At 39.1% G+C, this 72,089-nt stretch overlaps 1 long non-coding RNA gene across 1 annotated transcript; it reads left to right on the top strand.

The window, feature by feature from the left end:
• Positions 1 to 21,980: 21,980 nt before the first annotated feature.
• LOC138170060 (uncharacterized) lies at positions 21,981 to 39,212 on the top strand. The gene is made up of 2 exons (XR_011170529.1): positions 21,981 to 22,249; positions 38,704 to 39,212. It is a non-coding gene; the product is annotated as an uncharacterized lncRNA (long non-coding RNA).
• The last annotated feature ends 32,877 nt before the right edge of the window (positions 39,213 to 72,089 follow it).

Genomic DNA, 72,089 nt, shown 5'->3' on the forward strand with positions numbered 1-72,089 from the left:
AGGAAAATAGGGTGCAAATCACTTAGCTGAGAGGGTGGAAGGGGAGGAGCTATGGGAGGTTTGAGGAGGGATGGAAAAGTTTGGAAGAGCTGCCTACGGAAAGTGAGAGAGTGAATTGATTGGGAAAGATTGCCTAGTAGCACTGAAGACACAGCTGAAGTTATGTAACAATCTTTCTTTCCTCCCCAATTCCTTCACTCATACTAGAGGACTTCAACATATTCCCTCAAATACCCCAGACTCACTTCCCAAGACTTACATCTCTACCCCACTTTAGCCCCACAAAACGATGGTCATACTCTTGATCTTGCCAGCACCTTCAAATGTACCACCTCCATGTTCATGAACTCTGAAATTCCCTTATCACAATGTATTGACTTTCCATTTCTCGCTCTACCTTCCAATACTGAATCTGGATCTTCATCCATGCCTTGATCCCTCATTTCTTTCCTTGGCCATCACCCCATGCATTAACCATGCTCTCCTCTTTTTCCTATTTTGACCCATCGGTAAAACAGCTTAACTCTCTACTGTCTTCTCTCGAGTCCCTTGACCCTTATCCTATTGCCACTTGTACCCTTCCAAACCTTAACCTTGATCCCTCCCACTGTATACTTTCTTCACTCCTACATACATTCTGCTGAATAAAAGTGGAAAAAAAAATCATGCGGCCCTTCTGACTAGGTCTACTTTACATTTACATTACATAATTTCAGCCCGGTCTTCAGTGCTACTAGGCAATCTTTCCCAATCAATTCACTCTCTCACTTTCCATAAGCAGCTCTTCCAAACTTTTTCATCCCTCCTCAAACCTCCCATGGCTCCTCCCCCTCTTACCCTCTCAGCTTTTATGATTTGCACCATATTTTCCTGAAAAAGGGAAATGAATTCATTTCCGTTTTCAATTCCATTTCCTTTTCATTTCCTGAAAAAGGAAAAAAAAATCCTGAAAAAGAAAAATGAAGTAATTTTCTGAGTGGTTCTTCTTTTCCCCTTCTCATCTTCTCATCACTTGGAGGCCTTCTGCCACTATCTTCTCCTTCATACAAAAAGATTCTCACCTCTCTACTATTTGACTTCCCACCTCATCAACTGAAACTGCTCTCTCCAAGGTTACCAGTAGTCTCTTAATTGCCAAATAAAATGACTTTTTCTCAGTCTTCACCCTTTTTAAAAATTATCCTTCTATACTACTTCTCTTGGCTCATCAGCTCCATGGATTTAATTATTATTCCTATTCTTTAGATTTGATTCTCAAAATTTCTCCAACCCTAACCTCTCTGCTGACCTCTAGTTTCATATCACCAACTGCTTATTTTTTTATTGTTGAAGCTGTTTTTACTTTTGTCTTAATATATATTTTATTTCCCACTAATTTTTAAACAATTTTTAACATTTAAAAAAAAGTTTTTAGTTTCAAATTCTATCCCTCCCTCCCTCTGACTGATGACCCACCAACTTCCTTGGCACTGTCAAATGGTTCCATGTCAGAAATGGAAGTGGTTTTATCAATGGAAATAGCATTAAAGAACATACATTATCATCTGTTTCAACACTGTAAACTAAGGGCCACTGGGGCCTTTCCATGTGACTCTTTATATTCTGTCTCCCTGTTTCAGTCTCTGGAGAGAAGAGTAGCATAGTGGACAGAGTGTGGGGCCCTCCCCTCTCCCTGAGATGGTAAACAATTAGATATAGGTTATACATGTGCAATCACGTAAAACATTTCTGTATTAGTCATTTTATGCAAGAAAACTTGAATAAAAGAAAAAGAATGAAGTAAAGAAAGTGAAAAATAGCTTGCTTCAGTACATATTCAAACAATATCAGTTCTTTCTCTGGAGGTAGATAGATTTACATGAACTGATGCAAAGTGAAGTGAGCAGAACCAGAAAAACATTGTACGTAGTAATAGCACTATTGTATAAGGAAGAACTGTGAATGATTTAGCTATTCTCAGCAATACAATGATCTAAAACAATCCCAAAGGACTAATGATGAAGCATACTACTCAGCAAATGCTTATTAGACATTTCAAACTGAATGTCTTGTAGACATCTTAAACTCAACACATCCAAAACTGAACTCATTATCTTTCCCCCAAAATCTTCTCCACTTCAAACTTCTCTATTACTGTTGAAGATTCTGCTATCTTCTCAGTCCACCCCCTCCTTATCTAGGTGTGATTTTTCACTCCTATCTCTTAAAACCTTCCCCCCATCCAATTTGTTGCCAACTCCTGTCAATTTCACCTTTGCAACATATCCAATAAGCCCCTTCCTCTAACATCACCATGACCTTGGTGTATTCTCTCATCTCCCTAAGCTTGGACCATCAAAAATCACCTACTGAGTGGTTTACCTGCCTCAAATCTTCCCTCACTCTAATCCATCCTCCATTTATCAGTTGAAATGATTTTCCAATCATTTCATTCAGCAGTTGAAGAGATTATTCTGAAAGTACAAGTCCAGCCCTGTCATTCCCCTTTCTCAAAAAACTCCCAGTCAACTATGGAAATGTTTTGCATAGCTACACATGTACAACCAATATTGACTTGCTTGTCTTCCCTGTGGGGGTGGGTGAGGAGGGAAGAAGGGAGAGAATCTGGAACTTAAAGTTAAAAAAAAATGTTAAAAAAAATTGTTGTTACATGCAACCAGGAAACAAGATATACAGGCAATGAGATATAGAAATCCATCTTGAGGCGGCCAGGTAGCACAGCGAGTAAGAGCACCGGCTCCAGTATTGGGATGACCTGGGGATCGAATCTGGGCTCAGACACTTAGCACCCACCCAGAAACACCTGGCCGTGTAACCTTGAACAAGTTACTTAACCCCAATTGCTTAAAAAAAAAAAGAAATCCATCTTGCCCTACAAGAAAGTAAGGGAGGCTCATGGGGGGAATATAAGAGAGAACAAATTGGGGGAAGGAGTATTTAGTATGCTTGCCATCTTGGGGTAGGGGGTAGAGGAGATATGGGGAGAAAATTTGAAGCTCAAAATCTTGTGGAAATGAGTGCTGAAAACTAAAAATAAATAAATTAAAAAAAACAGATAAGTAGATAAATAAATGAATGAATAAATTTTTTTAAAAAAACCTCCTAGTCAATAAAGTCCCAGTTAAAATCCCATCTTCTATTCTGGGAAGCCTCTCCTAATCCGTCTTAATTCTGGTGCCTTCCCTTGGTCAATTATTTCCTTTTTATACTGTAAATAGCTTGTTTATAATAGTGGTTTGCATATTGTTACCTCTCCCCCCATGAAAGGATCAGAATTCTTGAGTCTTCTAAAATTGTTTTTCTTTACAATGGTATCATTTATTCTTCAGACTAAGAGATTCTATTCATTTCAGTCTGTCTTCCCACAGTAGCCTCAGCTTCATCTTCCTATCCCTTATTCCTCTAATTAATCTACATTTCCTTTTCCATTGCTTTCCTCCTAGCCTAGCCTTGTTTCTCCCATCCTCTCTGCAGACCCAAGTCCAAACCTCCCATAGTTTAAAGAGTCAACAATAGCAACACACCTAATTAAGAGGAAGATGTTGTATTCCTATGTTATCTGTTACCCAAAACTGTAAGCTCTGAGTGGATTAGAGCTGGAAGAGGCTTTAACTATGAACTAATCCAATCTCCCCATTTTACAGATGAAGAAATTGAGATCAAAGCCCATAAAGATTACAAAGCAACAAAGTTAGAATTTGAAACTACATCCTGATACTGATACATCCTGATACACACCTGAAGTTTTGTATTGTGCCATCTAAAGGTTCAAGATTCTGGGTAATTTAATTATTTTGTTAATAATGCCTACATTTTAATAAAGGATGGTCATCTGGTTGTCTCTTTTAGGCCAAAAACAATCATGGCAACACTCTCAGGGCTTATATGTCCTTTTGCAAGAGGCATGTTCCTCAGGGTGGCAAACAACTCTGATTGGTTAACAATTAATGAGAGAATGACTATTACAGTGAGGCACTGAGACCTGAACTTTGATTACATTATTTACTTCTTAAGTTATCCCCACCTTGGGTAATCTATTCAAAGAATTTATGCCCACCCAAACCCAAGTACCACACAATATCTGCCCACCTGGTTATCTGAAGAAGAAAGTCCAATCTCATTGTCAGCAATGTTCTTCAAGAGACTGGACTTTTAAAATCAGGATTTAGGAAAAACAGGAGGAACTCTGGATCTCCCCGCATCGTTGGTTATTAATAATAATTTTTCTCAGTATAGAATCATACTGCAAGATAGGGAACACAGACACGGAGAGATCCAGATCCTTCCAACTGTCCCTGGAAGTATAAAGTACTCAAGTAATATCTAGAGTAGTAGAGTTAAATCAAAGAGAAATCCGTGGATTTCACACAGGCCTATCTATTGACTTAGTTTTAAAAAGTAATGTTATCTATGTTTTATCGTATTTTTATTTATTTTAACATTTCCCAATTACATTTTTAATCTGGCTCTGGACTCACTGGGAGTATTCCTGGCCACATGCATCCTGCCAATTGGCTTTTTGACACTTCTAGTCTAGAGTAGGACTTAAACTTTTTTTCACCTGCCACCTCTTTTTGCCTGAGAAATTTTTATGCGACCCCAAGTACATAGGTATATAAAATAAGTATACAAATCAAACATTTACTGATAATAAATCATATAGAAATTTATTTTAAAACAATTCTTTGGTATACATAATTTTTTTTTAAAGCAATCAGGGTTAAATAACTTGCTCAAGGCTACATGGCCAGTTATTTCTGGGTGTGGTGCTGAGTGTCCGAGCCCCGGGATTCGATCTCCAGGTCGTCCCAACACCGGAGCCGGTACTCTTACTCGCTGAGCCACCTGGCCGCCCCTAAGCAATTGGGGTTAAGTAACTTGCTCAAGGTTACATGGCCAGGTGTTTCTGGGTGGATGCTAAGTGTCTGAGCCCGGGATTCGATCTCCAGGTCTTCTCAGCACTGGAGCCAGTGCTCTTACTTGCTGTGCTACCTGGCCATCCCTAGTATACATAAAATTTTACCATTTATTAAAGATGAAGGCAAATTTGCATACTAATGAGATGGATATGCTTGTTTATTTTACATAAAAATTAAATCTTGGTGGAATATTTGATACTACAGGACACAGAGCATCTTCAACTTCTTTTTGGAGTTGATCAATATTTTGGTTTTATAATTGTCAATGCTGAGAGTGTGTAGCAGCAAGCACCCTAGCATACCCAGGATGGCTGCTAGCACAGGTTCTTTGATCTGCTTTTCTAAAGGAAAGCAACTCAAAATGAGTTAACAATCTTACTTTAATCAATCAAACATATATCATTTACCTAGTTCAGGAGAAAAAGTCAGCACCCTGAACTTTAGAGAATACAAACAGAAGTTACAACAGAAAATAACACAATTCAGCCCACAGGGCTTCCAGCTGTCTGACCATTACATCCATACCTAGTTAGTCACCAAAGAGGGAAGCACCAGCATCTGGGTTTTCAAAGCCGGGGGCTCAATGGCTGCCCAGAGTCTCATGTGGCCAAATTACTCAACTCTTCCTAAAGTGAGCCTCAAATTAAAACCTCACATCAAGGTATACATAGCCTTTTCCTTGGTCAGAGAATGTCACAACCCTCTTGACCTACTGCCCAATCACAAAGTAACAGGGTGTGGGCATTCCTGAAAAACAAGCCTCCCACCACAGGATCCATGTGACCACATTCAGGCTATTAGGGGGCAGAGTATATTTTCACATCAGGGAATGTTCTCAGATTCACTTAAGCCTATCAAGGGGCCAAGGGGCAGGGAAGATCTTCAAATTCCCATAGCCATTACAGAGCACTGCTTCACATAACTATGTAATATAAAATGGCAGAAGCATGTTTAAGGCAATTTCAGAAATTGTTGGAAATTCTTTCCTAATCCCAAGCCAAAATTCATTTAATGATTTTGTATGTACAGTAAAAACACTGCAATTCATAACATACACTAGTCTCCAGTCTGAGCCGAGGTGTTTCTGGCAGTGTTTGTTGGCATTGCATGGCGTGACGGCATGCACAGTGCAAAGTGCACATATGTGTTCAGCACCAAGGCTGCAGGGAAGTTGTGTGATGCAACACAGGCAAGCCATTCCAGAAACACCTTTGGTTCATTATGCATTTTATTTTGAATTAATTTTTGGTTGTTGTGCATTCAGAAACCTTTTACTATTGCCAAATTTTTCACAACCCCAACATTCAGTTACATGACTCTGGGTCACAACCCACAGTTAGAAGTGCTGGTTTAGACTACAATCTGAGAGTTTGTGGCCCAAAAGAGTGACTCTATTTCAAGTACATAAATCACTAACAGGCAGGGATTTAGGATACTGGTTCAATAAATGTTTGTTGACCATCTGAATATTTCCTTCTATTTACTGGTGGATTGGAATTTGTCAAATTCCTCCAATTCTGAATGACTTGACTCATGTAAAGTGCAACAAGCTTCATTGTAGAGTCAATACTCCATGGAATTAATCAGACTGGGTTTGTCTACTATAATCAGTTCGATAGCGGCTTTTTTTTTGGTTCATAGACAGCTCCCTAGCTTCATTAAATCTAAAAGTTTCACCTTTTGTTAGTATACACTCCCTTAATCAATAGTGGCAACTGCAACCGTCTTCTGGATGAGACTGTCAAACCAGTGCCCAGTAACCTATAGTTATGAAATACCGAATGGTCCCTTTTGCTACAATGCCCTCATGACATTCCAGTCTCCATTACTGGATTCTCCCTTTCTTAAATGCACCCTGACATTTCCTGTCCCTTAATTCTTTTTCTTCTTCTTTAACTTTTTTTTTTTGTGGCATGTTAACAATAGTTTGATACTTTGCACCACCTGTGATTTCATGAATATGGAGCTCCCTTTTAGAGATTACAATGTTTCCAATCGATTTTTAAGTTAACAAACATTTATTAAGAATCTACCATGTGCAGGAACTAAGCTAGGCATTGAGGATCCAAAGACAGGTCTTTGTGCTCCAGGAACTTAGGTTTTACGGCAGATACATGTTGGTTGTTGCCTTTCTTTCTTGAAGAGGATCAAAATGGCATCACTATGTTGGAATCAAGGTACCCACCTGTGAATGATCCGACCATCAGACACAACGTGTACAAGGTAAGTAAAAAACAAGATACAACGAAAATAAATAGCATAATTTTTGAGGCAGAAGGCAATGGTAAGAATCAGAAAAGGCCTCTTGAAAGAGGTGGAACTTTAAATCATGAAGGTAACTAGAGTTTCTAAGAAGGGAAGGGAAGAAATAACATTTCAGGTATGAGGGACAAGCAACCTATGAGAGAAGATGAAATGTCATTTATGGTGAACAACAAATAGGCCAGTTCAGTTAGAATAGGGAGAGGTCCTTAATCTTTTTTCATATCTTGAGGCCCTTTGGTGACATCTATTGACACTTTCTCAGAATAATGATTTTTTTTTGGGGGGGGGAAGAAATCTATATTCATAACTAAAGGAAATTCTAAATTTCAGTTAGAGGCCAGTGAAAATAATGATGTGTTTTTAACCATTCAAGTTGATCGATTCCCTGAAATCTATCCAAGACCCCCTAGGGAATCTCTGGACCTCAGGGTAAGAACCCTTGGATTAGAGTTTTAAGTACATGAGTTGGAATAATGTCTAATTGGCATGGGAAGATAAACTGTAACCAGCTTTTGAAAGGCTTTAAATGATATGTAGAGAAATTTGCATAATTCTAGAAACAATAGGGAGTTCCTAAATCTTCTTGAAGAGGGGGGGTGACATGGTCAGACTCGTGCTTTAAGGACAGCAATTTAGGAGGATGATGTTTTAGGGAAGGGAGAGAGTGGATGCAGAGGGACGAATTAAGAGGCTATAGCAATATTTTAGGTGAGAGGTGATGAGAAACTGGACTAGTCTGGTTATGGTATAAATGGAGAAGAGAGGATGGACACAAGACTTCAGATATGTTGCCATGAACAAGAAATTTATAATCCAGTGGTGACCTTTTTGGGATAAGCCTCTTCTTACTCAACCAATCTGATTCTTGGATAACAGACACACAGCCTCATATCAGGTCTGGATCCAAAGCTTGTCCAGCTTGATAGCCCCTATCAGAGTCTGAGTGCCATCAGTGGAACCTTAACAACTAAGGTACGCCTGTTGGACTTCTTAGTGGAGGGTATCAACAGCCCACTGTAGAGAAGGTAGAATCAGACGGGACTCTCCAGCAGAGCCAAATACTCTCAAGTCTATGACATCCTCTGCTGCACTTTCTTAGGGAGGCAGCTCCTGGTGGGGCTCTGTGTTTCTCCTTAGCAACCTACGCTACCACCTGACAGGCAAGAAATGAGCAACATCTGGATCCACTTGGAATTCCAGTATCAGTAGGGCTCTAGGGCTTTCTTTGAACCCTACCCTTGATCATTGGAAGAGCTAAGTAGATTTGCCACCCCAGCAAACCAGTCAATTTATTCATTTTACACCCTGTAAAATGTTTTCGAACTGCACCGCCCAGATAAGTACGAGAAAAATTGCCAGGTTATTTTCCTCACATAAAATTAGCCAATTTGCCCGAGTCTGTGATTGTAAAGGATGCAAAGCACCCCATTCAAGTGATTAACCTCTTAGTTATTAAAAGCAACAATTCCATGTGTATAAATAATATAATAAAAGGAACATTCATATCAAAGTAATGTAGCCCGCCCAGTCATCCTCCATGCTTACCCTTAATTGGTAAATAATTCATCAGACTCTAAAATGAATGGTGCTCCCGCCCACATTCCTTCACCCAATTATCATGAAATAGGAAAGCAGACTGTTTTCTCCTTTTAAAAAGGACAAGCTAATGCAATTGTTCAGTACCTTCCAATGGCCTTACACTAGGAGCTAGAACTTGGCTGATGTTTACTGCTTGCCAAATGAACAGTGGGATCCTTCTTACCATTTGATGGAGTGGAGTGTCTCCTTCCTGTTTTATCCATCTCCCTTGAAAGCTCCTGCATTTTTCTGTCTGGTATAATGCCTATTCCTATTGTCTGTTGAGAGTGTGACTTCAGCAAGAAAGAAGGTATGAAAAGCTGCCCACTGGCTGCAGGTGCTGATGTGATTTTTAGCATCTGATGAGTTGAGTGACTTCATTTTTACAATGCTGATGAACCACAATTTCTGGACGTGGAAATGTCCTTTTATGCTGTAAATTATGTAAGATTATTGCCTAAAATTTCTTGGGGGAGCTATATTTTCCCCCCTTGGACTTCTTCATGTGTGGAGAAAACCCTACTCTAGATATAAATTAATATACTCGTGGGCTGATGACCTTTGGTTTTTTGCTTTTTACCTTTAAATTGAGGTAGAATAATGCCCAACATAGTATAATTTGCCTTTGAAAAACTTTAATATGTATGTCACTGCAATTCCCAGGGATGTTCTTGCTAATAAATCCCATTAAAAAATCCATTTTTTTAAACAAAAGATCATCTTGGTTCCCCTCATGAGTTCTGTTTGGAATTTTATCTTTGTCCCTGTTCATTGGGTTGACTTTGTTGTATCTATATCACAGGGATTGTGTGAGGAACTTACAATAGCCATGTTTATACCTGTGGTTTCTTTATTTTTCCTCCAATGCATTAGAGTTTTATGGAAAGAGATAAAACAGTTATGGCCTCTTTTACCACAGATTTTTGAATCGCCTGTTCAGCTTGAAGTTTACGACTGCTGAAAAATCATTTTAATTTGCAGATTGTACAAGTACTGTTTTCTAGTCCCTGATACTGTAGACTAACAACATAGGGAGAGATGGAAATGTTGGCACTCATACTTAGAAATGACTGATTTGGTGGGTGGCATTCTCCCCTGTCAGCCAAGATAGAAGTTCTTACCTGAATGGGGGATACAAGGTTTTGAATGACATCTACACCTATTCTTTTACTCCTGCCCTTTGATTCTATGGTATGGTGTGATGTGGTGTTGTATGATATGATGTACGTGTGTATATGTACATGAAATGACTGTCCAATTATTGAAGAAGAGGGGAGACCACATATTGCAATTACAGTAGGTTCATACATTCGTGTGTGTGTGTGTGTGTGTGTGTGTGTATGTGTGTGTGGTTTACTTCTAGAGGTGATGGTGATGGGGTAACTATATATGGGCCAATGACTCATCATTCTTGTGTGAAGAAACCTCTGATTATAGATATGAATTAATATGCTTATGGGATGACAACTTTTTTTAACCTTTAAATTGAGGTAGAATGATGCCCCAAATAGTGTCATTTGCCTTTGAGTTACCAGATGAAGGACTGAAAGAGATTATAGTACCAAAGAAAGGCATAATTATTCCAGATGCCCCAAAATGAGAAAAAAAGGAAAGGTAGCCAATAACAGTGGATCCTAGGGTATTTTCCTGTGGGCTCAGCTTAGCTAATGAGTGGGGATTTAGAGTGGAGCTATAAAGACTTACAATTTCAGAATGAGAAAAAAAAAGTTTGTTCTGAGTTGGGAGGCCATGTGAGGATCCAGGACTAAACAGGAAGATAGGATTGGGCCACAAGTCCCAGTGTTTGTGAAGGATATGAGGGTAAGAGATATTTTATCAAGAGTACCAAGCTAACCAATCAAACCTAGCTAGTAGAATTTGTTAGCTCTCATCATTTCCCAGTCCCAGGAACTCCTGGAGATAACAGAACATAGGATAATTCATGATGTAAACATTTGAGATAGCCACTTTGGTGAGGTCTACTGAGGAAGTGAGCCAAAGCATTCCCCAAACCCAACTTATATAACATGGAATACCAACCCTCCAAGTTATGCATTGTCCCTCCATTCCCTGCAGTACAAAGGTGAAAGTGTGGTTCCAATGAAGAGTGACAGGACCACAAAGAGACAGAAGTTAAGGAAATTCTTGCTACTCACAAATGGAAGAGGAGGAAAGATATCAGTGGGTAACAGTCTCATTGAGTGATCGCCGTTGCTCTTAATTCTCAGGAAGCACATAATAGGGTGGCTTTGGAAGTGTGAATGGTATTCATACTCTAGTTGAAGGCCCAAAACTCCTCTGGTCTCAAACTTAAGTAGAGTTTTAGGCAAAGAACCAATGTAGTACTAATAGGAGACTACCCTGACATCCATGGAAGAAGATAGTGAAATGAAGGTATTTTCTGGATTGCTTAATATGGAGTAAGGAATGTGGGCTGGAGTCTAGGAACTTTAATTCTAACTGGGCCACACAACCAAGACACTGGAGAGGTAGGGGAGGTTATCTCATCTCCAGCTTTATTAACCTTAGCATATGTATGTCCTGAGGAGTGGGGGCCATGCCAGTCAAAGCATCTTTCAGTGGCTCAAACCTTTCAATTCATTTAGCTGAAGCAGATCCAACTGCCTCATGGGGTCAAATTCCTTTATAAAAAAAGTTTCTGATTACAAACCACTGCTTACTATATAATTATTAAGACTCTGCTTTTCAATAAAGAAGGTTGATCCGAGATACCTGAACAAATTGAGGAGGTTACAAGGAGGTGAGGGTTTGTTTACATTTCTCTATGAAGTATGTGAGTATTCCCATTAAGAAATCCTTGAGAAGACTGAGCAAGTTTCCTGGCTTTTGGTATTAATTGGCACATTCATACCTCCAGCCTCTCAGAGAGAGGATGATCATTCATTATAGTCCCTGAGATGAAGGAAGAGTAAAGGAAAAAGAGGAGCAATGACCTGGGCTTTGTCTTCTTCTATTGTTTTGAGCTGTTCATTTGGTGCAGGTTAGTTGCCTCTCTGGAGGCCACAAGCCCATTTCCTTGAGGTGGAGAGATGACTCCAGACTTTTAGCATGACATCATAATGCTGGCAGCCTATAGAAGATCTTGACATATAAATGATTCTTTTTAGAATTTGCCTCATTGGAGTTTGCCTTTTCTAGAAATCTCAAATTTGTTTAGCTTCTGAGAGGATCCCAAATCATGGGGTAGGAGGAGCAGTGAACAGATTTCTGGGAGCAAGGTGGAATTAACTCAAGGAGAATAATTATGAGGATTTTTAATGGGCTGCTGTGAATCCTTTATGCTATTTAAAATTTTCATTGTGGTAAAATAAAGACTGTTCTATAACTAATATGCAATTACCTTCAGTGCCTATGTATACTAGGGCTTTTTTACCCACATTTGTGGAGATCTAGATATAAGCTACATTCTGAAGTTCTATGGGCTAGGGAAAATAAGGTAAGGAGGGAAGATGAGTTTTAAAGATGAAAAATTGGCACTGAAATTACTTGAAATCTCATCTCCCAAATGAGTTCCCTCTCTAGTTTCTAGTGCTCACAACTGAATGGTCCAACCCCAATATGATGATGGATGAATCTAGAAAATTGGTGCCATTCCTTTGTTACCTCCCAGGTCTAGGGGTGACCAAAGGATATCAAATATATTCTGTAAATAAATTCCATTGCATTCTGAATTTGTGATATCCTTTTTTTTTTTTTTGAGGTGGGAAGGTAAGGCAATTGGGGTTAAGTGACTTGCCCAAGGTCACACAGCTAGTAAGTGTGTCAAGTGTCTGAGGCTGAATTTGAACTCAGGTCCTCCTGACTTGGTGCTCTATTCACTGCCACACCTAAATGCCCCTGGAATCTGTGATATGCTAACATGTTTTCCAGTATTCCAGTCTATAGTGAATGCATTTTAAAAAATCTACCACAAAAATATTATTAAATTACTCACCACTTCTGCAAAGAACTATCTTCCTCATTCCACTGTGATAATTTTATCACTGCAATGATAGAATTGCTCTAATTAGAATCACATCAAAACCAATTGCCATTTTGTTAGAATTTACAATCTATAAAGTTCTTCTTTTACTTAATTGCATCTATAAATAATTCTAATTAGTAAAACTAAAAATGCATATGTAAAACATATAAATATATGTATATATACATACACACAGAAAGAGTTAGTAATGCATTAAGTCAGGTTTAAATTTTTTTCTTTTACTCCCTTTGTGGGGGAAAAACCCCCCAAAACCTAACATAGACAAACATATAGTGATGGATTAACTCACCAGATTTCTGTAGGCTTTTCACTCTCTTGACTAGGTGTAAGAAGAGTCAGATGAGGGGCAGCCAGGTAGCACAGCGTGTAAGAGCACTGGCTCCAGTGTCGGGATGACCTGGGGATCGAATCCGGGCTCAGACACTTAGCACCCACCCAGAAACACCTGGCCGTGTAACCTTGAGCAAGTTACTTAACCCCAATTGCTTAGAGGTGGCCAGGTGGCTCAGCGAGTAAGAGCATCGGCCCCAGTGTCAGGATGACCTGGGGATCGAATTTTCACTCTCTTGACTAGGTGCAAGAAGAGTTAGATGAAAGTTCCTAATTCACAAAGTAATTCCTGAGCAATCATAGTCAGAGGATTGATTTTTCTCAATTCCTCCAGTTTCACTCCAGCCTTAAAAACATATATATTTTTTTCTGATTCAAATTAATGACTGCAATATGCACCTTAATAAAGGGAGTACACACACATTTAAAGAGTAAGTTCATATGTACATGTACTCAGATACTTGCCCTTGGGCTATGCTTTCATATTAAGCCATAAAATCAACTTTTTGAAATCTGAATTTGTCAATCTCTCAGCATGTATAAAATAAATTTATAAAAAATTTATAATACACATATTATGCATTTATAAAAAATTATTTAAAAAAACCCACCTGCTATAGCAAAGCTTTCAACAGACTAGGCAGAATAGAAAATGTAGGGAATAATATGAGAAAGCAAGAATGTCCAGGAGACCAGAGACCAGAGATTTTTAGGTAAGGGGCAGAGTGTGGCAAGATCTGAAACTCAAGGGAGAGATAGCTTTGAGACAGCATTTAAGAAAGATTCTTTCTCATTTGGAATTAGATGGTCAAAGGTTAGGAAGGCAACTTTCCAGATGCCTTGGATATAGAATGGTCCAATCATGGATCTAGAATCCATCTAGCACAGTGTAATGAGAATGGGAATTTGAAGATCTTCTCTGTCCCTTAATAGACCTAGGGGGGAGTTTGAAGACTTCCCCTGCTTTGAAAGTAAACTCTGCCCCCTGATAGGCTGATTGTGGTCACATGGAGCCTGTGATGGAGGGAATTGCTGAAGGGAAGCAGAGCCCACAGGAAGCTTCCCTTCTGTGAAGATAAACTCTGCCCCCTGATAGGCTGAATACAGTCACATGGAGCCTGTGGTGGGAGGAGTTTGCTGAAGGGAAGCAGAGCCCACAGGAAGCTGGTAGTCAGAGCTACCCAGATGGTGGGGGAGAGAGGAGGACCTCAGGCCAGGAGTCAGATAGGATCCTGAGTAAATATTGATCTTGTATTGGTTTGTGGGAAGTCTGAACGATGCTGTGGCTCTCAGCGTTATTATGGCTTCTGAATATCTTTGGTACTATGATGGAATCGGCTTGCTGGTTTTGGGATTGGGTTTTCTGGTGTTTAAATAAATGCTTCAGTTTTGTCCTCTATCTGGAGAGTTTGGTATATTTTCCAATCAAACACCATGTGATACTTATAGTCACAGTCTTTATTGTAATCGTGGGCCCTGTAAATATTGTATTGGTGCTACACACAGCCTCTGATTAGGTGCCACATGGTGGAGGCCATGGCGTCTGGACTTTGAACAGTCTTGGTGATGGTCCTTTACACCACCTCACAGTTTGTCCTGGGTTCATTGCTCTGAGTTTGTTTGTCTCTCCAATGGTGGAACTAGGTTTCTGGTGTTTCATTCCACTCCTTCCTGAGGAACAGTTCTTAATTTGACTTTTATGTAGGGAATCCTCCTCAGCAAGGTGGTGGAGAGAATGAGTATAAGCTTTTATGGAATGCCTACAATGTATCAGACACCACGCTAAGTGCTTTTTACAAATATTATCTTATTTGATCTTCACAGTAACCTTGGGAGGTAGGTCTTACTATTATCCGCCATTTTACAGTTGAGGAAACTGAAGCAAATAGAAGTTAAGTGACTTGTCCAGGGTCACACAGCTAATAAATATCTTAGGTGTAATTTGAACTCAGTTCTTCCTGACTCCAAACTGGGTTTTCTATTCTTGGAGTCACCAGATGCATCTAAGAGGGAGAGAAAGATAAAAGGAGCCTGAGTACAAAGATGAATCAGGTAAGAAACAGGCAGTTTTAGAATATATAGAATAGAAAGGGAAATGTTAACCAACAAAATGATTCAATAGAATGACTACAATCAGTACAGAGGCTAGTATTTAAGTTTCATTAGGATATTTGCAATAGGTTACTCATTAGTTATTTTATATTTCTCCTCCTCTGAGGACAGCCTATCAGTGCCAACTGGGTTCTTTCTGTCCCTGTGTTCTTGGTCTCTGCCTCTCCCTCCTCCCTCTGCCCCTGCTCCTATTCCTCTTCCTCCTTCTCCTTCTCCTTCTCCTTCTCTTTCTCCTCCTCTTTCTCTCTCTCTGTCTTTCTGTCTCTGTCTCTGTTTCTGTCTCATCCCAATCCATCTTCCTCTGCTAACGTTTCTGCCACATAAACTCTGCTAGTCAATATCCCACTGCTCTAGTGACCAGGAAAGGAAAGATAGCAGCTGCTTTTCCAGACCCCATAAGTCTCTGTACCAAAGGAAATGAAATGCAAACAAGAGTCAGCTCCATTTCAGACACAGACTTGCTGTGAATTCACAACTTGTGGCCAAGTAGGGGGATGGGCATTTCCTCTCCTCTTTCCCTTTCCTGGCTCAGTGAGTCATCTTTACATTTCAGGGCTGGAAGGAAAAAGAGGATCAAGGGATAGGCATTGCCCCTTTAGCATCCTAGTGAAGGTCTAGCTCAGCAGCTAATTGGAATGGTAATCATGGCTGAGAGGATATTTGTGTCTTCTCTGGAGTGGGAAAAGGGAGGAGGGATATCCTCTTCTTTGCGCATCCCCAAGGGGGCAATATATAAGGCACATTAAGAATGACCAAATTTGAGGTGAAGGAAGGAGGAACGAGGAGGATTGGGTACCTACAGAGTCTAGATTCTCATATAAGGGTAAGATTCTTATTCTCCTAATTGAGATTCTAGGTACTCTTACTTTCTGAATTTCAGTCACTGCTGATACACGCTTTTGGAGCTATTCACGATTATGGGTGTAACTCAAGTCCCAAAGCACATTGTTTTGGGATGCCCTCCTTATTGGTGGAGAACAATGCCCTGGAACTGCATGAAGGGTAGGATGGAGTTGCTGAGAGTGGGAAAAGCAAAGGGCTACATTCTCTTCAGTCTCTTTGAGTCTCTCGGGTCTTTTAAGGTTCTCCAGTTGCTTTAGGTACTTCTGGCGTCCAACTTTGAGAGAGAAGGACGAGGCCACCCCGCTTCTGGTTGCTGAGGGGAAAATAAGACTCTGGGAAGCAACTGACATGAGAGGGGCTAGCAGTCTTCATCACGGCCTTATTCCCAGCTTGCTATCCTTTGGGATTGTTGGGGAGTTTCCCCTTGGTAAGAGCTGGTACTGTCTCTCAGCTGATCTGTGTTACCTTCCTTCCAAAGGGATAGCTCCTTCACCCTCTATTGTCTGGTATGTATTTTCCTTCTGTATGCTTTCTCTGACTTTTGTTTTGCTGTCTTGGACTTGAACAAATGGATTTCTTTGCTATCTACTATGTGTGTTCATTGTGGAACAGTTATTTGGTGGGAAGGAGATCAAGTCTTGGACATAAAGTTTGGCTTCTTCTTTCCCCATTAATGAACAGTGATAAAAAAAAATTTAACTTGAACCTGAAAACCACATCCCCTAGACTAACAATATTTAAGGGAGTAGATAGGTATGATTCTAGCTCAGTATCCCATCTCTCTGAGGAGAGGAGAGCAGCCAAGTCTCTGCACTCCTACTTGGCCTCCTGGCAGGTTAAAGTCTCCTTTGTAGAAGGGTCGGGGGAGAAGAGGCTAAAGTTATCTATTCTTCCTCCCTGAGCGGCACACAACGACACCTCCATGGCTACATGCAGCGGCAGCCTCACTACACAGGTAGTTGTAGGAATGAAAATCTGCTTTACTTTAGGAAAAGCCCAAATTAATTTTTTAGCCTCACTATTAGATTTTTTACAGGTACTTTCCAAAGTTTCTATTGGGTCATCAATTTACATGTGATCAGGATCACCCATTTCCTTTTTAAGAATTTTCTTCGATCCTGACAAACCTGACTTTTCAGAAATATTTAAAATAAAAATCTGGTTACATGGCCAGTAGATTATATTCACTGCTTTGATTATTTAGAGTTTGAAATGGTTGATAATGTGGAAGAATATATTGACAAGTAGAACTCAAGGCTAGAATACTTTTGGGATCTCCATTTAAAGAAGATTCTTACCTGAATTCAGATTAGGAAGGTCATATCAATGTGGGAACTCAGTCTGCCGTTTCAATGCAAGGGTGGGGTCTCCAGATTCTTCACTGTCCCCTAAACAAATGCTTCCATCTTAGGTACTTGTCTGGAACTTCTGGCACATGGTTTCCCAATGACAATTCAATTGGCATGACCAAATCTTCTTAACCAGTCTATTTACATTCTATATTGAAGGTCACTCCATTCCATCCAATGACTTTCAAGGCATTCTAAATTGGTAAAGGATTTTTCAAATCCAGTCTAAAACTTTTGACTGATCCAATAGAGATAATGTTACCTGGTTAAGCTATCAGGTTGTAACATCTTTGTCAATTATTTGAAGTAGGATGGAGTGATTGGGTGACTGATTGATTGACTCAATGGATTCTTAACCTTACTTACATTGAGACTAAATCTGCAAAAATAAATTGTCCTTTGAGATTCAGCACAATACATAATTTGAAACTAAAACACTAAAAGACTGATATAGTAAGCATTATTGAGACAAACACACTTTAACTGAGATGGCATTTTGAATTTTTCCTATTCATTAACCCAAGCTAATTTTGGATAATGATAAATTTTGTGCATATTCAAGGTTGTTTTTCTAAAACCTATTGACCTAGACCTATTTTTCAAATCTAAAGTGGTGATGAGCTGCTATTGGGAAAAACAGGTGAAAGGGAAGAAGGTAGGAAGATACATTGTTTTGGGACCTAGCCCTTTCCGGGTCCTAGGTTGTAGGGAAGGTGCTGACTGTGAAAATGGTGGGAAAGTTACCAGCCATCTGGGTTCCAGGTGAGATGACACAAAGTCAACTAACCCTACAAGACATGGGCTTGTTGCAGGAGACGGGCTGGTCCTTGCCCACTTACTGTGGCCAACTTTTTCAGCTCTGGGTCACAAAGCACCACATTTGATCAGTGAAAATATTTTGTTTCTTGTTTTATTGTATCCCAGGATGTTGTAGTCTTTCATTTTTTATTTTATTAGCTTTGGGGGAAAAAAGACATTTGAACTCTTTCTTTTAAAAGGTCTCTATTATTTTAAAATAATGCATTCTTCATTCTTATAGAAACATTATTGAGAAATTCTTACTATTTATGGATACAGGATACAGTCCTATGATAAAGGATTTAAGATACTAGGGGACTGAACTCTGAAAAAAGAATCATAATAGAATTGATCTATCAGATTTTGGAGAGCACATATGTGGAGGTAGACAGGAACTGTCATTAATTTTTTTTATTCCTTACCTAGCATAGCATCTTGCAAATAGTAGGTGATTAATATATGCTTATTGAATGAATTAATTGAATATTTGTCAGCGTTTGATATCTTGAGATAAGCATTGTTGGACTCACTATATGGTTTCTTTGTAGTTCACATTTTCACAGTGACTACCCTGAGAATTCAACCTCATAGGGTACAATCCTCTCATCTGATATTGTATCACCACAGACAATTATACTGTGGGAGAAATTGGACTGGTATCATATTGCATCAAACATCACCTCTTAATGTGATATTCTGACCTGATACTCTTTCAGAGAGTAGGCATGCCTTTTACTTGGCATCCACCCTCCAAAGTCCTTCATGACTTTGCGATTCTTCCTGACTGTTCAGGACTCTGCCACTGTAGTTCTACATGCTCTGGAGACATTTCCCAATCCTGATTTTTCCATCAAAATTTAGTTTTTTTCTAACTAGTCAGTTTCTTCAAGGCCTTGATCTTTGTTACATTAATAGTGGGTGGTAATGGGTTAAATTGGGTTCTCATGTGTTATGTAGCCAATATATTACCCTTGCCAATTACCTCAATTCCATCAGCCAGTTAAAATACACATATGTCCAGATAAGAGTCAGAAATTCAGGGGGTGGAGCCAAGATGGCAGAATAAGAGTCAGAAATTCATACTGATAATTGTTGTTATTTTGGTCAGGCAGAACTCATGGGATCCCATTACATCCTTCCATAGAAATGGTTAATTACTCAATCTACTCATGGGTCTATCTTTATCTGGGACATAGATTTGCCCTAAGAAAATTAGGTAGAGGGAGTGTAGCTTCTAAAAAAGAGAACTAAGCTTGGATTTAAGCTTCAGGTGAAGGTTGGCCTTGATGACCTCAAAGGTCCTTTTGAATGTAAGGTTCTATGGGTTCTAGTCTTGGCTCTGCTACTAACAAGTTATGGGATTTGAGGAAGCCACTCAGCTTTTTTGTGGCTCTTGTTTGCTATCTTTAAAATGAGGAGTTGGAATGAATGATCAAGGCCCTTGACCCAATAAAATATGGATTAAGATATAGCATGAAGAATTTAGATTGAGTATAACTTGTTGAAAACTGTGATTAAATGGGTTACCCCCAGAAAGCCACGAAGACTTTGCAAGTTTTCGAAAAATGGAATGTATTCCCATCTGGTTGGTATGGGCTAGCTATAATTTTGCCTGAAGGTAGAGAAATAGGTAAGATGCCTATTTCCAGGTAATTTTTAGCCCTAAGAGTCTGTGACCTTGCAGGATTTTTAGCTGTCTAATTTAAGTCTCAATTGATATAGATTTTTACCAATCCTCCTAGGAAATTCGATACACAAACTAACAGAAACGTCTCATCAGGAAGTATTTTCCAATAGCTAGCCCAAGTGTTCCTATCTTTTCAAAGACTCTATTACTCCCAATTATTTGTTCTCTTGAATCATGCTAAGCAATTCCTTACCTTCTTGATTTTCGCACCCTTAAATTTAAGTAGATATTTATTATGTCCCCTGCTAGTCATCATTTAACCAAGCTATAAATATTTAATTTTTTTAATGCTCCCTCATCAATCAACTGCTTAAGCCAGACAGTCTTTCTTGTTCTTAGAGATGTATCAGAAAGAGCACTGGATTAGAGTCCTGGGTTTGAATTTGACTACTTGTATGACTACAGGCAAACCACTTGAGATCTCCGTTTCCTTATCTGTGGAATGAGAGAGCAGGACTCGATTATATCTGGGAGAGCAGGAAAAGGTCATCTCAAGATTACAACCAACTCTAAATCCTGTGATGTTTTGGCCCCTTAGCCTACCTGAATGTAGACTAGTGAAAAGTCTGATAGCCTGCCTAGTGTGGAGAAAAGGGCATTGAATTTGGAGTTCCAGCATTTGGGTTCAAATCCTGACTGCTACTTTTTTACTGAGTGACTTTAGGCAAGTCACTCCTCCTATTAGGGCTTCAGATTTCTATTTTGTTTTAAAATGAAGAGGTGGGAAGACATGACCTCTGAAGTCTTTCCCAGATTGAAACCTCTGATCCTGTGATCTGATTCTGTCTGGCAAAAATGGAGATGTCTAGAATTGAACATATTTGATCTAGTCTTCACCGATTGCCTTTTTTATAAAATAATTTTTATTGATGTCCTTTGCTTTTACATAGCCCAAATTTCTACTAGTATTCCTCTATCTCCTTCCTCCCAGAAAATTGTGCCAAATAATAAAGACTTTTTTAAAGAAAAAAAGAGGAAAAGGGGGAAAATCAGCAAAACTGAGCCATATATTGAAAAAAATCTGAAAATGCAAACAATGTTCCCCACCTGTGGATTTTCCATTTCTGCAAAACAATGAAAGGAGTAGTCCTCTCATATTTCTTTTTTTGGGGTCATGCTTATTCTTTGTCAGTCAATCAATAAACATTTATTAAGTGCCTGCTATGTGCCAGTACTGAGATTATAAAGAAAGGCCAAAAACAGTTCTTGCTTTAGAGGAACTCAGAGGGGAATGGGGGAAATAACATGCAAAATACTGTTTACAAACAAGTTATACAAGAAAATTGGGAATAATCCACAAAATGGAAGGCTGTGGAATTAAGAGGGTCTGGGGAAGTCTTTCTAGACTAGAAGGTGGGATTTTAGTTGGAACCTGAAGAGAGCCAGGGAAACCAGGAGGTGGAGATGAGGAGAGAGAGCCTTTCAGGGATGGGGACAGTCTGTGAACCTTCGGAGATGGAGTGTCATGGGGAGACCTAGGAGACCACTGTTCCTGGATCTCAGAGTACATGAGTAAGGGTAAGGTATAAGAAAACTGGAAAGGGAAAGGGAGCAGGTTATAAAGGGCTTCAAATGCTCAACAGAGAATTTCATATTTGATCCTGGAGGTCCATTGGGGAGCCAATGGAGTTTGTTGGGTGGGGTAGGGGTATGTGTGACACAGTCTGCATTGCAGTGTTCACTCTCTATTGTTTTGTGGTGACTGGGTTTTTTTTTTCCTTCCATTTTTATTGTTGCAGTCATTGTGTAGATTGTTTTCTTGGTTTTGCTAACTGCACTTTGCATCAGTTCATATGTCTTCTCATACTTCTCTGGAGTCATCATGTTCATCATTTCATATAGCGCTGTATTATTATTCATGTGCCACAATTTATTTAGCCATTCCCCAGCTGAATCTCATTTACCCTTGAAGGTGAAGATTGATACCTTTTTTCAGTTATAATGATACTGAAATTTAGTTCTGAATTGTTAATATTTCCCCTTCTCCTTGTTGTTACTGTGGTTCCACTCTTAATCAATATTTTGATTCTCATTCTTATTGTAGAACATTTTCAATAGAAACTTTAAATTTTTTAGATATTTAAAACTCTTTCTATGATAGTTCCTTTTTTTTGCTCAAATGGAACCACATTACAAAACAATTCTGCCGGTGTAATTAATTCTTCTTTGTGTTTCCCTGGATTCCCTTTGTTACTGGGATACCTCTCCTTCCATCTTTTATAGGTATTCATTCTTCACTAATATTTTCAGAATGTCTTTGGATTTTTAACTCCCGGCATCACACCCAGAGTCAAACAGCAGTTTATTTGGCCAGGAAAGCATATATGGAATCGTGCTGGATTTCAAAGGGGCTGACTAAAAGGTAAAATGATGCAGTGAGTAATGGTACTGTTTAAGGCCATCACTGTGGACTGAAATCATTGTGGCAGGCTCCTTCCTGTCTAGGCTATCTCCCTGAACAGTCAGTAGTGTGTCTTTCAGTTGACAGGTAGGCTGATCCCCCTCCATGTTATCAAGGAGGCTAAATGTTGGCTGGGGATTTAAAGTAACATGAACAAGGTCTTAAGCACTTGAATCATTCTGATTTTCACCTCTGCTTTGGAGAACATAGATTTCTGGGCATATGCAAAAGAAGCTTCTTTGTGCTTTGTAATTAAGCATGGGTTAAGTGGACAGGGCTGGATCTGGGTGCAGTGGACTGGTCTTCTTATCCTGCCTTGGCTACCTACTATCCATTTAACTTTGGACAAGTTGCTTCACCTGTGCCTCCGTTTCCTTATTTATAAAATGAGGGGTTGAACTAGGAGACTTTTAAGGTCTCTTACAGCTCTGAATTTGTGATCTTACAACTCCTCAATCAGATTCAGAAACTGAGAACAAACACTCAACTAAACTCTTACTATATGTAAGGATACCAGATTGTCAAGAAATAGAGCCTCTAATTTCAAGGAATTTACAACCTAATTGGCTGAGAGTAGGTGTGAGTGAGGCAAGGGGACTAAGATATACAGATAAATAACTCTAATACAAAGCGGAATGTGGAAATTTGGGGGAAGAAAAGGTCCTTGCCAAATGCTGTTTTATATGAGGGCACATGGGCAGCTGGTAGAGATGCCATGGAGGTTATGGGAGAAGTGTGCTCTTTGGCCTCTTCCGTGTTCTTAACCCAGTGTGGCCTCTTCCCTGCTTTGTCTCTAGGGTTTCCCCGCTTTGTTTCCATATCATTATTTGCTAACTCTGCTTCTAAGCATTTCGGATTTTCCAAGATGAGAAACATCTAGCTATTCTAAAAGAGGGTAATAAAAACAGAGAATGTAGGTAGAATTTGTGAGGCCCTTACAACCAGGTCTGCTCAGCTAGAAAAATGGATCTTAAGCATTCTTCCACATTTCAATTTTTGCTGTACAGAGACACCTAATTGTTCCATTGTATCACTGAGTTGGAGAAGGAAATGGCAACCCACTTCAGTGTCTTGGCCAAAAAAAACAAAAACAAAACCCAAAACAAAACAACCAGACACAACCCCTCCCCCATAAAAAAACCAAACCAAAACAAATGTAAATGAGGTCAGAAGAGTCGGCGGACAGGACTGACAAGACCGAACAACAAAAAATCACTGAACCAAGGTGTTTGTTCTTCAAAGAGACCCTCTCTTTTCTTGCTTTTCTCTTCCTCCACGTTGAAGTCAGTTATTGATTGAACATCAATTCTATGCAATACACTATGCTGTGTGGAAGGTGATACAAAAAAAAGACACAGACATTATTGCAGAATGGATTGGGAAGTAAACTCCAAGAGGATCTAGATTCAAATTCTGCTTCTGATGCTAGCTGTGTGACTGGGCAGATCATATTTCTGTGCCTGAGTTTTCCCATCTGCAAGACAAGGGAGTTGCCTTTAATGGCTTTGAAGTGGGGCTTCAATTTTTAAATCTAAAATCTTATGATAGTGTCATAGGAAGATGGAACAAGTTCAGATCTGTCCTTCCAGATGGGTTAATACAGATTATGTGCACATATTCTCTACTTGTTTCTAGTCTACCATGTGGAAGCTTGGAGGGATCCTGCTTCCAGCTATACTCAGTGACTTGCACTGAATAGTAAAGAGTCTTTTAAATGGCCGCTGAGCCAGAACTCAGTGGGCAACGTGCTATCTGTTACTCTCTTCCTATCTGGTAGCAAGCAAGGCAGGACTAGTTCGAACTGTCTCCTGAGAACCAGGTCCCTACCTAGTCTTTGAAGCTATGAGAACAATGGCCACCTTGGACATTTTTTATGTTTGTTCTATCCTGATATTAAGTGAATGAATATCCCAAAGTGGTTGTGTCCCAAAGACTTAGTCAGTTTGGAAGAGATAGAGGTCCCACTGGATGTCCCATTGGTGGGAGGAGCTGAATGGCAGCAGTAGAGATGATGTCTTCAGAGTGACAATGGTTGACAGCAGGGGAAGCCTCTATGAGGAGTGGAGAACAACAATGAGGACTGATGGGTGAGGAGGAAAGGTGACTTCAGGGAGTGTGACCCTTCTTGGTGGAGAGAAGTAACAGCTATGAACTCAAGAAAGGCACAGACACTTAATTCCCAAGCAGAGAGCCACACCTAATAGGAGCAGTGTGAAGACCATAAAGAGAGATTTCCAGTGCCAGGAGCTGTGTGTTACCCTTATATGCTAATATATATGTTATATATATATGTATATATATACATATATATATAACATATATATATAAAATCATATATCTAATATGTATATATTTAATATGTATCTCTACATCTCATTTACTTAAGATCAGAAAAAGAACAAATAACAGAAGTGTGTGTATGTGTGTGTGTGGGGGGGGGCGGGTCTTGTGATCATGACTCCACCCTCTGTAGGCCACTCAAACCAGTCAGGCTTCCCTTGTGACCTGAAAGGAAGAGGTAGGAGAGGTGGGTGACCCCTTTTGTACATCTGCTAAGTTTTAGCACAGCAGCCAGTGAGGAAACTGTGCATCAACACACAATGCCAGGCCTTGCACTTGACCAGAAAAAGGCTCCTCCCAAACTTTTGTGTGGTTGATTGGACATAGAATTAAATATCTGCACGTGCTCTGTATAACCCACTAAGGAGGGCAAATCTGAGTGTGCTCCATGCAACAACTGTAATATCAATTACTTGACTTCATGTTACTTGTATCCTGTTAAGATGATAAGCAAAGTATAAAAAGAAGCAAAATATGAAATTGGATATGCATTAAAAGAGATACAAACTGCTGGGAGGAATTCAGAGAGGGGACTCATTCTTTAACTCATTCACTGGTTTAGTTTTTAACAATGGCCATTCTCTCCTACTTTTCCCATAGCCTCAGATGTGGTCTAGACGCTCCAGACATAGTCTGAATGTGGTTCTTTGTCCATTTTCATTTTTCTGGAAGAGCCCAAGGTGTTTTCCAAGGCCCAAGGACACACCCTTCTCCCTTCCTTCTACCTCCTTATCTCCTTTGACACTGCTCCTGCCTGATGATGCATGACAACCTTGACCCAGAACATCAGGATAGTAAGAGATATAGGAGGCCCAGTGTTGTCCAAGGAATGGGGTTAATTCAAGCAGGCAGATTTGCAGGCAAATCCTAATTTCCATTGAATAAGGAAAACAAAACAGAATAAATAGGCTATACACTCCTGTCTGGTACAGTTCACTGTGGAAGAAAGTCAAGTCACTTTTCTCCACTGACCAGATATAGAAATAGTAATTAGCAGCCTGGTGCCATTTGATAGAAAATCAGGTTCAAAGCAGTTTGGGGCAAAAATATTAAAGCTTCACGAGATGAGAGAGGGGGTTGTTCAGAGGATGTCCTTGATCCATGCCTGTACCTCAGCTAATTGGACATATCAGCCAATGCCATATTGTAGTCATGGCCACCAGAAGCTGTAGGTGGCCATGTATAAGACCTTTAATGCCCCTGGCTCACCTTCCCCATGGTTCACTTCTTAAAGATATTGTAAAGTAGATTCTTGGATTGAGCTAGATGGCTTCCGAGGTCCCCTACAACTCTGAGATTCTGAGATTGTAAGAAACATGGACACTTTCCAGGAACCTTGTTTGAGTTCATTGAAATGTGCTTGCCACAAGGAAGATGAGAGCCTCTTCCCTTCCCTCAGCACCTATCTTCCTTACCCCCTTTCAGGAATCGGATTTCTTTCCACCCTGCTCTGATTTTAAGGAATATCTCATTAGTTATGTCTAAACTGGACAAGCACATTTATAGCATAGGTTCTTTCTCCTGGTAGATAGGAACAGTCTTCTAGATCAGAGGAATCACAGTGTGAAGCCAGGGCAGCCTTTGGGAAAATGGTGTGTACTTGTCAGAATGGAATATGCTTTCAATAAAAGACAGTACAACTCAAGTCAAGGACTGACCGAGGTTAGGGCCAGGGCGGCTTCTGATTTCATCTGCCCATTAGAGAGGGGATACAGATGCACTAAGATCACATATTTATCATTTTCAATGGAAACTGTGTGGGCAGCTTCCATTATGCCAGGCCAAATTTAGACGAATGAAAAGGTCGACTAAGTAATTATTGATTTTATATGTGCACATAAATTAGAGCATGGAGCCCTTTAGTCACTGCTAAAAATAAGCCTTCTATGGATCTGGGTGAGGAGACAGAGGGCCTGTGGAAGGAGGAGAAAGCTATGGCCCACTGGCAAACATATATCGGAATAACTGTTTCATTGTGGCTGCTGTGCTGGTTCAAGGCTCATATTAAAATTCAACAAATGGAGTGTTTTGGATCTCTGTGGGAGAATGGAGAAAGCCAAATTGGAGCCATTCCTCCTTTCAACAACAAGCTTCTTTCGAGCTGTGGTGACTTCTGATTATCATTCTGAGAAGGACTCCTCTATAGATTTGGGGATTGGGGATAGAGACTGGACCTGTGATTTTATTGGTATAGGGAACTCCCAGACGAGGAAACTCCCTCTACTAATGCAGATTGGCACCTTCTCTCCAACTCTCTAAGTTTATTAATCACAGGTCCAGTCCCTCAAAAGATTAGTTTTCTTTTAATTATGCAGCTGCCTTAGCAAGTCATGCATGCATCTTAGGGAGAGCTGTGAATTTTCCATCAGTTCTCGGAAGCAGAGAATTTATTCACACATGGTGGGAGCGATTTGCAGAGGCTAAAACCGGGAAAACATATCCTTCCTTTCTGAAATATGTAGCACTTGGATTTGAGAGTGAAATTCCAAGAATCTCATAATCAAATCAGCAAAGGCTGTTAATTGGAGTAGATGATTATTAAGCACTTAAAACCACTCTAGAATGTCTAAGTACAAGAAAGTTATGAACTGCCATCAATTTCTAGTGTCACATGAAATTACATGAGGGAAAGACGTATGATGATAAGGAAAGGAAATGGTTTTGAATTTGAGCATGTTATACTACATGGGGTACTGGCCCCAGAAAGGCATTGACTGCTAACTAGTGTGTAGCATAAAGGCACTCTCTCACCTTCAAGGAGAGAGCAAGGCAAAACTAAGCTGTAGCTTTAGTTAAAAGTCAAACCTGTTTTGGGGTTAATATCTGCAATAATTCAGAGTCTATGTATTGAGTCTTGCTTTCTTCAGACCTCAAATTATGATCATTTAGGCATTCCTCATGAGAAAGGTTAATGTTCTTTGCATCTTGTTTGAAATGAATTAGCCAATAGTGGGTGGAATTGTAGGGATGGGAAGATGAAGAACTATAAGGGACCTTTGAGATCATCTGCTTCAGTCTCCTAACTTTCTAGCAGTAAGGCAGTAAAACTTTTTTTATTTTTTGGCTGGGGGCAAGTAGGGCAAAGGTCACCAACTTCCCTCAATCCTGCTCTTGGGTTAATCTGAAAAAGCAGCCAAAGGTTTTATGGGAGTTGAAAAGAATCCTTGTCTCCACTCCACCCAGCTCACTTGCCTTTTTCTAAGTGTTGTCCCCAGAATGAACCAGATTAGCGCCCCAAGGATCTGATAGGGGTTTAAAAGAATTTTGAACATTACTCAGAGTTTGGACCAAGAGGGACTTCAGCAAGCAACAAGGGAAATAGCAGTTCCAAATCCAGACTTTAAAATGCCTAACATTTCTCTGGCTAGCTATCTGGGGATGTCTGGCTGCAGTTCTCATCACCAAACTGCTAAAGACAGCTCTTGGAGCTATAAGCTAAAGAACTGGCAGGACCTTCCCCCTCTGGAGAAGAAGCCACATGGAAGCTAAGGACAAGCTGGTGTGAGCAGAAAATTGAGGCAGCTCAACCAAGAATCCAAATTTCAGTTGAAGACTTGTAGATGGCAGCATTGTAACTGAGGGCAAGAAGAGGGCAGCATTGGGTCAGTGGAGATGCCAGGCAGATAGTCCCACCAGATGATGTCAGTGGCTCTGCAGTGTTAAAGAATTTAGTTGCTCTGGCCACTAGACACTCTTGTTTCCTACCCATGCTCCTCCATGCCCATTTCTTAGCAGCTTATGCTTCCTGAATGTTTGCCCTCTCCATACTAGTTCTCTGGTCACATATATTCCCTGTGTCATTGGAATGGTAAACCTGTGGAAGGGAATCCCTATGTTTATATGAGGGGGGATATTTCTTATAATTTATTTAGCTATACTGTTTGAACAAATGTTTTTTCGTATTACACTAATGTGTCCCTCTGGTTGGTATAGTGAAAGGAAACACATTGGTGGGGTCTCATGAGCTAAGGTCTTCAGTGCATGCTGACTTACAAAGTAGCTCAAACCTGGAAAAATTTTCTGGGATCCTATATATGATGGGGGTAACTTGGGCACTGTAGATAAACATTTTGAGGCCCAGGGAGGACAATAGGCTTTTCTGATAGCCTTCTACTTTGTCAAATAGACTTTATCAGTTCTTTAAGCAAAGAAATGAAAATTAACATTTTAAGAAAGAAGCTGGACTCAGAGAGTCACGAACTAGTGGCTAGTGTATAGTGTGAAAACATTTTCTCACCTTCAAGGATAGATCCAGGCAAAACTAAGATAAGTACTACCCATGTCTAATCTTCTTTTCTATGCTCTTTCATCTCTTTTACATTTTATTTCTTTACTGCTTCTATCCCTTCTCCTCTTTCCCAGTGCCCTCAGGAGGAAAACTATGTGGTAGAACCAATTAACACCAAGGTTTAATGACAACCATATTTTTCACTTGGTAACCCCAACATTAGGCTATAGTTTGTGGGAATGAGGAGCTTCTATTTTTTTCCCTTCCATCCTCACCCCTCTTACTTTACTAATGTTCTATAAATTTTATTAAATAAAACAGTTTAGTATAACAATAAATAGTAAAGTGCTTGGGTGTGTTTGTGTGTGTGTGTGCATGCACATGTGTGATGGGTAGTGGTTTTTGTAGCATCTTTTTTGTTTCTGGTGAGGCATTTGGGGTTAAATGACTTGCCCAGGGTCACACAGCTAGTGTCAAGTGTCTGGTCAAAGGCCGAATTTGAACCCAGGTCCTCCTGACTTCAGGGCCTATGCTCTATCTACTGTGTCACCCAGCTGCCCCAGTAGTGGTTTTTGATCCCATATTGTTGTCAGGAGAAAGAAACTTTGCAGTAAGGAGATGAGCATTCTTCTAGCTATTTGCCAGTCACCAAATCTCCCCAGGCCTCAGTTTCTTCATCTTTAAAATAGGTAGCTGGGCAAGATGGTCTCTGTAATTCTACATCCATGAACCTAGGATCTTTGAAGCAGATTGGAGGAATAGAATGGCCAGTGGCTGGCCTAAATGAGAACACTTACCAGGGTTTGATGAGGACTCAAGGGATTGTTACTATGAATTCCTGAATATTCATAATGCTAGCTACCTACCATTAAACAAGAAATAATCACCAAACATTTGGTGATTATAAGACACTAGATTTTTGCATTTGGGAGAGCTAGACCTGGAAGGGACTTCTGAGAAAGGGATATACAGGAGCCACATTAAACTTTTTGGAGAGAAGTGACTGTTAAATTTTCAGTGCTAGCATTTACACTTCAGACAGAAATCAGCCAATGCTACAAATCAGGGCTCGATTTTTGTTTTGCCAGTTGTCTAGATTAAAAAAAAATGGAGAAATATTAATAATTCAGATTAAGTTTAAAAGTGTCATGGGTACGTTTTTTTCCCCCCTAGAGAGTCAGTTGTTAAACATTTATCAGCTCAGAAGACACCTGTATGCTCATTATGTTCATCAATGCAGGATCTGAATGAGAGAAAATAACAGAGAACTTAATTATCAGAGCAAAACTGAACCACAAAAACTTGACAGCTAAGACAATAATTTTCTATTCTTCTAATAGACTTCTCATTAATTTTTTTTCCAAATCCATTCTTAGGATTGGAAAACTAATAATTATATTTATTATAATTCTCTTAAACTGAAGTAATTTATCTCAGACCCCCATAGCTTGCTCTGTATTATTTGTGTGCATGCTCTCTCTCTCTCTTTCTTTCTCTCTCTCTCTGTCTCTCTCTTATTATATTGCAAGCTCTCTGAAGTTGGGGACTTGTCTTTTGCCTTTTTTTTTTTTGTATTTCTAGTGCTTAGCACAGTGCCGGGCATATAGTAGATGATTAATAGATATTTATTGATTGATTGACTGAGAACCACACGCAAAATACTATTCTCTGAGAATTTGTCTTTGTTCCAAAACTTTATCTCATTTATCTCTTCCAATCAATCACTGTTTTTCATACTTTTGATATTTTAGTGAGAGGAATTATAGTTAGAACTCTTTTATACTTAACTTTTTAAAATGTTGTATTATATTTTATTTATTTTGTTAAACATTTGCCAATTACATTTTTAAAAAAATTATTATTTATTTTTTAATCATTCTTTTTTTAAAAAAAATTTGAGTTCAAAATTTTTTCCCTCCTGTCCTTTCCTCATCCACTGAGGAGGCAAGCAATGTGCTATCAATTATACATGTTAAATCACTGAAACCATATTTTCATGTTAGTTTGTATTTCTCCCCAAAAGCAAGAAAAATAAAAAAGTGAGAAAATTACATTTGTTTGCATTCAGTTCATTAACTCTCTCTCTGGAGGTGAATAACATTTTTTCATCATGAGGAATTATCTTGGGTCATTGTGTTGATAAGAGTAGTCAAGTCCTTTATAGTTGATCGTTATTACCACATTGCTGTTACTGTGCATGATGATCTCCTGTTTCTTCTCACTTCACTTTGCCTCAGTTCATAGAAACCTTCTCAAGTTTTTCTAAATTTCTTATAGAACAAAAGCACTGCATCACAATCATATGCTACAACTTAAGTCATTCCTCAATTGATAGCATCTCCTTGATTTCCAATTCTTTGACACTGCCAAAAAAAAAATTGCTACAAATATTTTTGTACTTACAGGTTGTTTTCCTTTTTCTTTGATCTCTTTGGGGTACAGACCTAGAGTAGTATTGCTGGGTCAAAGGGTATGCAGAGTTTATAGCCTTTTGGGCATAGATTCAAATTATTTTCCAGAATGGTTGAGCCAGTTCACAACTCTACTGACGGTTTACTAGTGGACTTAATGGTGATTTAGGGCATTTTTTTCATATGACTATAGATAGCTTTGATTTCTTCTGGAAATATCCCTTGACCACTTTTGATTTGGGGAGTAGCTCTTATTTTATTAAATTTGAATCAGTTCTATATTCAGCATATATTTGAGAAATTGCAAGAACATGCTGCAATGATATTACTTCATTGTCTATGGTACTTTTAAAGCAAATTGTAGTTTCTCTGATTATCTTTTAACTAGGTCTATTTTTGCTTTTGTTTTGTTTGAGATCATGATTACTACAAAAGCCTTTTTTTACTTCATTTGAAGCATGTTAGATTATGTTCTAGTCTTTTATTTTAACTCTCTGTGTCTGTTTCTGTTTCACATGTATCTCCAATAATATATTGTTAGATTCTAATTTCTAATCCATTCTGCTATCCATTTCCAGTTCCATCCCATTATCTTCTATTTCTTCTCTCTTTTTATCTTGTCCCTCCTTAAAAGTTTATATTGCTTCTAATCACTGCCTTCCTTAATCCACTCTCCTTTTTTATCATCCCCCCTTCCCTTTTTCTTTTTTAATAGATCACTCCAACGTAACTGACTCACACTCATGCCCTCTGTCTATGTAAACTCCTTTGAACTGTCCTGATAATGACAAAATTCTTAGGAATTATGTGTATCATCTTCCCATATGGGAATGTAAACAATTTAACTATATTGAGTGCTTTATGATTACTCTTTGATGTTTACCTTTTTATGCTTCTCTTGAGTTATTTGAATATCAAATTTTCTATTAAGCTCTGGTATTTTTACCAAGAATGCTTGAAAGTCTTCTATTTAGGGGAAGCTATGTAGCACAGCGAGTAAGAGCACCAGCTCCAGTGTTGGGATGACCTGGAGATCGAATCCTGGGCTCAGACACTTAGCACCCACCCAGAAACACCTGGACGTGTAACCTTGAGCAAGTTACTTAACCCTGATTGCTTAAAAAAAAAAGTCTTCTATTTCATTAAATATAAATTTTCTTGCCACTGAAGGATTACAGTCAGCTTTGCTGGGTATGTTATTCTTGATTGTAATACTAGCTTCTTTGCCTTCTAGTATATCATATTCCAAGCCCTTTGCTCCTTTAACATGCAAACTGCTAAATCTCGTGTCATCCTAACTGTGACTCCACAATATTTGAATTGTCTCTTTCTGGATGCTTGAAGTATTTTCTCTTTGACTTGGGAGCTCTGGATTTGTCTATAATATCCCTAAGAACTTTCATTTTGGGATCTCTTTGAGGAGGTGATTGGTGGATTTCTATTTTTGCCCTCTGATTTTAAGATATCAGGGCAGTTTTCTTTTATTGTTTCTTGAAATATAATGTCTAAGTCTTTTTTTTTCTCTTTTTTTTTATCATGGCTTCCAGATAGTCGGATAATTCTTAAATTATTTCTCCTCAATCTATTTTCCAGGTCAATTGTTTTTCCAATGAGATATTTCACATTTTATTCTATTTGTTTTCATTCTTTTCACTTTGTTTTATTGCTCCTTAATGTCTCATAGAGTCATTAGCTTGGACTCGCCCAATTCTAATTTTTAAGGAATTATTTTCTTCAGTGAACTTTGTTTTTTCTTTTTTTTTTTAATCTGTGTTTTCTTTCACAACATGACTAATACAAAAATATAAAAAAGTATGACTCTAATGGCCTTCTATGAGAGGAGTTTTAACTTTCAGCCTGGGAAGGTGTTAAAAAATTTTTTTGATGACTTTATTTCAATATAATTGATTTCCCTTTTAATCCTGTGTATTTTATCTCATGCATTTCAAAACCTTGGGGAAACTAGGTGGTGCAGTGGATAAAATGAAAGACCTGGAGTCAGAAAGAGTCATCTTTCTAAGTTCAACTCTGGTCTCTGTCCCTTACTAGCTATATAACACTGGTCAAGTCACTTAAACCCTGTTTACTTCAGTTCCTCATCTGCAAAGTGAATTGGAGAAGGAAATGGCCAAATCATCCTTGTATCTTTGCAAAAAAAACCACAAATAGGGTCACAAAGAGGTGGGTGTGACTGAAAATGACTGACTAACAATGTCAAAATCTTGTTTTGAGGAGGTCATAAGCTTCACCACACTGCCAAAAGACTCATGACACAGAAAAAATGGTTAAGAACTCCTGTTTTAGGAAGAATAGAAGGTTGATAAACTGAGCTACAAAACAACAGAAGTTTAAATTGACCGAATTCATTGAATTCCCAGACTATGGAAAAGCTATTACACTGGCAGCTGAGGTTCTACTGTAATCTCTTCTTTGCTTCTTCATAGACCTTGTCCTTGATTTAAGTGCTAATCCCTGGAGAGGAGGGACTTGAGGTGGCATAGTGCAGGGAGCTCAGGGACTGGAGTCAAGGAAGACTCAGATCCAGCTGCAAATACTAACTACATGACTCTGGAAAATCACTTACCCTCTGTTTGCCTCAGTTTCCTCATCTGTAAAAGGGGGGGATAAAAATGCCATCTATATCCCAGGATTGTTCTGAGGATCAAATGTGGTAATACTTGGAAATCCCTTGGCACATAATAAGTGCTATTCAAATGTTAGCTATGATGATGATGATGATGATGATGATGATGGAAACTGGTGTTAGTTGCTTGTGGAGATCCACATTTCTGGGAGCAGTATAGCAGAGCTAGGGACATATTGGCAAGAAGGACCCATGACACCTGATAGTTAAATAGAGGCCAGTGGCAGTGGCAAGGAGAATCCATAACCATTTTCAGGAAAGGAGGACCACATTGGCAAAGTTATGGAACAGCAACAAGAAGCAGAAACTAGAGAAGAGTGACAGGTGAAAGCAACGTAGTGTGGAGCACAGGATGTTAAGAAAGAAATGTGGACTTCTGTGGGGTCCTTCCTTGGACAAAACAATTCACTGGAACTCTTGCAAGTCCCTGGGTGGGGAGACCTACAGGGAGTGCCAAGAAGTATCTTTTGACTAGTATCTTGATTACAAACTTCCCCTGTGTCCTTTAATTTGTAATTAAATCTGTTCTATTTGAAGTCTTGTGAACTTGAATGTTTATATGGGGAATGCCAGATGCTAAAGTCTCTAGAATCTACCTGAGTAGAAGCAATGACCCAGAAAAGCAAGAATTTTCTAAAGTGTTCCTGGGGCTTCTGCTAAGGGAGACCCTCTTTCATAAGGGTGGCATGCCTTTCAGATTCTGTGTATCTGTGTTTGTGGAGGGATTGGTGGCTTAATGCTAATGAATGAGAAGGAATGTCTTCTTTATTTATCTCCATCGCACTAAAAGAACTGGTTTTATTTTTTAAAAAGATGCCCATCTCTTGGCTTCAGGCATTTTCTCCGGTTGTCCTCCATGCCTGGAATGTTCTCCCTCCTCCATTCTGACTCTACTACTGACCTCACCAGCTTCCTTTAAGTCCCAGCTAAAATCCCATGTTCTACAAGAAGCCTTTCCCAGCGCCTCTTAATTTTTGTGCCTTCTCTCTGTTAATAATGCCTATTTATACTGCATTTAATTTGTTTTTATATATTTGCTTGTTTGTTGTCTTCTTCATTCGGTTGTGAGCTCCTTGAGGGTATGTTTTAGCAAATACCCTAGCACACTTAGGATGGTCTGCTAGCACAGGTTCTTTGATCTGCTTTTAAAAGAAAGACTGCTCCAAAAGGGGTTAACAATCCTACTTTAATTACAGAGAAAGAAGTGAGTATAGAAAATACAAGCAGAGAAATTAGCACAAAGACCAACAGACAGGGCTCCAGCTGTCTGAACATAGCAATATTTCTATACACTTTACATATATCACTGGATTGAGGGAGCACAGAAGTCTGAGCAGTCAGGGGATTCAACAAATGACTACTCAGAGTCTCAACCAGGAAATCAAAGATCCTTCTCATGAGTGAACCCCCAAAACAAAATACAAACTCAGAGTATATATACACTTCTCAGAACTAGAAGGCATCACAGTCCTCATGATTCAGTACCTAATTAGGTTAGTACCAAAAGGTGTGAAAGCCTTCCTACAAGTAAACCTCCTCTAAGCAAGCTTCTCTTTAAGCAAGTTCCTCCCCAGTGGACTCTATGGGATTCAGGATGTATCACAGCTGGGCACATAGGCCTATTAATGGGTGGAGAAGATTTTTTTTTCTTTTTGGAGAGAGGAAGGTGGGGCAATTGGGGTTAAGTGACTTGTCCAACATCACATGGCTAGTAAGTGCTAAGTGTCTGAGGGCAGATTTGAACTCAGGTCCTCCTGACTCCAGGGCTCTATTCACTGTGCCACCTAGCCACCCCATATAGAGAAGATATATCCCATTAACCTTACAGGGCAGGGACCATTTGTCTCTTTTTGTATCTCCAGCTTAGTAAAGTGCCTGGCACATAGTGAGTGATCAATAAGTGTTTACTGAGTGACTGTGGATTGACTGGTTTCCCAATCATGAAAAGAAAATCAGAAAATTCAGTTAAAAATCTACCAATCTGCTGTTTATACAGTTCAAGCTTATTTGATGGACAGACAGTTTCTCTTGTTCACCTTTTGTTGACAATCACAAGGAATAGCAATTGAGGTAATAAAAGAAACTAGGAATACATGTTAGATGTTTTCAAGTCCACTGCACCACTTTTGGGTAGAGGGAGTCCTGAAGTTATAGAACTATATTAAAAATTTGTATTCAATAATCTTAGCTGGAGCAGCTTCACATCAACTCTAGTCTTCATCTAGGGACTCTGTCAGTGTTCACAATTTCATTTTCAAACCTTCTCCTCAGCTTACATTACTTTAGTCCCTATTTCCTCTCAGCAGAGGACATCAACCCATATTTCCTTGAGAAAACTATTCTCTTCTCCTTTGCTCCAGTCTCTGAGAAGGAGGTTGGTTTTTTTTTTTAAATCAAGACCAATTCCTTTTCATGTGCTTCACCTCAGGACTCATCCTTGTTGACCTCTTTGCTGTATTTAGCGTTGTTGGACACCTCCCCCCCAGCCCCCGCTCCCAGACAATCCTCCTGGATATTCTCTCCTCTCTATGTTTTCATGAAACTGATCTCTTCTAATTCTCAATCTCTGTTGCTAAACTATCATCCATGTCCTAAGTCTCATGTGTGAGTATAGCTAAGAGCTCTCTCTGGGGACCTCTGCTCTTAGAACATTGTTGCTGTGACTTTATCAGTTATCTAATGATCTATTGTTGTTTATATTATCTATAAAACCAACTTGTACTTTAAGCATAAAAAACAGTTACTTGACCATGCTAGACGTACACAGTTCAGGTAACCGCAAAGTCCTCTTTTCTTCACAGTTACTAGTTGTGTGCCATGGGAGACTCTGGCACAGGACCACTCAGCATGGCGTGCCCATATCAGAGAAGGTGCTCTGGCTGTATAAACAAAGCAGAATTGAGGTAGTTCAAAAGAAATGAGAGATGCACACATTTAGAGAATGCACCCCAAATGTTCACATGGGCTATTTGTACTTGACTTATGGCAGAATATTCCAAGCTTGTACTGGTCTGCTCAGCCACTGACAGACACACTGAAACTTGACTCTAGCATAGTGATGTCATTTTGGACCTCTTTAAGAATGAAGGACAACAACCAGCCAATTATCTCTTAATTGTTCAATTGATGGTCTTTGCCCCCCAAACCTATACCTCTTCCAAACTTTCCTATTTTTATTGATATCACCACCATTATTTCATTCTTGACCGTTGCTACATTTGACACAGTTGACCACTCTTTTCTCTTTGATACTGTCTTTCTTTTCGACAATACTCTTTCCTGGTTTTCTTTCTACCTAACCCTGTTCTTCCTCACTCTCTTTTGCAGAACAATCATCCATATCACACTCCCAACTGTGGGTGCTCCCTAGAATTGTATTGAGCCCTCTTCTGTCTTTACACTTTCTCTTGTTGACTTTATCAGCTCCTGTGGGTTTAATTATCATCTCTACGCCAATAAATCACAGGTATAGCTATCCCTAATATCTCTTCCCCGAGTTTCAGTATCACATCACCAACTTCCTATTGGATATTTCAAAATTAATTTCCTAGACATGTTTCAAACTCAGCATGTACAAAACAGAACTCATTACACTTCCCCGTAAACTCACCCCTCCTCCAAATTTCCCTATTTCCTTTGAAGCCCCCATCATTATTTCACTTCCAATATCTTGATTTAAGTGTTATCATTTGCTCTTGCATCTCTCTCAACCCCCTACCCCCATATCCAGTCAGTTTTCAAATATTGCTGTTTCTACTTCTACAACATTTCTTGTATCTTAACTCCCTTTCTGTACTTTCATATAGACTCACAAAATATTCTCTTTTCTCACACAGCCGTCACTATATTTCAGGCACTCGTGACCTCTTGTCTAGATAGATAAATTAATCAGAGATAATTTTTGAAGGAAAACATAGCCAAGATGATGGAGTAGGAGGAAATAGTTTCTGGTCCCCTTCTGTCCCACCACTACTCTAAATATGATCCAGTAATAAGCAGGAAATCAAAGGAGAAACTAGAGCTTATCTTTCTAGCCCAAGATCACAAATTCAACCTACAGGAAAGTGACTAGGCAAAAGCTGTAGAATGGAAACAGGATGGGTAGTTCAGACTCAGTGCCTGAAAGAGCTAGGACAGCAGTGAGGGGGCACCCAGTGTTGATTATAGGTTGCCCTGGGTCCAAGACAACAGCAAGGGGCTGCCCAGAGGGGCACCCAGATCTCTGAGTCAGGTCAGTCCAGAATAGATTATAAATTCAGATCCAGGCCCAGGCCAACAGTTTAATGGTGGAAAGCATGGACTCAGTGCCCAGAGCTCCTTGTTGGACAGTGCAAGGACAGTCAGAGTTGATCTTGAACTTAGCCAAGGCCAATAGTTTCAGGGTTTAGATTATGAACCAACTTGGACTCAGCATTTTTTTCTTACATCTGTTTCAAAGAATTCCTCTTTTACTCAAGATGCAGCTTGAGTACTGTACAGGCACATCTTGTTTTATTACAAATTGAAGGTTTATGCAACCCTGCTTGAGCAAGTCTATTGGTGCCATTTTCCCCAAGTGCATTCTCATATCATGTCTCTGTGTCACACTTTGGCGATTCTCAAAATATTTCAAAATTTTTCATTATTATTATATCTGTAATAATTATCTGTGATCATCAGTCTTTGATGTTTCCATTGTAATTGTTTTGGGGCATCATGAACGGAGCCCCAACATAACATAGAAAACTTAATCAATAAATGTTGTGTGTGTTCTGGCTGCTCCACTGACCTATTATTCTCTGTTTCTCTTCAGAACTCATTATTCCCTGAGACACACTATTGAAATTAAGATAATTAATAACCCTACAATGGCCTGTAAGTGTTCAAGTGAAAGGAAGAGTTAATTGATGGGATGAACTTCATTGTTGTCTTATTTTAAGAAATTGCCACAACCACTCCAAACTTCAGCAACCACCACCCTGATCAGTCAGCAGCTGTCAACACCCTCTACCAGCAAGACCCTCTACCAGAAAAAAGATTCTGCCACTGAAGGCTCAGATGATAATGAGCACTTTTTAAAGTAATAAAATATGCTTAATTAAGGTATATACTTTTTTTTAGACATAATACTATTGAACACTCAATAGACTACAACAGGTGTAAATGTAACTTTTATATGCACTGGGAAACCAAAAAAATTTGTATGACTCATTTTATTGAAATATTCACTTTATTGCAGTGATCTGATATTTCCAAGGTATGCCTGTATTCTAAAAGAAATCTTTCCTGATATATTAAAATTCTAGTACTCTGCCTCCTTAACTACCTAGCATTTATTTTGTATTTTCTCTTTATATTTGTTCTGCATATGCATATGTGTATATATTGTATACCTATTCATATATGTAGATATAATTCTCTTTCTACCTAGCTGATTGTTTCTCCTCAGTCTTTTTTTCAGAATCATCTTTCATACCACTTTACTAACCATGGTGCCCCTCAAGGCTCTATCATGAGGATACTTTTGTCTTTTTGCATTCTCTCTCCATCATACATATCCAGTTCAGGCTCTGCAGCCATCATTGAGGAGAGAAATCATTGTGAAGAAGGAGCCTACATTCTTTTCCATCATTCACTATTGGTCACCAACCATTACAAATGGGAAAGAGCATCTAAGAACTCCCACAGTGGCAGTGCCCCCAAGACCCCTAGTATTATTTATAGACCCATTCCTAAATTCATCATCCTGGGAAGCAACTGTAATGGAAATAGGATTTGGGGATTGCTACAGCTCTTGTCTCCACAGCAAATACAGGTATAGAAGACTTGGGAAAGAAAGTACTCCCCTCCAAAGTCCTTGTTTCAACATCAAAAACAGGATTTTGCCAGTGGATATGACCTTGAAGAAGATGCACTCCATGACCAGGGGATCTTTCCATGTGCTTGCAGCTGAAAACTTGTCTCCTTCATTAGACTGTAAGTTCCTCAAGGGCAGGTCTGTCCCCACTTTTTCTCTTTATCCCTAGCACTTGGCATAGTGATTTGCACAAGAGCTTAAGACGAAGGGAAAGGAACTTTTATTAAGGGCCTCGCGTGTGCCAGGCCCTGTGCTAAGCGCTTTACAATTATTACCTCATTTGGTCTTCACAACAACCATGAGAGGTAGGGGCAGTTATTTTATAGCTGAGGAAATTCAGGGAGACAGAAGTTAAGTGATTTGCCCAAGGTTACATAGCTAGGAAGTGTATGAAACTATTTTAAGTCAGGTCTTCCTGACTCCAGGTCCAGCCTCTATCCACAATATCACCTAGGTCCCATTCATGTGTTCATTTATTTTCTGTCTCCCTCAGAAGAATGTAAATTCCTTGAGGGAAGAGATTATTCCTGGTTGTTGTTGTTTATTTGTATCTCAAGCACCAAGCATAATGGCAGGCGCAAAGTAATAATGAAATAATCGTAATAAATGATTATTGATCCATTGCTCTCTCTATATGCTGGAGGTAGGATTCTCAATTCTGCATCATTGTTGCTAGCAGCTGCCCTGTAGAGTTTCTGTGGCATATTCCTCAGAGGGGTAATCAGCCCCAGAGAAGTCATGTTTTTGTGTTCACTTTGCGAGCGCCTTGTCAGTGACATTGAACTCCTTCCAGAGCCCCATCTCCCTAAACGTACTCTTTCCTTTTTGATGGTCTTTTTTGGCTAGTATTTCCCTTTCTATTTTACTCTTTTCTTCATTTCTTCCTTCCCTTCTCCTTCTCTGTTCCCCCTCATCCCCAATTCATTCTTACTCCATTCCAAGCTCTTCTTCTCCTCATGTCTCTGTGCTTGAGTCCTTTTTCTCCTTCAGTTCTAGTCCCTTTCTTCTTCTTTCCTTCTCATTCTCTTCATTTAACTTATCAGATCCCCCTCTCTAAATTCAGTCTCAGGTTTTTTTCACAATATTCCCAAATCTTACAATCATCTTTCATAATTTCTGCTCATTCCTTTATCCATTTCTTTTTTATGTTAGCTTAGACATCTGGGAAGGTTGTACCATTTTCCTGCTCATCTTCTCATTCACACAGAGACCTTTAAGGAGAATATAGAATTATAGCTCTTTTATTTTTCACAGATAGGGAAACAGATCCACAGTGAAAGAATCTAAAATGTCTCAAAATTATCAAATGAATCTGCAGTGGAACAAATACTCACGGAAGATGGGGAACCATTGGGATAGTTATCTATCTCATATTATCAATACTGTGCTCTACAGTTAAGAAATCATCATGGGAGTTTCAAGAAATTGTTTCAAGTTGAGATTTTTTTTTGTTAGTGTTTTATAATTACAATGCATATCTCTAGTAGCTTTTACTGAATTGGTAATTTGATTAAAATGAAACTGAGCCAAATGAAACATGAAATTCAAAACAGGAATATATGTACATTAAACACAAACCAAGAAATCACAAGGTGAGTGGATTAAACCTTAATTCAATTATATTTAATTTAGCAAATATTGATTAAGTGCTGAATATATGTTATTTACATTGTGTAAAGAGACATCAAACAATTCATTGGCATGGTTCTTGCCCTCAGAGAGTTTACAGTCTAGGAGGGTGGGGATAATGAGCCATATTAAATGTTTCAAAGATCTGTGATTTTGGCGCTTCTTCTATTAAAACAGATCACAAAGCTTAGTAGATGGTCTTTGGGAGCTAATATAACTGAAAAATTAATCATATTGAGGCCATCCTAATAATGAGCATCTCCAACTAACCTAGACCTTTCTTTGGATCGGTGACATGCAATATACTCTCAGGACCATTCCCTAGCCATTTCCAGCTTTGAAGGACCTTTGTTCCACTGGCATGACCTCTGAGAACACAATGTCACCTTCATAACACAATGAGGCATTGGCGTATAACAATAACAACAATATTATTATAACAATAATAAACAACATTCATATAGTGATTTGAGATTTACAAAGTACGACAAATATCTCATTTTTTAGATGAGGAAACTGAGGGGAAAAGAGGCCAAGTTACTTTCCCAAGGTCACACAGCTAGGAAGTATCTGAGGCTGGATTTGAGTTCTAGGCGTAGCACTTTATCCTCTGTACCACCTGTCAGCCTAGAACATTAGATGAGGATGCTCTGTGGGTATTCATATGTTATATATAAATGGCCATGATATAAAATAAGACACAGTAAGTATATAGAAAAGGCAAAAGGGTCCATGCAAATATGGAGAACCCATTGTATCTTCTAGTTGGATCTGGTTTTATGGGAGAGTTGAGTTGAACCTTGAAGAATGAGTAGGATTTCTACAGACTAGAGTAAAACTGGTGAGCAGTAAGATGGTACAATGTATAGAGCACTGGATCTGGAATTGAGATGACCTGAGTTCAAATTTTCCCTCATTGTGTGACCATGGGCAGGTCACTTAAACTCTGTTTGCTCTAGTTTCTTCATCTGGGAAAATACAAGTCTCATTCAAAATATGGTAAATGGTCCAATTTTGCTGGAGCAAAGAAGGAACCAAGGCTTGACTCTCAGAGATATATTATGAACTAATCAGAGGATGGGAAGATGGGTAGAAACTTCACCCTCCTTGCATTGTGGGCTACAGCCACAGATGCCCTTAATCCAATATTTCCCCTAATTCCCTCCACTTTGCTTCCTTCAGCTGCTGTGCAAGGTTCTAAACTTCCTCCCTTCTGTTCCTGAAATCACTTCCTCAAGGCCATTATAATCTAACTGATACCTAAGCTCCTATGGCAGAGGCAGTTGAATAGGTTCTACTGGAAAATTCTCCCCTAACCACCACCTTTAATCTATCTATTCTTCCCACAGAGATCTCCCCATAGCAGTGGCACTACCCTTGGAGTGTGGACTTTGCAATGGGGCAAGAGGAATAAGAGCCCTGTCCATTGTTTGGGGGTCCTGAAGTAGAGTGAGCTGCACATTTAGTACACTTTAGAAATAAGCAAATATATATTATATATTACATACACATATTACATATGTATTACATATATACACATGTACATTGAGAATACATGTATGGAATTTTGTATACCTAGATGTCTTTGATTGAAATGGTTTGGAGTCCTCTGCCATGGAGTATATAAAAGGAATTAGTTTGAGTGCAATAATTCTGGAAAGGTAGAGTGGAGGGCCTTGAATAACAGGTTAAGAAGTTTAGCCTTTATTTAGTAGGAGAAGGGGACCATTGGAAGTTCTTAAGTAAAAGGAAGACATAGTCTAAAAATGCATAAGAAAGTTCAGTTTGGCCATGATGTGAAGGGGAGATTGGAGGAATTAGGAGATTAGGAGAGAATAGTTTAAAATAAAATAATGAAGGACTTTCCAACCTCAGAAAACTTGCTCAAGTTATTATAACATCTTTCTTATTATTTGGTTTTTAAGAACCTATAACATATTGGGATTTCATCTCTTAGTCTTAAGGATCTAAAATCTTTAGCTGAAAACAAGGCTGGTTTGATCCTGAGGGAGCAAAACAGGCACCGAGTTTAAGCAAGGGATATTGAAAAATCTGCTTTTATTTTCACAACCGATGACTAACTTAAGAATACTTGGGGCCTTCTCCCTGCCAATGATGAAGAGGTATCAAATGCTTTATGTAAATTAAAGGGCCTGGATAAAGGGTTGCCAGGCAGGGTTTTTGCTCCTCTCCCTGTTCACTGGTGGCACAGCTCCTGAGTCAGAAATGAGAAGTCATTATTGGCTGCCAAGACATCTTTATATATTGTTCACAATCCCATTGCATCGTGTCACATCCGATATGGTGTAATGCAATGTGACTAATGTAATCAGATGTGAAGTGTACTCCAGCAACATGTCAAGTTGGAAAATCTGAAAAGGGAAGAAAACACTCCTCTCTAAATCATGGTTGGGTTATTTTGCTCAGCCGGAGGGCTTCATTCTCTGAGCAGAGACTCTTCTACCTTGACCTTCTAGCCAAGGGCATATGGCAAGAGGGCAAGCAGCTCCCACAGGCAGTGACACAGGTCACGTGTGCTGGAGAATCATGAACTCATATACACCTACCTCATGGATCAACATTTCTCACCTCTTCCTGATCCTAAGGCACAAAATTCGGGATATGCTGAGATTGGCGTTTGAAATATCTGATACCGAGAATAAAGGAACATCATCAATTTCGCAAAGATTTAGAATAGAGCAGAGATCAATCTTTGCTATTATTTATCCATTCACTTCAACAATTCAACAAGCATTTGCTAAATGCCTACTGTGTGCTAAGTCCTAGGGGTACTGAAGACACAAAGAAAAACGAAGCAGTTATTATGTTCAAAACATTTACATGTATTATGTTTGACATTTGACATATTATGTTTGACATCAGAAGCACTTTTATTCAGTCTCTGATGAAGAGGGTGTTTCTTCACATGTACCTTTGGCCCTGAGGTGTACATTTTCCTCCAGAGGTCTGGTTGTTAAACATTTATGAGCAGACCTCTGCCTTGATTCCCATCCCCTCTTATTTCCACTAACAGATTGTTCTCACAATCACTTCTTTCCTCTCATTTTCACTTTGTCATTATCTCTAGGCTCCTTCCCTGCTGCCTGCAAATATACCCAAGTTTACCTTATCCTTAAAACCCCTTCTCTAGATCCAACCACATCCTCAAACTGCCATCCTATATTTCTCCTCTCTTTCACAGCCCAATTCCCAGAAAAAGTCATCTGTATTAATTGCCTTCACTTCCTCTTCTCTCAAGCATTTATCAACCCTCTGCTATCTGGCTTCCAACCTCACCATTCAACTGAAGCTGCTCCTTTCCAAGTGTCTGGTGCTCTCTTACTTGCCAGATCTGATGGTCATTTCTCAGTCCTCCTCCTTCTTGACCTCTCTGCTGCTTTTGGCACTATTGACCACCCTCTCCTCCTGGACACTCTCTTCCCTCTGGGTTTTTGTTGCACTGTTCTCATTTGGTTTTGTTACTATCTGACCACCCTTTGGTCTCTTTCAAAGGCTCATTAGCCCTATCCTGCTCCTTATGTATGAGCATCTTCCCAACACACTTTCCTGCCCTCTTTTCTTTTCCCATACTGTCTCTCTATCTCTCTCTCTTTCTCAAATCTTATCAACTACCATGGGTTTAATTATCCTCTTTATGCAGATGACTCACAGATATACACAACCTATATATCCAAGCACACTCTCTCTCCTGTAACTTTCAGTCCCACATCACCAACTGCTTATTAAACTTTTCAGACTGAATTTTTGGACATATCTCAAACTCTACATGTCCAAAACAGACCTCATTATTTTCTCCCCAGTCTCAAGCCTGCTTCTCTTCCTGCTCCCCCTTCCTCTGCTTTTTTGAAAGCTCCACCATTCTTTCAGTCTCCTGGATTAATAACCTCAGTGCTATCTTTGATTCCTCCTGCCTCACCCCGCATATGCAATCAGTTGCCAAATCTTGCTGTTTGTATCTCCACAATGTCTCCCATGTCCTTTTTCTTCTCCTTATTCATATAGTCAGTTCCCTGGTTCAGGCTCTAATCTCCTTACCCCTGGACAGTTGCACTAACTCCTTAACTGGAATGTTCTCATTCCCTCCCCACTTCCATCCCTTAGAATCTCTTGTTTCCTTTAATGCTCAACCCAAGCACTACTTTCCTGCTCTCCCCAGCTGCTAGTGTCTCCCATGCACGATTATCTTCTATTTCTTTTGTTTATTTATGCATATATTTGTGTCATTTTATCACTTCTGATTGGCTGAACCATATGAAATGATTATACATGCTTCCAATTGATTGATTAACTGATTGATTTCCACACTGCCTGGCACTATGAATTATGTGACAAATGTTCTATTAATCAGTTCATGGAAAACATAAATCTTTAGCACATCTCTTGTCAACCTTTGCTTTTCTCCATACTACGCATGTTCATGGGCTTATATTTGTCTACTATGGACATTTGATGGTATTCAACCTTTTTATGCACCATCGTATGGATGGGAAAATACATCATATGGACATGTGAAGGATGAGTATAAATCAAAGAGGTAGTTTTTTTCAAACCAGTCATATCAAAACTTACACCCATAGAGACACCTTGAGAATGTCACTGCTAACAACACCTTCTCTGTGAGGTCTAATTCTCTTTGGGAATTGCCCTCAAAACAGTTTATAAGTTATACAAGACAGTCAGTTTTATTGCTTAATAGTAATATATCATTTGGTGGCAAATTTGAGTATCATCCCACATCATCTGCATCTCTGTTCATTGGACTTGGATTTCTTCTAAAGATCAAATTCCTCCTCAATGGACAAACATTTATTCTCAAGAAGATCACTGAAACAGATGTGACTGTCTCTGAAAATAAGAGAAGAGCTAGAAAAATGTTTGGAGCATAATTGAAATAAGCATGTAGGCTTGCAACATGAGTACTCTCATGGAGACAAAACTTTTGGGGGTGTGTGCAAATTTTGATGTGTTGATTAAATAAATATTCATATTACCTTATAGATAGATCTTGTAAACAAATATACATCCAGTTGTCCCTACTCTAATGATATCTGTGTGTGGAAATCAGTTTAGTTGATGACTGCATGGTACTTATAAGGCCAAGATCACAGGTTCAGTCCTCAGTATGGGCTAGTTGGCTTTGATCTATTCTCAGCTAACAGATGGCAGCTCTAACCCTGCCCAGATATTTCATAAATATGCACCTTTCATCACTAAGGGACTGGGTGAGGGAGTGCAATGGCCTGAATCTACCACCATGACATAGAAAATTGGCTCTGAGCACAGATTCTACTGATGACAGATTAGCATAGTCTTCCTCATAAGTGAACAGCACTTGCATTCATGTATTATGTACAAGGTTGGATTTTCAGGAGTGCAAAAAATCATAATGCTATGAGAGATTACTCAGTTAGCCAGCTCAGATAAGGACTGGTCCTATTCTTTCTCTGGTATATAGAAGTTCTGGATGAGGGAATTCTCTCTACTAATGAGAACTGTCACCTTCTGTTCAACTTAAAGTCTTAGTGAATTGCCTGGAGTGTCAAGAGGTTGACCCTTTCTAAAGGTCACAAATCCATTATGTCATAGGCAGTACTTGAACTCAGGTCTTCCTGTCTCTAAAGTCAGCTCTCTATTTACTTCTTTGTTGTTGTCCATCCTCTGTTTTTGAAGAGGACCAGTGATATCGTGATATAATGGGGGATGTCATGATTTGCCCATGAGTTGGGAAAAGTTGTTAGCCTCACTCTCTTTTCCAGAGTCATCGAAGTCCAATGGCAAGACAAAAGTCAAGATGACTGATGATGGCCCAGGATAAAGTGGATGACCTTGATGTCTGACTAAGCTCTAAGCACTTCATAGTAACTGTTTCAGCCATCTTCGTGGCTGTTAGAATGAACTGTTCTCATCTTCCTATTCTACCAGGGTGGCGGTGGGTGGGTGGGTGGGCAGAACTCTTCACAAGTGTGGGGTAGACATCCCTCTAACCCACTGATGGATTTGAGGCCCGTTAACCTGCTTTCATCGTCTGCAGAAATGGTTTTACTAGCATGTGGCCACTGTGCATGCTGCAGTTTCTGGGAGTCCCTTTACCACTATGATCATAATTACATTAAATTACATTAAAAACCCAACGATTTTTGAAATATTCTGGCAGCTATTGCTTCTAGTAGTCAGGTAACTTAGTATAGTGGAAAACATGTTGGATTTAGAGACCCGATTCTCTACTTGCTCTATTTGACCCTCAGATTCTACCTCTGTGAAATGGGAATGTTGGATAAAGTCAGAATTACAGAATCTTAAAAGAGGAAAAGGGAATTCAGAGGCTGTATAGCACAACCTGTTGTTGAATAAATAAGAATTCCTTTCATATCATATCCAAGAAGTCATCGTCTAACCTTTGTAGACCTAAACTGAGGAGGAACCATTCTCCTTTTGCATAACTCTTAATTGTTAGGAAATTTCCCCTTACATCCAGCCTTAAATTGCCTCTAAGCAGCTTTCACCCATTGCTCCTATGACATCTAAAGTAATCCAGTTAATCTGTAAGGTTCCTTCTAGCCCTAAAAATGTATGGTTCTAGGATTGCTACCACTATAATTCTTTTAATTAAATGTCATAGCTCAAGAGAAACACACGGAAGAAAAAGACCAGAAAAGGAGTGAGATGGGGAAAAGAGAAAGAGCGAAGGTAAGAAACAGACAAAATAAAAACTACCCATTTCCTCCATGATCTTGTTCCATTAATCACCCATGGCTCTGATGAATCAACTTGCCTTTTCTACTAGCTCTTTCAGCTTGCAAGCATTATCACTCTCTCTAACACAAAACAAAACCCTTCCTTGACCATCCCATCACCACAAGGGATTGTTCTCTCTACACTGACTTACAAACTTCTAGAGAGTTCCTCTCCTTCTTTACAACACACAATCCTTGATCCATTATCACAAAACAGTAGAGTTGAAATGCAGCTTTTAGGTCAAAAAGTCTAACCTCAGCAGGAATCCCTTTAACAACATCCTTGACAGCTGGTCATTGGATTTTTGCTTATAGACTTACATGACAAGGAACTCATTAACCTCTAAGGCAGCTCATAGGATGGTTGTGAGGATTAAGTGAGATTGTGTGTGTACATACATATGTATATGTATGTGTATATGTGTGTATTGTATGTTTATATGCATAAGTGTATAGGTGTGTGTATGTATAGACACATGTGTATGTATATGTATACACACATATCTATACCTCTATGTATAGTGCTTCACAAACCTTAAAACTTATGTTAATGCATATTGTCATCATCTCTGACTGTCAAAAAATCTTTCATTCTTCCAGAAGTCAGCTCAAGTGCCGCCTTCCTTGTGAAACCTTTCGTCATCTCTCCTGCTAGAGAACTTGGATTAGATCTCTCCCTTGCTTCCATCACATTCTACCTGGCATTATGTTCATTGGTGTATATGCCATAACCCTGGCAGTAGGTTGAAAACTTCTTGAGGGTGGGGAATATGCTGTTTTCCATTTTTCTATCTCTGGTACCAAGGGATACCCACCTACTGAAAGTGGGAGTACTCCAGAAAATGGCTACCCTAAACTCAAGGTACTTTGTGGATCTACTTCCCCTAAAACTATAGCTCATAAGCTCTTACCAATGTGTTTATTTTTAATAGTCAGCCGTTAGATACAGTTAGCACAAAGCATAGACGTACTACCCTTCTAAATGAATGGTCTCCACTGGATGGTGCTTGACTGAAATCCTTGGCCCTCTCTTCCTCAAAGAAAGATTAGGCAATGCTAGACTCTTTTAGCTAAAGCCCATAGACTTTTTCTTGCCACTCTCTTTTAATAGTAGAAACTCTTGCATTGGGCCAACAAATGCCCCCCTCCACTCCCCCCTTTAGATTCTCCTCTCTTGTTATCTTATGATTCTCACCTAAGACTCTCTTGTCACTAACAGGATCTTCTTAGTCTGGGAATCTTGGTCTTTGGAATAAGCAATGGAGTTTTTCCAGTCAGCTAATGTCCTCAGGCTTTATCTTTTCTTTGTATTCTTTTTCCTGGTTCACAGTTTGGGTCTTTCTATTGGAGACTTCATCCTAGTTTATGGCAAACAGTCCATGGACCTCCTTCTCAATTTTCATCACTAAGTTATAAAATGGGTAATGTTTATTTGTCCAGTAATTACCAAACATCTGTAGAGACTGGGATTCCCCAAACCTAAGCCTCTTCCTTTTCCTCCTTCAGATGAGTGGATGGCAGAAAATGGCAGAGGAATAAACTAAAACCAGTGTTCGAGGTCCTAGTCTCTTATGCCAGTTTCACTGTTTTCCTGGACCTTTAATATGCATGCACATGTAGTTAGTTAAACTCTTGCAAGGGCTTTGAAGCAGACCTTTACACTACCACTGTGCCTTGCCCAGTGAAGATGATCAAGAAATGTTTGTTGAATTGCTTGTCAAATTATATGACTTTTCAAAATCTAAATTGGTTGCAGAGTTCCAATCTATATTAGTCTGCTTAGAGAGATTCCTATTTTTTCACTTACAGCGTCATGGACACAGAGCTGGAAGGAATCACAAAGCTCATCTATCCCAATCCCTTTCATCTTGTAGGTGAAGAAACTGAGGCCCTAAAATGTGATTTGCCCCCATAATGAGCCCTATATTCTGACTCCATCTCCAGAACTCTTTTCACTGAACTGTGCTATCTCCTGCTGCTACTTTTCAGTTTTGTAGACTTAGTTAACAATCTTTGTTTTTTAAAGTTATTTTTCTCTGAAAATAAGTCAGAAAAAAACCTACAACCCTTGACCTGCAGTGCTTAGAGCATGGTCAAAGATTGAGAGAGAGTTAAAAATACTGGTAAATAAATTGTTGGGGACCCCAAGAGGAAAACTCCCTAGTTCCTGTCAGGCTTCTATGGCCTGGGGCAGCACAAAAGGAAATCATTGTTGTTTTTTTTCTTTTTTCTTTTTCCTAGGTATCTCTGTCAAAAATAGTTTGCTGTGGAGTCTAAATCTTTATCCTTTCATGGCCTCATAGACAATGAAAAATTCAAGATCATTATATACTGATTACTATTTGCATGGCAATATTTATCAAAAAAAAGGAGATTTATCATCCAGAAGTGATTTGGGCTATATCTTGTGGCCATTTCTAAGTAACATTATCAAGTTGTTTTTGTTTTTATTTTTGCTAAGAAACAAAACCTATTTCTATTTGTGTTATTGGAATTTTTTTCCTCAAAAACTTTCTATGTCTCTTGGGCTGATTTCCTTTTTATTTAGGAATATGAGGTAGCTGTCAGCACAGTGCACACAGTGAAGTACTTGCAGTCAGGAAGACTAAGTTTAAATTCTGCCTTAGACACTTACTAGCTGTAAGTCACTTAATCTCTCTGTGCCTTAGTTTCCTCATATGTAAAATGTTGATAATAATAGTATGTATCTCACAGAGTCATTGGGAAAATCAAATGAGATAGTATTTATAAAATTCTTTCCAAATCATAAAGCTCTATTTAAATGTTAGCTGTTATTATTTTGAGGAATCTAATGTATTTTCCCTCCTCTAAACTCTGAAAACTGCTCTCCTAAAATCTTGGATACACATTAGATTATATTCAGCTTTTTCCCTCTTCTTTATAGAAGTTCTACTTTAGAGTGGTCACTTACTCCCAAGGTTCTGTTAAAATAAATCTTGGTTCAGGCCTTACCTTGATCAATAAGGTAAACTCAGGGAAAGAAAGGTAAAAGCATTTTATTAGCACACCAAGACAGTGAGCAGTTAGGTGAGGTCAGGCAGATTTCAAACTGCTTTTACTGATAAGGAGTAAACTTCCATTAGAAGGGCAAAAATATGCAGATTGGTACCCCTCTCATGAGGGGATGGGTTATGTCCCATTTTACTAGCAACCACACTAGCACACAGGATGGGCTGCTAGCTCAGGTTCTTTGATCTGCTTTTCTGAAGGAAAGACAGTTTTAAAGGGGTTAACAATGTTTTTTAAATTTTATTTAATTAATTTATTTTTAAGCAATTGGGGTTAACTTGCTCAAGGTTACACAGCCAGGTGTTTCTGGGTGGATACTAAGTGTCTGAGCCCGGATTCGATTCCAGGTCATCCCAACTCTGGGGCCAGTGCTCTTACTCGCTGTGCTACCTGGCCACCCCTGGGGGTTAACAATCTTACTTTAATTAATAGATAAATAAGTTCAGATAAGTATAAAGTACTGAATATCCAAGAAAGAATCCAACAGGGCTCCAACTGCCTAAACAGAATAGTACAACCACCTACATACATCACTGAACCAGAGAACACAGACCTCTGAGTAGTTGGTGGGGCTTGTAACTCACAGTCCCATCCAAGGAATCAAAAGTTCTTTCTCATAAGCAAACCCCCAAAGCAAAATGTCAACTTCCCAGAGCATATAACAAAGACTCGCCCCTAAAGGACTCAGAGCCGGAAGGCACAAAACCTACTCAGAACAGCTGTGAATTATTGGGGTTCAAAGGCAATCAATCCTTCAGATGTTTACAATTTAGCCTCCGCCTGGGAAACTGAACTCCAAAAAGAAAACAACAGCAACAACAAAATCCCACTTTGCTTACTCTTATACCCATTCAGCTCTTCCGCCATGTCTAAGTGTGTATGGCAAGGGTATTTCTGGACAACCGTGTATGCTAACTTTAAGCAAAGAGTCACTCAGGTTTACTTCCCACAGTTCTATGACTTCTATTTTAGCAATCAGTTCCTCTGTTCTTGTATCAGTCCTAATTTTGCAGCTACCCTCTTCACTTCCTCTACTTTTGAAGTTGAAATTGTGATTAAAGCAGGGGAAGAATTTAAGAGTTTCTCTGATTTTACTAGAAGGCACAGAATCACAGATTTAGAGGTAGAAAAGTCTTTGTTAAAACCTCAGTCACCAATCAATCATGCCTCTGGTTTGTAATTGGTTTCCTGAACTCATCAACCATTTCTTTCTTTTGGAAGTTGTCTATGTATATGCAAATATCACTTTTATTTTTCCCTTTATTGATATTTTCTCATGTACTCCCATGGCCCAAGAGCCTTTGCAAGGGACTCAGGGCTCACACAGACTGGGTCCGATCCATGGGGCAACCAGGAATTGAGAGATCTAGGAACTATAATCCCAGGCTCCTCTGGATAAGCCTAAGATTGGCATTAGCTTGTCTTTGTGGAGGAGGGGTGAAATCCTTATCTCCTATCTCTCACTTCCTCCCTTGCTACATTCTGGCCTGGAACAAAGAGGTAAAAAAAATACAGACATTTCTATGGCTCCCTTTTTGGTAAATAGTATTTTTTTCCTATTATATGTAAAGATAGCTTTCAACATTAATTTTTTTATAAAATTTTGAGTTTCAATTTTTTTTCTCCCTCCCTCCCAGTCCCCTCTGCAAGACTGCAAGTAATTTGATAAAGGTTATACATGTGCAATCATGGAAACATATTTCTATATTAGTCATGTTGTGAAAGAAGAAACAGAATAAAAGAGAAAAACCACAAAAAAAGTGAAAATAGTATGCTTTGATATGCATTCAGACCCCATAGTTCCTTCTCTTGATGTGGATAGCATTTTTCATCATGAGTCTTTTGAAATTGTCTTTAATCATTGTATAGTTGAGGAGAGCTAAGTCTATCAAAGTTGGTCATTATACAATGTTTCTGTTACTATGTTCTCCTAGTTCTGCTTGCTTCACTCAGCATCAGCTCATGTAAGTCTTTTTATGTTTTTCTGAAATTTGCATACTCATCATTTTTTATAGCACAATAGCATTCCATTCCATTCATATACCAAGTTTGTTCAGCCATTCCCCAATTGATGGGCATCCCCTCAATTTCTAATTCTTTACCACCACAAAAATAGCTGCTACAAATATTTTTTGTGCATGTAGGTCCTTTCCCCTTTTTATGATCTCTGGGGTATAGACGGAGTAGTGGTATTACTGGATTGAAGGGTATGAGCAGTTTGATTGCCCTTTGGGTATAGTTCTGAATTGCTCACCAGAATTGGTAGGGTTGGTTTACAACTCCACCAACAACACATTAGTGTCCCAATTTTCCCATATCTTCTCCAACATTTATCATTTTCCTTTTCTGTCATATTAGTTGAATTGATAGGTGTGAGGTGGTACCTAAGAGATGTTTTAATTTGTGTTTCTCTAATCAATAGTAATTTAGAGTATTTCATGTCACTATAGATAGCTTTAATTTCTTCATCTGAAAACTGACTTTTGATATCCTTTGTCCATTTATCAATTGGGGAATGACTTGTATTCTTATAAATTTGACTCAATTCTTTATATATTTGTGAAATGAGGCCTTTATCTGAAGCAGTGGCTGTAAAAATTTTTTCCCTTCTGCTTTCCTTATGATCTTGGTTGCTTTAATTTTGTTCATGTAAAAACTTTTTAAATTTAATGTAATCAAAATTATTAATTTTGCATTTCATAATGTTCTCTATCTCTTGTTTGGTCATAAATTCTCCCCTTCTCCATAGATCTGACAGGTAAACTATTCCTTGCTTTCCTAATTTGCTTATGATATCAACCTTTGTGTAAATCATGTATCCATTTTGACTTTATCTTGGTATGTGGTGTGAGATGTTGATCTATGCCTAATTTCTGCCATATTATTTTCCAGTTTTCCCAACAGTTTTTGTCAAATAGTGAGTTCTCATCCCAGAAGCTGGAGTCTTTGGGTTTATCAAATAGTAACTTATTATAATAATTTACTACTGTGTGTTGTATAACTGACCTATTACACTGATTCACCATTCTATTTCTCAGTGACTACCGAATGGTTTTGATGATTGTTTCTTTATAATATAGTTTTAAATTTGGTACAGTTAGGCCACCTTCCTTTGCATTCTCCCCTCCCCCCCAATTAATTCCTCTGATATTCTTTACCTTTTGTTCTTCCAGATGAATTTTGTCATTTTTTTCTAGTGCTATAAAATTTTTTTTGGTACTTTGGTATGGTACTGAATAAGTAAATTAATTTAGGTAGAATTGTCATTTTTATCATATTAGCTCTGCCTACCCATGAGCAATTGGTATTTTTCAAATGGTTTAGATCTGACTTTATTTGTGTGAAAGGGTTTTGTAATTGTGTTCATATAGTTCGTAGGTTTGTCTTGGCAAATAAACTCCCAAATATTTTATAGTCTATGGTTATTTCAAATGAAATTTCTATTTATATCTCTTCTTGTTGAGCTTTGTTGGTAATATATAGAAATGCTGATGATTTATTATGGGTTTATTTCATATCTTGCAACTTTGCTAAAGTTGTTCATTTTTTCAAGTAGTTTTTTAGTTGATTCTCTAGAACTCTCTAAATATACCTTCATATCATCTGCAAAGAGTCATAGTTTTGTTTCCTCATTGCCTAGTCTAATTCCTTAAATTTCTTTTTCTTCTTTTATTGCCAAAGCTAACATTTCTAGTACAATATTAAATAATAGTGGTGATAATGGGCATCTTTGTTCACCCCTGATCTTATTGGGAAGGCTTCTAACTTATCTCCACTGCAGATAATACTTGCTGATGGTTTTAGATAGATATTACTTATTCGTTTTAAGGAAACTTCATTGATCCCTGTGTTCTCTAGTATTTTTTTTCCTAATATTGAACCAGCCCTGAAATCCTGGTATAAATCCCACCTGGTTGTAGAGTATTATCCTGGTGATATGTTGCTATAATTTCCCTGCTAGCATTTTATTCAAAATTTTTGCATTGATACTCATTACAGAAATTGATCTATAGTTTAGCTTTTGTACCTGCTTTTCCATTTGGACAATTCTATTTTTTAAGGAGTTGTTTTCTTTAGTCAATTTTTGTCCTTCCTTTTCCAAGTTGTTGACTCTTTATTCCATATTTCTTTTATCTTTCTTATTTGATTTCTAAATTTCTTTTTTGAGCTCTGCCCAAAGGGCTTTTTGGACTTGAGACCAAGTCATCTTCCCTTTTGAGGCTTTGCATGTAGGCATTTTGACATTGTTGTCCTCCTGAGTTTGTGTTTTGAACTTCTCTGTCACCACAGTAGCTTTCTATGGTTGGGGCTCTTTTATTTTTCCTTATTTTTAAAGGTGATCTCTGCTCCTGAGGCACATGGGATATTGTCCTAAGTTTCTTGTTCTGGGAGCCAGGGACCTGGTCACTGGCTTTCTGTGGGGACCTCTGGGGCTGCAACTTGCCCACTGTTCTAGAGTACCTCATCACAGCATGAGGAAACATAGTTTAAGTGACTTGTCCAAGATCACATAGCTACTAAGTACCTGAGGCTTTATTTGAACTCAGGTCTTCCTGACTCCAGGTCTCGTAACCTATTCATTTTACCACCAGCTAGCTTCCTCTAAGACAAGACAAGGGTCTTTCCTCCTGACCGAAATCAACCAATCATCATGAGAGAAGCCAGTCTCTTGGAACAAATCAGAGGAATCCCCCATGGCCTCTCAGTAGTGGGCTAAGGCATATCTCTCTCAGCAAAAGGCTAAGTTGCTTTCAGAGCTCTATGAGATGTGTCCTCTTCTGACAAAGGCCCACATCATTTCTGGGAGGAGGAAGTGAAAAATACATAATGCTAAATAAAGGTAATATGAAAACAAAAGATAAGAATGATTTTTTAAAAATTCTATTCATTGTAATCTCATTAAGTTTATTGTTGGGAGCACTTATCTAACTGGTCAGAGGCCCTTTTAATCACTCCTTTCCCACAATTACACCCAAATTCCCTTTACTAAATGAAGGGAGGCAGTATCTTTTGAGACCAGGCCCTGGGGCCTCTTAACTAGGCCTAGCCACATGTGGGACAAGTACCAGGTTGTAGAAGCCTGAGGCTGTAGGTTCAGCTCCACCATGCTTCTTAGAACCACAGATGCCTGGAATTAGTCAGTTTCCAGTAGCCTTCACTTAATAGGTGACCCAACTGCCCAGGTAGAACCTAAGACCAACTGATCATAGGTAGCACTGAATCATGGCTCTGAGCCAATGGATTCCCAGTGTTGTCCAAGTAATGGGCACATAGCCATCACAGGGCTAAGGCATCAAACCATTCATAAGGCCAATTCAGCACTTGGACTCCTGGCTTTTTCCTCACTCCCTCACATCAACCAGCAAGGCAGCCTTGCTCAGGAGGGGCTGATTCCATTCCAGCCCTCCAGATTCAGCTACCTTTGACAGCTTTTTTCTCTTCCTCAGCTTCCCTGCACACACTAGCAATCCCAGTTGGTCAATTAGAGTCCTGGACAGAAGCTTGGCTCCCCCAGCCTCTGATTTTCAGCTCCTTAGGGCACATTCTCCTCATCTCGGGGTCACATAGCTACTAAGTCTCTGAGGCAGGATTCAAATCTGAATCTTTCTGCTTTCAATTCCAGAACTATTCACTACATCATGCTGCTTCTTGAATAAACAAGATAAGTTAAAGATCCTAATATAAGGATGCAAATTTCGTCTCAGAGATATAAATGAGAATTGTTTGGATAGGACTAGTGATTAGAATATGGTCATGGAAGGATAGATCTCATCATGAGAGAAACGTATTAGATAAAATGGGCACCAGGTAGGATTTTGTATAAAGAAGATATATTCATGTTACAAAGTTCAGAAACTGGAGGTTGGGGGATATCATGGAGACAATTTGGGTCAGGATCAACAGATAGAGAAACAGAGGTGATATTGTCATGGGAGTATACTACTGACCGCTGGGACAAGCAGAAGAAAGAGATGAGGAATTAAGAAGCAGATGATAAACCTGGTATTGGGATATGATATAATAAGTAATATGGAGTTTCACTTATCCTGACAATTGAAGGACCTCTCTTCCCTCCTTTCTTTCTCTCCTTTTTCCTTCCTGACTCCTTCCTTTCCTCCATCTCTGCCTCTGTCTCTGTCTCTCTCTCTGAAGCACAGTAGCTAAATTATTTTTCTGTCTTCCTTCAATAATTGTTTTAGTCTCAAAAGATGGAAGAAATTTGAGGAGAGCTATTACTTTGTATTTCATTCTGTGTGACAAGTAGAATTGGTTGTGGAAGTAGGAATGATGGGAATATTGGGGATAAATGTCCATTCCATCTTAGAATTCATGATAATAAAAGAAAATCCAGGCATAATCTGCTATGCCAGTTGTGTTGGTTTAAAATAAAGTACAGAGAAAAGTTATTCAGGATCCCATAGCCTAACATTCTCTGTAAGAATACAAATAGTAACAATTTACATGAGAGTGAACTGCCTAAAAAGCCCAGTGTGGATGCACAGGGAATTCAACCACCAACTTAGATTTTAAAGGTAGGTATATGAATAGAAGATGGAATCAAGGACAAAAGTTAAAGATGAATACAAGAGTAGAACAATCCTGTTAGAGTAGTGTCCAGGGCACTATCTCTCAGAATTCAGAGATTTTCAGTGAATTCCAAGGATAATAAAGCAAAATCTTAAAAAAAAATTCTCTTTTAAGGTCAAGAAGCAGATCAGAGATGTTATAGGACTGTTTCCTGAGGCACAGTGACAATGGATGATGGATGGATAAAAGGTAAGACTACTCAACTTAATTTCCTTCTGTGATTTTTAGATGGTCAAGAATACAGCAAAATAGTTAATAAGGTATTGAAAACTGAGATGAATTTAAAAATTGTGAAGAAGAATCTTGTTGACCTTAGTAAATTCATGTCACCAGGCCAAGATTAACTTCTTATGCCTGAAAGAAGATGTATTTCTAAAATACTGTAAATAATCCTTGGAAAAAATATCAGAGAAAATGAGAAGTTCTGCAGGATCAGAGATGGGCAAATATTGCCCCATTTTCTAAAAAAGCAACAGAACAGTTTCCCGAAAATAATAGGCCAGTGAACTTGACTTCAATTTTTTTCAATATGCTGCAGCATATTATTAACAAGTGAGAGGCAGAATGACATAGTAGATAGAGAACTGGCCTCAAAATCAGAAAGGCCTGGGTTCAAGTCCTGCCTCTGGAGGATGCTGGCTACATGACTCTGGATGGGTAACTTAACCTCTTATTTCTCTAGTAAACTCTCCAAGACTATGCTGTAGCATAGGTCCCAACCTGGCCTGGTCCAAGGAGTTTCCTCATGTAGGAATTCCTTATAACAATGAAGTCACAGGCCTATTTCTTGTCCCTATTATTAAAAGGATGGTTTGTGATAAATCAATAAACATTCAATAAGAACCTATTATGTGCCAGGCACTGTGCTAAGCAATGAAGATATAAAGAGACAAAAGATAGTCCCTAGGAGTGGCTAGGAGGCACAGTGAATAGAGTACCAGCCCTGCAGTCAGAAGTTCAAATCTGGCCTCAGACACAACACAAAACTAGCTGTGTGACCTTGGGCAAGTCACTTAGCCCAACTGCTCTACCTTCCCTCCTCCAAAAAAAAAGATAGTCCCTTCCATCAAGGAGCTTATAATCTAATGGGGATGACAACACACAAACAAATCTGTACAAAGCAACCTATATACAAGATAAATAAGAAATATTTATCAGAGAAAAGGCACTAGAATTAAGAGGGGTTGGTGAAGAGAGGTGCACTGGGGCACCTGGGAGCCGGGTTTAGAGGCAAGCATGAGCAAGGTATGGTGGTGGGTGTTGTGTTATAGGGAGATAAATGTGAAATCCTATGACTTTGGGCCAGTAGTATGGGACAGGCATGGCTAGATCCAGTCCAGTTCAATAGAGTAAATATCCATGAAGTGCCTACTCAATGTGAGATCTTTGCTAGGAGCTATGGAGAGTGCCCGAACTTAAGGGACTTACATACTATTAGGAATTGGTATGAAAAAGACCTGGATATGTTAAATGGATTTGAAGTTAAGTATGAGTCTACAGTATAGCACTGCAGTCAAACGAACTACCATGATAGCAGCCTTCACTGAGAGAGAGTCATTGCATGCAGAGCAAGGAGAGTAGTATTCCTGTACTCTGCCCTGGTCAGACCACTTCTGAAGTTTTTTTTTCTTTTTTTCTGGAGAGCGGAAGGTAGGGCAATTGGGGTTAAGTGACTTGCCCGAGGTCCCACGGCTAGTTTTGTGTTAAGTGTCTGAGGCTGGATTTGAACTCAGGTCCTCCTGACTGGAGTCAGGTGCTCTATTCACTCTATTCACTGCTCTATTCACCTAGCTGCCCCCACTTCTGAAGTTTTATATACAGCTTGGGACACCATATTTGAAGATGGATTTAGACAAATTTGATCATGTCCAGAGGAAGGATGCCAGCATAGTAAATGTGCTGGAGGCTATGCTACATGAGAATTGGTTGAAAGAACTAGAGACATTTAACTGGGAGAAGAGGAGACTTAGGGAAGTCATGATAACTATCTTCATGTGTTTGAAGAAGGAATCAATTGATTTCCCCTTCTTGGCAAGAGAGAGAGGGAGAAAGGAAGGGAGGGAGGGATGGAGAGAGGGAGAGGAGAGACAGAGAGGGGGGGGAGGAGAGGGGGAGGGAGAAGAGAAGGGGGGGAGGGGAGGGGAGGGATGGGAAGGGAAAGGGGAAGGAGGAGAGGGGGGGGGGGGGGGAGGAGATTTGGAACAAATCTTTAGAGAGAGAGAGAGAGAGAGAGAGAGAGAGAGAGAAAGGTTGGGTGGGGTGGATTTTGACTTTATGTCAGGAAAAATTTCCTGACGACTGCAGAAGATCATCAGTGTCATAGGAAAGGCCCCTTGCTCAGGTGAACCTAGTTTGTTTCTCTGATGTCACAGTGCAAACATGGAATATGAACATTCCTAGGAAAGGCCAGGGTAGGGTGTTACACAGGAAATGGGGTATCATCAGCTTCTAAACAGAAGTACACAGTTGCATGTAGTCCTTACAGATCTTAGAGAGGCCTCCTCTGAACTCTCACAGAGTCCTTAAGCCAGCTAACAACTTGTTAGCGATTTTGTGGATAGGACTTTTGTTTTGAGAAGGGCTTTGACTAGATAAAGTCCTTTCTTTGCTCAGTATTATTTTATCATTCCTATCAATTCAATTCCACAATAATTTATTAAGCACCTACTGTGTGTGAGGCACTGAGGTTACAGAGACCAAAATGAAAATCATCCTTGCACACAAGGAATTTCTAGTGGCCATGGTGAAAGCCCTAGAAATAACAACTAGTTGAAAGGATTCTTTTTTTTTTTTTATGGAATTCAGGAGAACATGTAACTAATTCAGGGTTTAAGGATAGTTTTGACTTGGAAACTGGGAATTGTACCTGGAACTGAGCCAGAAATTACCTGACTTCATTGGGTCAGTGGGTGACCATAATATAAAATAAGTTGGAAATAAAAAAAAAATGCCAGCTATGTGTTAGGTAATACAGAACAGCTCTAAGACAGAACTGAATATACTTAGTCTGCTTATCTATATATAACCTGGCCTCCTATCAGAGTATTTCACGCCACAGGAAAGTAGATTCTTCTGTTTGAATGGATGACTGAACATATAGTGTGCCCATGATTCACTCTAAGAGACCCTAAGTGTAGAGCAAAGCGGGGGTCTAAGTTTGTAGTCTACACAGGAAATCCTCCCCCTCCCCCTCAATTCCTTGGGTGAGCAGGCTGTAGAGGGAACCCATGCCAGATGTCCAGAAGCAGTCCTTAATAGCAGTTAAGATATTAAGAGGAGTCCTTTGGACACTTGGAGTATTTTCTGAGAAATTTAATCCCTACCCCTAATAAATCACACCTGGTTCCAATGATCTTACTGCTTTTGTAGGCAGTTAGGTTTTGTAGTAAGTAGAGTGCTAGATCTGGCATCAGGAAGACTGGAGTTAAAATCCTTCCTTAGACACTTAGTAGATGTGTGACCTTAGGAAAGTCACTTAACCTCTCTCACTTTAAATTTCCTCATCTGAAAAATGGGGATAATAATAGCACTTACTTAACAGGGTTGCTGTGATGATCGAATGAGATAAGATATGAAAAGCACTATATGAATTAATATATAAATTAATGGAATTAATAATTATTATTTTCAAACAAATCACTGGGAACATACTAGCTATTATTATTGATATTAATTGCTTTCTGAGCAGATCATTATTGGTAATATACTCTGGTCTATTTATTTTCACCATACATCTTTTCATTGTTCTTTGGGTTATTTGTAATTAATTCTTTCAAGGGCAGCTAGATGGCACAGTGGATAGAGAGTTGGGCTTAGAGTCAGGAAGATCTGAATTCAAATTTGACCTCAGAGACTTGCTATCCATGTGACCCTGGGCAAATTACTTAACCCTGTTTGCTTAGATTTCCTCATTTGTAAAGTAAAATAAAGGAGTAAATGGCAAACCACTCCACTGTCTTTGCCAAGAAAACTCCAGGGTCATGAAGAGTCGGACAAGACTGAACAACAACAAATTCTTCCAAGATCATGTTTCATGATCTATAGCCACAAAAATAGTGGTGTGAAAGATATGAACTTTTGTAGTAACAGACAGATTAGGATTAATGATAACACCATATAGTTTATCAAATGCAATCCAGCCTGAATTTTCCCTTCTGTTTAATATTAGGACCAGCCCATCATCCATTTACAATGCCTATCTAAGAAACACAATTTAATGGATTAATTCAAAGGGCTCCCTACCCAATTCCATGCCATAATTTAGGCAATGTGTATGTGTGCATGTTTGAATCTACTTTTCCATCCCTTCGAGGGTGAGTAGGCCAGTCTATTTAAAATTTTACTGAATTTCATTGAGTATACTTTTTAGGATCTTTATATGTGAGTGTGGACACACATAATGCACACACAATGCATGTGTGTGTATATATACACACATAGAATTGCATGTGTGTGTATAATCACACTGTTTATGTGTACATGTATATATAGGTGCATACATATATATGTCTACATATGTATATAAATATACTCATGGGCAAGGGTTATGATGTTCATATTTGTATACAGCTAAGTCCCAATTAGTACGAATAATGGATCCCATCAAGTGGTCACATTATTCAGATTCATGTCACATTTTTTCCATTGAGCTGGAACAAATTCTCATACTTTACATAATTATAACTTTGAATAATATGATTTCAAATACATATGATCACCTCATGGGATTAATTGTTCACCCTATTGGGGACCTAACTATATATTGTTCCTTTACAGCATGTATTATCTTGCTCAGTAGCCACCTAGGAAATATTGATTTATTGACTTATTAACTAATCAGTTGGTGATTAACTAATAAAGTTGGCAGAAAGCATATTGAATTGGAAGTTTATTTTCTGCTGTGAACTAAGTGGCTTTAGGTGAGCTATTTAATCTTTCTGAGCATTAGTACCCCTTGCCTTTAAAATAAAGAGAATTAAGGGTCAATTCCTAAAGAGTGAGTCATTGCCAGGTTGATTTGCTCATCTAATTTTGGACCGCAACAGGAGCACCGTCTGGTGTTCTAGAAACTTGAAAGTGAAAAATTCAGTTGCTCAGATGCCCCTCTGGATGAATTATCCAGAAAAATCTGACTTAGAGTTTACTAATTTATAAAGCAATTATTGTGAAATTTCACAATTATTGTGATGCTGGGATTCTTTACTGACTAAGCGGGAGACTATGGAAATCATATATCGTTTCAGTTATATGAATGAAATTCCTTCCATGTGTGAGCAGGAGAAGAAGAGAGAGACAGAGAGACAGAGAAAGACATTGAGGCAGAGAGAGAGACACACACACACACAAAGACAGAGAGAGAGAGAAACAGAGACAGGCAGGAATAGAGAAAGACAGAGGCAGAGAGACAGAGACAGAGAGAGACAGAGACAGAGACACACACAGAGGTTTGCCATAATTTTCTGATTTGAAGTATGTAATGTCATCAGTCCTGAAGAAGTTATTTTTCCCTTCCAATCTTATCTTTTTCTTGACATTTAAATACACTATTACCAAGTATAAATAATGTTTTAGTCTCCATCTAGTATGGCTCAAGTAATAAGACAGGTCAGAAGACTTATGTGTGTGTGTGGGTGTGTATGTGGAATTGATATAATTTTTAAAGAGTGGGTGGGAAGAAAAGAGTGCTTTTACTGAAATATAACAATTAAAAAGAACACCTCAAAGTATTATCATGTCATATGTAAAGAATTCATAATATTCATATATAAAATTTAAAAGAGAAAAAGAATCAGGTATAATTTAATAATCCTTAATCTTAATCAAAGTTAAATATAATCCTAATCTTTTTCTTAACCAAATCTTGATTTTAATATTAGTTTCTAATTCACCTTAAATTCTATCTTGGAGTCAGGATTTGCACATGATTCCAAAACTTAAGCTAAATTTGGCAGTATCTGGGATCCTTTTGTTAGCTGCTAGTGGCTCTTCTCCATCATAGTAATAGGTGGTCTACTCATCCTGTTTAGACTGTTATAGATAAAACAGCTGTTCAGCCTCTGGAACAGCTAGAATTTGGGCACCATTTCTCTTAACTCTCCTAAATTCTCTTTCTTATGTGCCTGAAGTATAAAAAACCAAGATTATAGCTATGTAGGGTGTCAAACCTCTTATGACTATCTTTTACCTAATCAGATTTCTGTAACTTACTTGCTTCACCTACAGTTTTACCTCGGTATTTTCTTTTTTCTATTTTTGGAGGTATCACGCCTACTCTCTCCCAATAGATATTTGACTTGAATTTATATGCAGTGGTCCCCACAGAAATTATTACAGATCATCTACATTGAACAGAAATGACTTCTGCACAACACATACTTGGAAACTCTTCTCAGAACCTGTACCTTTTATCCTAGACTATATCTGTCAGTGACTGTGGATAGATTGCGGGGGGGGGGGGGGGGAAGAGTCTGTGAATTGGAATGAGAAAAAAAAACCCAAACAACTATAGATCTTTATTTTCATTAACTTTCAACTGAAATTTAGCATTCCCTTCAAGCAATTTGACAGGGGTTATACATGTGAAATCATATAAAACATATTTCCATGTTAGTCATGTTGAGAAAGAAAACTCAGACCAAAAAAACCCCCATAAAAAATAGTGAAAAACTGTATGGTTCGATCTGCTTTCAGACTCCATCAGTTCTTTCTCTAAGAGGTGGATAGCATTTTGCATCCTGAATGCTTTGGAACTTTCTGGATCTTTGTATTGCTGAAAATAGATAAGTCATGCACAGTTGATCATCATGCGATATTGCTTTTACCGTGTACGATGTTCTCCTGGTTCTGCTCACTTCACTTTGCGTCAGTTCATATGAGTTTTCCCAGGTTTTTCTCAGAGCATCCTGGTTGTTATTTCTTATAGCACAGTATTATTATTATTATTATATCACAATCATATACCACAACTTGTTCAGACATTCCCCAATTGATGGGAGTTTGTATTTATCTTACTGTAGTGATTGTGTGTTTGTGTTTGTCTTCTCAACCATACTGTTAGTTTCCCAAGGGCAGAGACTTTCTTCCTCATTAGCCTTTCTATCCCTCTAACTCTGTCTAAAGTGTAAAGAGTGCAAAGGGCTCTTGTGCTCAAAATGCACTGACTGAATGAATGAAAGAGATGGTATTTGTAGGTGCTTTGAGCTTTTCAAAAGCATGACCCTTGTAAGTATCAAACATTGCTATTAATTCAATGTATGTGTGCCCTGGGCTTTTTGTAATCGGAGCCTATTTATAAGGCCAAAACACAAACGAATTAATAAATAAATGCAGTAGTTTTTCATGCTCAAAGCTGAATTACCAAGTCCCCCGAACAGATACATAATGAATATTTACACTTGAACCTTCCACTCTAGCCAGTGAATAAAAAAAAAAATTTAAAAAGGCATTTTCCATCCTTGGATGTGTTAGCACCTCATTTTATTGTCCCCAGGGCTGATGCTGACTCAGGAAGTATGCAAGCAACTTCTGTTTGCAGTGGGAGAAAAATAAAGCTAAAGAAACCAAACACTAATTGTGACTATATATATATTTACTGTCCTGAGTGTCCATTTTTCTCACACCCAAAAGGATACCCTTTGGACTTAGCTCACATGGAGCCTCTGGTTTTGTGCAGAGCATTGAGAAACCTTGTTATGTTCGTAAGCTACCACATATTGGAAAGCCTCACATGTGACTGGGCCCTAAATTTGTGTTATTTTCTGTACTTTTCCAAAGCATTTGGGGATGCCAAACATTCGCTTACAACTGGGAACTTTCTCCCTGCTCCCTCCCACCCAACAAATTTTGGAACTTTGTTTGGGTTTGTGCAAACATGCCACCAGCCCTTTCTAACAGAGTTCTTGTTTTTGAGACTTAATCTATTAATGTTCTGTTCTGACTCTATCAAAACGGTCTCCTCTTCCATCGAACAATGTTTTCCTGGAGATAAAAGATGTAGATGTGGTGTGAAAGAAGGAGGGTCCTTTTCCCCTCCCCAGTGGCTTTATTTATGGGTTTCAGATGGTGGCAGAGATGTTTATCTGAATCTTACCCAAGCTGCTTGAACCTCTTGGGTCTGCAAACATCAGGCTGCAAATTTCATGAGAACAGAACCTTTTTTATTATGATTTTTTTCTTTTTTGGTAAGATTTCCTATACTTCCTGTTTTAGAGCTGGCTGGAAATGAGACAAGAACAGTATTTCAGAATTTCAGTACCTGGTCCCAGCTGGAATCTGGAGGTACAGATGTGCGCAAAGGAGGACCATGTGCTCACATAAACACACATTCTACAGATGTATTCAAGCATTTACACAACATATATAGTTTTTTTACCTGCTTGTACACATACATGAGCACCCACATATACACAAATGCTTGCCCGTTAGTATTTGTATATGCTTTCCCCGCCCTTCTTTAATAAAAACCAGCCTCCAAAACCAATTCACTGATGTTTATTCAAGCCTCTTGAAACGAGAGAGGTAAGGGGGATGTAAGGGGGGAGAGAGAGAGAAATAGAGAAAGAGAGACACAGAGAGAGAGAGAGAGACAGACAGCCAGACAGAGACAGACAGAGAGACAGAGACAGAGAGGCAGAGAGCAGAGACAGAGAGAAGCATAGAGAAAGAGAGACAGAGAGAGAGAGAGACAGAGAGAGATTGTGTTTGGAGAAATGTAAACCATGTCCTAAATGCACAGCTGTTATTTTGTCCAGTTTTATCTGCCTATCTGAAGGATAAAAACAACACAAATGTAGCTATTAACCCCAGAAGCTGCCCCAGATAGATTTCTACCATCTTCCCTGCCCCACAAAGAATCCTTTTGTTCTCAAGTCGTCTGCAGATTTTCTAGCAGCTACATGACAAGAGTCCATCACTCAGCTCAACAGGGGCTATAGCAGTCTCTTTCCCAGAATTATTCTCCTCAACCAGATTCAATCTACATTTCTTTTAGGGAGTCTGGAAAGGGGTGCAAGGGAGAGAGGTAGTGTTGGTAGTGCCTAGGCTGCTCTAGCAAACATTGAAACTGCAAATGAAGCCATGTATGGGATTAGCCTTCAGGTCCTCCCAAGGTTGTTGAAGCCTGACTGTAATGATGTGCCTTTGATATCAAACACATGATTGCTTATGTATGGCAGCACTTACAAACATGCGCATACTTGCAAGGCTTGGTCTTTGTGCAGATGTTGAGCCAGCGGGTCATTAATGTACAGTACAAACAGGACTGAGCCAATGGAACGCCTTGCCGGCAGCAGGGAAGAAGAGAAGAAGGCCTGAAAGGGAGAGTCAGAGTTTCCAATAACCACTTTCAGTTGGCAGAGTTCTGATTGGAACCATGTGACAGTTTTAGGCGATGTACCATAGACAGCCAATTTATTACATATGGCAATATGATTAATGGTATCAAATGCCTTTTTTTGGTAACATCCAAGAAAGCTCCGCCAGCCAACAACTTGGATTCCAAGGCAGTGCAAATCTGTTCCATGAATTTAAAGTCAGGCAGATGAGGTTAAATGAGAGAGGGCCGAAAGCCAAGGCAATGATTACAAAGTAAGTTGTTTCAAAAAAAAGCAGAATGTTTAAAATCTGTTCATAAGCAAATCCACTCCAACCTTTCCCCCCTATCCCCCACCTCCTTTGCTTGGTGCCAGAGCTCTAATAGCTACAGTCTGAAATTTCTGAAACTCGGCCTTCTTCCATTTGTCTAGAATCTCTTCCAGTTTTAAAGAAACTAGCAACTGACCACAAACCTGATTTCTACTCGGAGTATAGCAGCAGTAGGCATGTCAGTGGTCCTGCCAGGCTTTGGCACTAGTGGGGTTGAGTTCAAGTTCATCGTGCTCGGTGTGTTGAAATGGCTGTCTCCCATTTCCAGAAGGAGAGATGGCTAGAAAGGGCACAAAACCTGCCTGCTTTCTCCTACATATGGAATTCCCACTAACTCAGAATATCATTCAGAGTGACCAGAGTATGACTATTGTTCACAGAGAGTAGAATATCTATTGGTGGTAGTGGTAGGGAAAATTTTACTTATTATTTGTAGTATTAAAGGTTGCTAAGAAACAGAGTGAGTCTCAAGATTTGAATATGATAGAATCAGAGGAGGAACCTTGGAGGTCAGCTAGTCCAGCCCAAGAATTGAATAAGACTTCCTTAATCACATACCTGACTAGTGATTGTCCAGCCTTAGGAGGCCTCTGGTCAAGAGGCATCCAAGCGCTCCTTAAGCATTAGGAAGTGTTTCCTTGTGTCAAACCAAAATCTTCATCTCTGTAATTTCTACCCATTGATCCTTCTTCTCTTCTCTGGGGCCATGAAGAACAAATCTAATCCCTTGTATTCATGACAGTCCTTTGAATACTTAAAGAGGGCTATCATGACCCATGTCCCTCCTCTTTTCTCCAACTTAAATTTCCCTGTTTTCTTTAAGTGATTATGTTATGGCTTGATCTTAGAACCCTTCATTGTTCTGCCTGAGCTTCTTTGAATGCCCTGGATTTTCAACCTCATATTTTCTAGAATGTCATCCTAAGAACCAAACACAAGACTCCAGAGAATGACAATTATTTTATTTTTAATTTATAGAATAAAACAAGTATTTCTATAACATAGAATAATAAAAAGATGATTGCACATGAAACTGCAAATCTATTTTGTACAACTTGCCATCCCCTTTAAACAAATAGTAAAGTTATTGTGTAAATTTCTTTTTTCCCTTTTTTTCCTTCCCTCTACTCTAGAGATAGCTGCATACACACACACTCACACACACACACACACGTGTGTGTGTGTAAAATTTCCCAAGTACATTATGTCACTGTGCCTCTCTCTTTTAAGGCAACCTAAAATTACTTTAGTTTTCTTGCTTACCATAATCTATTTGTCATCCATATTAAGCTTGTAGTCCACTAAAAACTCCAGATCTTTTTCAAAAGAAAGGTCATATAGCCAAACCTCCCTCCTCTTACATTTGGGAAGGTAGGATGCTGCTAATGTGTACTATCAGTGGAGTTGTAGCATAATCACATTTAACTTCTGTGAAATTTAAGTATATAAGAGAGCACATATATGTATATGAGAATATATGCCTACATATGCATTATGCGTGTCAGTATATATGCCTATAAGCACATACATATATACAAACACATATGTGCATGTATATGTGTATATATATATATACACATATTATATATATATATCACAAATATCTATCTATATATGTTATCTTATAGAGCAGAACCATTGAGTGACACTAGGGAGAAGGCTTTCTGTGTCATATTTCCTATACCTCACTGTAGGCCAACTGCCCTCACTCCTTGTGTAATTCGGAGAGGGGACCAATTAGCAGCCAGTATAATAATAGCTAGCCCCCCAGGCATGATGGTGGAGTTCCTCATGGTGGGATCTGCCATTTCCTGTCTCCTAATAGAGAAACCAAAAGAGGATGGGAAGTGGAGGAGAGAATTAGACAGGGGAACAATAGAGATGTCCTAGATTCTACTTTATGGGGAATTCCTGATTTTTGTCTTACATACTGACTTGAAAATCCAACAGCTACTTTAAGCTATAACTCCACTGTTATGTGCTCTAGGGTATAGTAGTTCAGAGTTGGGAGTCAGCTTTGGAAAAGATTTGTGTGAATCAATCAGTTTGTATAAGATACTGGGCTACTACTTATAAAACATTATACTATGAATTATATGTTAAAGAGGCAAGAGTTGATGAAGGCCTGAACAGAGAAAGGATATAAGAGACTGGGTATATTGACTGGAGGAGAGAAAGGAGTCAAGATTAATGCTGAGTCTACGAACCTGGGAGATGGGAAGGATGATGTTGCCTTTGACAGAAACAGTGAAATCTGGAAGATATGCTGGAGAAAGACTTTCAGTTATTTGTTTCTTACTTGTAAGAGATAGGAAAGCATCAAATAAGGATTGACTCAGTAATAGAGTAATTAAGACCAATTAAAAATCTGGTCATTTGCCTGGTGGTCTAGGAGGGATCTTGTACTTTTTGTACATTTGGGGAGAAGAAAAGAAACTGCAATGGCTTGCCACCCTTGGATACTGTACAGTGGTCTGGCAGCATAAGAATTTTCCTTATCCTGTTTTGTGAAAGTCATCCAACCCAGTTTAAGACCTTCCATATTGTCTATGGTGGAGCCAAGTTAGAGACTTGCTTTGCCTCCCTTCCAGCAATAATCTCCTTTGAACCCTATTGTATTCTCATTGGATATTAAAAAAAAAAACCCAACAAAACTATGGTTGAGTACAGACCCTAAGAAAATAATTTTAAAGGAAATTCCACGCAAATCTTTAAAATGACTGTTGTTCTCTAGTAAATTAAACCTCCCTTTCATTTGGATCTTTGTTTCATATTCTCTGAAAAGTACATATAGATCAAGCTATGGGACAGGACTGTTAAGAGTTAACCAACCAGTCGTTCAACCAGGCTCACGAGTCTAGGAGATTCTTTTGTCCTTTACTCCTGTATTAGGCCCATATAACTGCAGACCAGTATATTAAAGCATGCAGCTTTAATACAGAAGCAAGGCAGTTTCCTGTTTTTAAACACTCTTTGTGTTTGCCTCTCCATTTCCCCCACCCTAAAACAAGCAAAAAAAAGCACACCTTTATTCCAGATTAAAACAAAACACCAAAGGTGGTTGTTCTAATCATATGGCTGTGACTGAAGCATCATTTCCACCTTACTGCAGCACACTCTAGATGCATGGATATTAGGAGACTGACCATTGAGCCCAGTGCTTATGACCAGGCATCAACAGGTTTGGCTAATTCAGTTTCATTCACGAAAGAGGGTGGGGAACTTGCTTCCAGGATAATTGTGACAACATGTAGATGTGCCTTAGTGATATGGGAAGCTTGCACAGATGTTCTGTAACAGGTTTTCATCTGCTAACCACAAAGTGAATAGGAATGTCTTTGGATGTGTCTACACAGCTGGATTAGAGGTTCATTCAAAAGGTGATAGTCAGTCTTGCCCCCCTCTGTTCAATTGACTTTTTCTGACCTGGAAGAATTGCTGTGAAAGATGATTCTGTAAGGGGAGAGACCTTGGGGCCTCCTCATCCAAAACCAATCCTAACTTTGCTACAGTTTTTGTTCTCTCATTTTAGGTGAAGAAGATTGGAGTTTATTAAAACTTTTGGAGTTTAGAGATATCTGGAGGTTGAGTTGGTATTGAAGTCATCTGGTCCAGCTTTGAGGATCATAAGAGTGAGAAGCAACCATTGAGTCTCAGGCTTGCATTCATAGAGACAATGTAGTAATGTGACTTAGTGGGACCAATGCTAAGTGGGAATTCTGTTAAATCTGAGCCCATTCTCCCCAGGTACCAAGGTGGTATAGGGGAGAGAGTAGCCAGAAGTGTGGGCAGGTGTAATGCCAAGCAAAGGCAACTTCCCAAGTTTCAAAATACCAGCATAGGTGCTCTCCATTTTATTCAATGACAAATTAAGAACAGAGAAAATCAAAATATAGCATAATTCAAAATACAGTATTTACCAAGTGTAATTCAATCAAGTACTGCTCCACCCCTGGACATTACATTCATTTAATCAATCACAAAACCCTTCTTCTCAAATGGAGATTAGTTTTCAATCATAAGTACATTCATTTAGTCAATCACAGAGCACAAAAAAGTCAAAAGTTTCACACCCTTGGATTACAACTGAATAGGCCATCTACTCCAGAGTTACAACAAGCTTAAGCACAGCATTTAATACCCAAAGAGAGGTCTTTTCTTCATCTTGACCCAAGGCAAGTTCTTAGCAATCTTTGTTCCTGGGGAGACAAAGCTTAGCAAGGCCACAAGATACATTGCCAGTGTCTTCATTAATTCATTCTCTGTCTGCAGAACAGTCCTAGGACCCCTGAAAACATTAGCAAAACCCTCTTCCAGGATTTCTGTAAACATACAACAAGAAAATCCTTCTTCAGGGCTTCTGAACCAACAGCAAGGTTCCAGAACCTCTGCAACAACAGCATTGGCCTTCACCAGTGGGCGCAATTCACGCTCTGTCTGCAGAACAGTCTCAGGAGCTCTGAACCAAGAGCAAGGTTCCAGGACCTCTGCAACAACAGGACTGTCTTTCACCAGTGGACGAATCTGGCAAAACAACATCAAAACAAAGTACCAGCATAACAGCCATGTCTCCTCAGTCCTTGGCAGCTCTGGGTGGCAGCTCTCAAAAGTCCTGGGCAGTTTGAACTGGCCCTCAGCAATCCTCCAGGATGCTGCTTCCAAAAAAATTCTTCTGCCTCTCTCTCTGCTTATGGCTCT

Source organism: Petaurus breviceps, unplaced genomic scaffold (assembly GCF_028583685.1).
Source record: "Petaurus breviceps papuanus isolate PSGF00001 unplaced genomic scaffold, PetGlider_PUasm1.0 38, whole genome shotgun sequence".
NCBI lineage: Eukaryota > Metazoa > Chordata > Mammalia > Diprotodontia > Petauridae > Petaurus > Petaurus breviceps.